The following is a 59,089-nucleotide window of genomic DNA, read 5'->3' on the forward strand; positions in this document are numbered from 1 at the left end:
TTGTGGATGGGAGCAAGATGGAGGGCACAGGGTGTTGTCCTGGGTTTGTTCTTCGTGCTTCTTCTTCATGGGTTTGGGTGGCATTTTGTGGAGGGATAGAATGTAAGAAAATCAAGATAGTGCAGAAGGCAGTCTCACCCCTGAGGAATTGCAGCTGTACTGATCACAGATTAGGAACAGGCCTGCCCTTAACAGGACACAGCTGTGCCCAATAAGAAGAAGAAAAGGGCTATAAAAGAGTGGGTGAGCTGGCTGAGGGGAGAGCTGGAGTTTGTGAAGAAGGAGTCAGTGCTGCAAGGATCTGCCCATGAGAAATCACCAAGAAGATATGGGAGCTTTGCAATAAGATGACAACAGCATTTTGTAATTGGGCAGAAAAGTCCACATTGTGGGCTCTTTGGGGTCATTATTGGGTTAAAAGGGAAAATAATCTAGGTGTCAGTTCTTAATTGGATAGTTTAGTCTTAAAAGACCTTGGAGCAAGAGATTGTTGGCCATTTTGGGCCTTCTAATGAAAAGCTATGAACTCACAGCAGTGAGACTGTTTTACTGATAAGAAATAATAAACACTTGAGTCTGAACATGAACTGCTGTCTCAAGTGCCTTCAATCCAGACCCAGAGAAACCCACAACTGGGACCCCCACACTTCTTCCCCACCCAGAAACCCTCCTCAGCTGTCCCTGTGAGTTTCCTCCTGCATGGAAAAGCCAGCTGAGCTCTTCCTCCAGTGCTGGCCACCGTGGTGTCCCTCTGCTATGTCCCTGCTGTGGGTCCAGCCCTGTGAGTCCCCTCTCGGTGTGGCTGTCACACATCCCTGCCCATGAGGGGCAGGAGGGACCATCAGCCATGGGGCACTGAGTCACTGGACACACAAACAGCACCACAAATGCCCTGCAAGGCTCCAGCCTGTGGCTCTTGTCTTTGCTGTGTGAGTGACAGCCTAGCAATGCCTTCCCTGCATTGTGTCACCAAGAGGCTCCTGTGTAAAACAAACAAATCCAAGCTCTTGAGCCAGCTGTGCTGCACAGCTGGATTCCTGAGCCCCAAACAGCCTCAGGCACTCTGTATGGAGGCTGCTTGCCTCCACTCTGGGGAAATCCAGCACAGCAATGGAAATAGGTAAGAGAAATGACATTTGGACAGAGATCTACATTTCAGCAGTATCAGACTTTTCTACTTTGAATGCCAGTGTAAGCTGTTTTTATTCTTCATGCCTGCAATCCAGGCCCAGTCCCCTCCCATGGGAAAGCTGGACAGGGAGAGAGGCTTCACTAGAACAAGCCTTTAACCAAATCTTCCCTGAATCAGGACCATAAACCTTGGGAGAGATTACTTGACCTGGAGTCAGCAACTTTCTCCACCAGCACTAAAAATACCCCTGAATGAGCTGTGGAAATGTGATAGCTCAAACATTTAGCAGCACTCCAGGCTAGACAGTGGTTTATAATGATATGGTTCTGTTCTGGGACCTGCCAGGAGGCCGTGCCCACACAGTTTGTATTTTAGTGGGGACAGGGCTCTGCCAGCCTGAAGGGGATGGGAGAAGGTGGTGTCTGCCTATCAGCAAAACCAGCCCCACTGCAGCACCACATTTCTGTCTGCACTTTCCTAAATCCATCAACAGCTCCTCTTAAAGGGTAAAAGAAATCTGCTGAACACAAAAGAGTAGCAGTCACCACAATAGCTGCATGGCTTATTTTTATAGTCTCCTTTATGTGTTTTCATAATTAGATATCCAATCTATAGTGAAATAAGCTGGACCCATTAGCAGAAGAAAACAGAAGCAAAATAATTTTGTAATCTGATTTCTTCTGTCCTTCACCCAGGCAAGCAGCTTGAGGTCGTAACCCCTGAATGCCAGGTGCTTTGGGAGAGGGACAGCATCCTTCCAGGCAGCAGCTTCCGTTTGTGATCTGTTCTGGCATTGATTTTCTCTCAATAAACACTGGGTGCTGCTTCCTTCACCAAGATGAAACATTTCTGTGGGAATGGCAGCGAGGATGCTCTGCATGGCTCCTCATCCTGCACCCCCAGCTGAGCACAGCACAGGGAACATCCCTGTGCAAAGGGTGAGCACAGCCCGTGGGGACATCCCTGTGCAAAGGGTGAGCACAGCACAGGGGACATCCCTGTGCAAGGGGGTGAGCACAGCACAGGGGACATCCCTGTGCCCGGGGGTGAGCACAGCACAGGGGACATCCCTGTGCCCGGGGGTAAGCAAAGCACGGGGAACATCCCTGTGCAAAGGGTGAGCACAGCACGGGGAACATCCCTGTGCAAGGGGGTGAGCACAGCCCGTGGGGACATCCCTGTGCAAAGGGTGAGCACAGCCCCTGGGGACATCCCTGTGCAAAGGGGTGAGCACAGCACAGGGGACATCCCTGTGCCCAGGCTGAGCACAACCGGGCACAACTGGGCACACTCAGGCACACTTGGGCACGCTCAGGCACACCCGGACACACTCGGGCACACTCAGGAACACCTGGGCACACTCGGGCACACCAGGACACACTCGGGCACGCCCGGGCACACCCAGGCACGCTCATGCACGCTCGGGCACACTCGGGCACGCTCGGGCACGCCCGGGCACGCTCGGGCACACCTGGGCACACCCGGGCACACCCGGGCACACCCGGGCACGCTCGGGCACGCTCAGGGACGCCCGGGCACGCTCATGCACACCCAGGCACGCTCAGGCACACCCAGGCACGCTCAGGCACGCTCGGGCACACTCAGGCACACCTGGGCACGCTTGGGCACACTCAGGCACACCCGGGCACACTCAGGCACGCTCGGGCACACCCGGGCACACTCAGGCACGCCTGGGCACGCTCGGGCACACCCGGGCACACTCAGGCACGCTCAGGCACACCTGGGCACGCTCGGGCACGCCCGGGCACGCTCGGGCACACCCGGGCACGCTCGGGCACACTCATGCACGCTCGGGCACACCCGGGCACGCTCAGGCACACCCAGGCACGCTCGGGCACACTCAGGCACACCCGGGCACACTCAGGCACACTCATGCACGCTCAGGCACACCCGGGCACGCTCGGGCACACTCGGGCACGCTCGGGCACACCCGGGCACACTCAGGCACACCCGGGCACGCTCGGGCACACCCGGGCACACTCAGGCACACCCGGGCACGCTCAGGCACACCCGGGCACGCTCGGGCACGCTCGGGCACACTCAGGCACACCCGGGCACACTCAGGCACACTCATGCACGCTCAGGCACACCCGGGCACACTCAGGCACGCCCGGGCACGCTCGGGCACACCCGGGCACGCCCGGGCACACTCATGCACGCTCAGGCACACCCGGGCACGCTCGGGCACACCCAGGCACGCCCGGGCACACTCAGGCACGCTCGGGCACGCCTGGGCACGCTCGGGCACACCAGGGCACACTCAGGCACGCTCAGGCACACCTGGGCACACTCGGGCACGTCCGGGCACGCTCGGGCACACTCGGACACACTCAGGCACGCTCAGGCACACCCGGGCACGCTCGGGCACACCCAGGCACGCTCGGGCACACCCGGGCACACTCAGGCACACTCGGGCACGCTCAGGCACACTCATGCACGCTCGGGCACACCCGGGCACACTCAGGCACACCCGGGCACGCTCAGGCACACCCGGGCACGCTCGGGCACACTCATGCACGCTCAGGCACACCCGGGCACACTCGGGCACACCCGGGCACACTCGGGCACACTCAGGCACGCTCGGGCACGCCCGGGCACACCCGGCCACACTCAGGCACGCTCAGGCACACCCGGGCACACTCGGGCACACCCAGGCACACCTGGGCACACTCGGGCACGCTCTGGCACACTTGGACACACTCGGGCACGCCCAGGCACACCCGGGCACGCTCAGGCACACTCAGGCATGCTCGGGCACAACTGGGCACACCCGGCCACAGTCAGGCACGCTCAGGCACACCCGGGCACACTCAGGCACACTCATGCACGCCCGGGCACACTCAGGCACGCTCGGGCACACCCGGGCACACTCGGGCACACTCAGGCACGTTCAGGCACACCCAGGCACGTTCGGGCACACTCGGGCACACTCGGGCACACCTGGGCACACTTTGGCAGTCCCATACACACTCATGTACACTCTTGTACACTGGGCACACCCGGGCACACCCGGTTCTCTGCCCTGTTAATGCCAAAGCACTGAGGAGATGTTTGTGGACTGATCCCAGAAGCTGAGGCACCCAGACAGGGGAGATTTGGGATCCTGGGCAACACAAGACCTGTTTGAGGATTTTGATTTGTACAACTCATGGTGAGATTAATATTTCGTCCTTCTTCAAGATGAAAGCAAAGGTGCTAGAGCATGACCTTGGATGCCAGGAGGTGCAGGGATAGACAGGTGTTGAAATGGCAGGGAAAAAAAGCAATTTTTCCATTTTGCCCACAAACATCTGCTATCAGCAGGTCATCATTTCATGTCAAATAAAAAGCAGAGGAGGCAAAGGGACTTCTGCACTACACAGCCCTTCCTCAGCACACACAAAACATCCCCATAAACTTCAACACTGGGGCTGAGCTCCCCTTAACCAGGGAAGGAGCAGAATAGGTGTCAAATATATACATATATGTGTGTGTGTATATATATGTATGTGTGTGTGTATGTATATATCCATATATACATACACATATATACATATATACACACAAATATATATATACATACATATAGATTACAAACATACATATACACACAATATATACACACACACCAGAGACATTTTATCCCACACAAGGATCGAGGGAGGTCAGGACAGGCTGCTCATGGAACTGCCTTTGCCTGCCCTCCATGTGAGGGAAGGCACAGCCCTGCTGCTTTCCCTGTCCCCTGCACAGCCCAGGCCATCTCAGCATCATCTGCCTGCTCTGGAGCACAAGTGCTGCCCATCCCTGGCTCTGCAGTGCCCAAAGCCAAGTCCTGGCTGGGATCAGGTTTCCACAGGCTTGTCCTGGGTGAGCCTTGATGTGCCAAGGTGAGCTCTTGCTCAACAAGTACTTTGGGAGAAAAAAGCATCCAAAAATACTCCCCAGCCCAGCAACAGGACAAGAGCAGAGACAGGACCACTAATGGGGACATGAGATGGTGACCATTAACCTGGTGGGCAGGAGGGACATCTTGGGGCTGATGTGGCACAGCAGGACACGGGGCTGTGCAGCTCATCCCTGCCATGCTGATGGGGACCTGGGAGCCCAAAAAATTCATTTCTGCAAGAAGCAGCAACCAGCTGTGCACAGAAAACTGCAGGATTTTAAACTGATAGTGATTGATGATGATCAATGTGGTGCACAGAGACACGAAATGACCCTTGGGGGGCATCTTGTGGGACAGGCAGGGGCAGCTGTCCCTCAGCCAGGGCAGCACTGGGGGCACAATTGCAATGCCAGGATTGCACACAGTGGTTCTGTTGCTCACATTAACTAATAAAAAACCACACTGTGTTTCTGCAGATTGAAGCAAGGCTTTTTGAAGAACCACAAACCCCTTCTTTTCCACAGGCAGAATATTTCCAAACTATTTCCTGTGAAACTCTGCAGTAAAGTCTCTTTCTAAATTACACTCATTAGTTAAATTTGGTTGGTTGGATGGTTTCATTACCATCCTTTCCCTCAGAGCCCATTACACAAGTTGGATGCTGCATTTCAGGAATCCATTACATGCTAACAACAATATATACTTTGAAAAAATTATTTTTAAAAGACTTTTTGGTATCAAACTACGTCTTATTTTTTTGAAGGTCCAAAATGTTATCAGAGAAGGCAAAAGCTGCCTTTGGACATCAGAGTGCCCTCAAGTTCATCCAAATTATTATTTTATAAGCATAATCAACAGAAACAATAGGTTGTTATCCCCATAAACAGCTCTTTTTTACACTAATTCAGGCCCTCTTTTATGCAGTCTGCAGCATAAAATAGGAAAATTTTTAGGAAAATAGGAGCGACACAACTCAGAGGAAAAGTGTGCTGGCTCGTGGGATTGCAGCTTGTCATCTCACATGGTTCATGTGGCATTTATCACCAGCAAGAAAAAAAATGAGGAAAAATAAGACATTGCTAATAGGCATCTGCAGTGCTGTGCCCCAGGGCCTATCTCCTGTAAGAAATTAAACTAGAATCTTGCAAAACCTGGATATTTCCAAAACCTGACATTCAGGAAAGCAGATCACCCTCTCTGCCATCTACCCATAGCCATGGATTTCACTCTGCTTGGGTCTCTGTTTAAGCACATTGGGGTCTGTCAGGTTGTACTGACTGGTGAATGGAAGGAAACAAGGATCTCGTCTGTTGGGGCAAAGGCCAGAACAGGCTGTGAGCTTTCAGACACCTGCCTTACCAAAAGAGCACTTTTAGCATAAGGTGGGGATTCACGTCCCTTAGAGCATTGCCAGCCACTTTAGTCATGCCTTGGTACTTGGTAAAAGAGAAAGGAAACTATTAGAGCTGTTTGCATCCCTTCCATAACAGGGAAAACAAGTCTTTTATTGCTAAGTGACAGACTGAGTCAAGCACTTCCTCTTCAGTGAAAACTTTATTAGATCTCAGCATGGTTACGATTTTGGAAATTGCTTTTAGAGACTTTTATGAGTTTGAGAGCTAGAATTTAATGCCATTGTCTTTTAAATTTAATCTTACTTGAATTACATTTAATTTGATTGCTCTGTGGTGCTTACTTGCACATAAGCAGTTCACCATTTTGCTTCTTCTTCACCCCTTTGCAAGCAAGGCACCAAAACCCCCAAATACAGAGCAGTGGGAATTCCTGCCCCACAGGGTGACCTGCAAAGCCTACGGAGCTGCAGTGTTTGGGGTTTTTTTTGTGATTTTTTCCCCTTCAGACAGACAGACAGACACCCTATGTAGGCTCTGCAGCCACAGCTAAGGAGAATTGCCTGTGCCTCACACACACCTTCCCCTTTGCTCAGTGGCTCCCAGCACTGTTTGAGATGAGGAAAATCCCATCCTGCCCCACTTACCTGCCACACAATTCCCCATCTCCTTCCCAGTGAGACCCTTCACATTCTCCACTACACAGCCCCTGCCCCTGCTTTGCTCCCCCTTTATCTCTTCCACACTCCTGCCATCAATGCAAAATCCAGTAATTGCCAATCACTGCCACCTGTCTGCCAACCTTTTTTCTGCAAATTTAAAAAACCCTCTGGATCCACTGAGGAATAAGCAAACTGTGAAGAAATTGGCTGGTTATCTGCATTGCTCCAAGCCTTGGGATGTTGTTCATACACACAATGAGGCCAAACCCCCATGAGATGCAGCATGGTAGGGGCAGAGAAGGTGAGCAAAGCATCCACTGCTCTTGCACAGCTCACACAAAACCTTCATGAGTCACTCTTTACCTCCCTGATCTTTATCTCAGGGTATGATGCAAAATGTTAGCAAGCAATTTGGTCTTTTCCATGTTTAATTGACTCAATGTAAAAACCTCTCATCTCAGACAGCAAAATCAAAGAAGCCAACAATTGTCCCAGAGGATGCCAGGAGCCAAGCCTTGCAGACCCTCACCATCTTCTCCTCTCCCACACTAGTGGCAGCCAGGCAGAAATTTATTAAAAGACCCCAGACAAACCCATCTGCAGCCTGGAAATCCAGATTTCCATAGAGCTCTTAACCTGAATTTCCCATTGTGGCACATTTTTCTGCAGCCCAGCGTGGTGGTGTCCCCTCTCTGGGGACAGGAGCAGAACTCAGCTCTGGTGGCTGCTCTCCTGTGGGTCAGAGGAGTGTCACAGATGCCATGGGCTGGTGACCTTGCTGTTGTGTGTGAAGGATGCCCTGGGAGCTGCTGGGTTTCCCTGTGGCCTCTCACCACCGTGCATTCACCTCCACTGCTTTGAACTGAGTGTGCAACAAGAGAGTATTTATTTAGCCCTCATGATGTTTATTAGAAGAATTAGGAAAAAAAACTACTCATTTTCTGAGGAAACATCAAATTGCTTCACTCATTCTTTTCTCCTCTTGGATCTCTCAAACAAAATTGGTAATTAACAAAATTAATTTAGGATGGTGCAATGTTACCTGGCTGGGTTTAGCTGAGCCCTGAGCATGGAAGCAGTGCACAGAAGCAGCTACTATATATATTTTTTTTGCCTATATAGTCTGTCTAAACATCTTGTTTCACAATTTTACTGTCAAATAGATTTTCCCCTCTCTATGTATGACATCTGACAAGCAGGAAAACAGTGCACCAAGAGTTTCTTCTTGAGGAAAAAATCACTCAGGGATCCAAATGGGAGAGCAGGGTGTGGGAAGACAGTGAGGGCTTAAACCCCCCATGTGACAGGAGCAGCCTGATGCCCCCTCTCATCTTGCTGATCTCTGGAGCTGAAACACCAGGCTCTGAAGCCAGCTCCAGCCCATCATCAGCTGGTCAAGGGTTGTGGAAAAATTTTCTTGAAGAAATAATATTGATTTAATAAGCAAGAATCAGCTGAGGCATATTGATTACTGCCAGCTTAAAAGCCTTTACTGGACAATCAGTACAGAGCCTGTCCAGGGATGTTTCTGTGTTTAATGCATGCACCTTTGACTTCACAAAGAATACACAATTCATAAAATAAATGGAGACTGCCTAGGGCCTGGGCTCTTTTACTTTGGGAAGGCATTAGAGATTTCCTGCACTCTTTCAGGTCAGACCTCCAGTGCCAGCATATAATTTTCCCTTCCTCTTTCCAGAGCCCAAAGGGGATGGTGCCTGCTGAGCTCTTCCCACACACAAATGTCAACTGTTTGCTGCTTCTTAAAGCACTGCTGCTAAATCTCTTATCATTTTATTGTCATTTGTGTTTTGCTGCTGAATGTTACAACTTTGGCAGGCTTTGAAACCATTTCATGGGAGGAAGTTTCTCCCTGTGTCTGTCCTGTGTTAACAGGATTCTGTGTGAAGATGTTTTACATCAAAACCTTTGAGTACAGTGGCCCCATAGGGAGGGAGTGAGAATCAGTGTCCATGCAAAGGGTGACTGAGGGGTCATATGTCACAGACATCTTTCATGAAAAATCCTTTCCTTGGGATTTTTCCTCCTGAGAAGCTGAGAGGCCTCAGGAACAAAATGTAACCAATGGTTATCTGCTGCTGTGGAATGCAACAGGTGCATCTGGGATTGGCCCATGTTGGTTGTTTCTAATTAATGGCCAATCATAGTCCAGCTGGCTCAGACAGAGAGTCCAAGCCACAAGCCTTTGTTATCATTCCTTTTTATTCTATTCTCAGCCAGCCTTCTGAGGAAATCCTTTCTTCTCTTCTTTTAGTATAGTTTTAATGTAATATATATCATAAAATAATAAATCAAGCCTTCTGAAACATGGAGTAAGATCCTCATCTCTTCCCTCAACCTGAGACCCCTGTGAACATGGTCACAGTTATATTCCATGGATATAAGAATATTCCATGTCCAGAACTGTGCCTCAAGAGATCCTGTCCCAGCTGTGGGGCTGCACATCAGGGTCAAGCCTGCAGCCCTGCACTTGTGGAGCCCTGCTTGGGCACAGGCAGCCACTCCAGCAGCGTGGACACCACTGAGCCCCAAGCAGTTCCACCTCAGAAGTACAAAATCCTGGTGGTTATCTGAGCAAGACCAGACTCAGAGTAAGGTCCACACCTGCCTTAAAGCTGGTGCTGTGCCCAGTCCATCACTGTTGTTTTGGGAGGGGGCTCTTGCAGTGGGGACAGAGGATGGTGGGAGGAGATGGATCTCAGTGCTCAGCAGCCTGAGCCCTGCTGCAGCTCACTCCTCTTGGATTCCACTGCTTTCTTTCAGCCAAAAGTGAAGATTTCTTTAATAAGCCAGAAATTTCACTTGTGCTTAAACATGGAAAATCACATTATTAAAGGGCTGCCTCATTACAAATTGCTTTGAATTTCTTTGGTGCTGTCATAGAGTTTGGGCTAGGTTCTGCTTTTTTAAGGCAGCTGGGGAGAAAAAACCTGGATAAAGCTGAAACCCAAATCTTCCCTGGGGCCCATCACCAGAGCCATAAAACAACAGTGATGAAGTAACTCATTCCTCCTCCCCAGCCTCCTGCCTCAGGATTGCCTTGGCACACTCAGGTTTCCCTTTGTCCAAGTGAGGCATTTCTTTCCATCAGTAAATCAGCTGAAGACTTTCCTGGGACAACAAGCTCTTGTTAACAGGACAGGGCTTCTCAGGCCAAGGCTGCCAACTTGCTACTGGGAGTGGCAAGGGCTGAAGTGCTCTGCAAGTGCTGCAGGCTCACGGATTTCCTAGCACAGCAGGGAAGCTGCTTCTGTGGGGGCTGAGTATGTCCTGGCAGCAGGTTTATTCCTTCTAACCTCAGAAAGGTGTTTGTTGCACCTGTGAGAGGTACTAAACCTGCTGTGTCTTACTCACCCTCCCCAGGAACCATTTTAATTTTGCTGTGAATGAAAAGTCAGCATGTCCACATAAATATTCAGCCCCATCTGCAGAGGCAGATAGTGACCAGACACTGAAGGCAAGTCAGAACAATTGAGTTGTGAGAATTTGTTGTGAAAAAAACCCCAACAGTCTTCCTTCTTCTCATTTTTTTGCTTATATTTCAGCAGAAGTCTCCAGTCTTATCCAGGTTGACAAATATTTTAAAATTTATATCATGAATTTGGTTGCCCTTATGAAAGAAAGACTCCCACCTACAATTCACTTGTTTAAAATTCCATGTTCTAACACAGTTATCAGCTTATATTTAAGGAGAAGAACCCACTCAAACCCCCACCTCTCCATGCAACTTTAATGAGAACTGAGATGACTTTTGTGACTGAGCAGGGCTCTGATGCTCCATCAACACCCCAGCTTTGCCCCTCCAAAAGCAACATTTTCACCTGTCCATTAATGACCACAGCACTTCTCCAGTGTGTCCCACAGACTGGTTTCCCAAGCATTTTCAGGGATTCATTATTTAATGAGAGTTTTTCCAGCAGCACAGGGATGCTCCTACATAAAACCTCACAGTTTTAGCAGGGGCTGCCACCCAGCAGCAGAGGAGAACAAATAAATATCACTTTCTCTTTCAGGTTACAGACCAGTTGGGGCAAATAGTATAAGGAAATTCAGTTTTATCTTCTCAGTCTATTAAAAATTAACTGGGTCTAGAGGAAGGGAAAATACAATGTGTAGCTGACTCTGGGAGGGAAATAAAGAGCTGGTAAAATACACAGTTCTAGAAATGTTTAAGGTGAGGAGGGGGGGTCATGGGGGAAGAAACAGGGACAGTTGGGCTTTTGAGTGAGAGCCAGCAAACTCAGCCATGCAGATTTGTTTTGTTTCTGCACAGGTTCTGCCGAGATTCATTCCCTTCTATCCCTTTTGTTTTATGTTTGTATCACAAGGCCCCAGACTAACTGCCTAAAGTTGCAACCCAAATCTGTGCTATGCCCTTCCATTTTTCCTCAAGCCTTAAAGGACTTTTGGAGGGTTGAGCTGCAGCTTTGTCCTCCCCAGGAGATAGAACATAGCTAGCAAAAATGTATTTTTGGCTGGTTTTTGTCCAGCCCTGCCCTTGGCTGGTCAGTGAGCACAGCCTGCTGAGAGCCCACCAGAACTGCAGCCCCAGCCGTGGGCACGGGCCCAGCCAATGCTGGGGGAACAATCAGAAGCTGGAATCATTGACCAGTGCAATTTGTTTGACGTTGTGCCCACTGGATTTTCACCACAAAAGCCTGCGCTGCAAGTGGCAGCAGTGAACTCTTCTACAGTCATTTTTGAAATATATTTCATTTTATAATGATTAGCACATAGAATATGAGTCATTATTCAGAGAAACAGCTCTTAGAGATTTTTAATAACCTGTTGTCCACAGCTCAGCTGGGAGATGAGTGCTCAGCCCTGACTTGTTACCACATGAAACATTGGCTAGCCAAGAAGGACCAAGCCCAAGGTAAGATACAGGATTTACCTCTTCAATCACCTGCCAACAATCCTGGCAAGCCTACAGCTGTGAGATTGTAAAACAACCAAGAAATAAAATGCTCAGCGCTCATTTATCCAGTTCACTGGGGAACAGCCCTTCAGAGGTAGCAAAGAGGAAGGACTTTATCAATTTGTGGACGTTGGTTGGATCCAACTGTGTACAGGAAACAATGGAGGAGCTAGCCCTCAGTGGTGGGCAAGCAGAAGGGGGAGGCAGCATGGCTGGAAGGAAACCACAGGGTTTGGTGTGGGGGTGGATTGGCTCTGGCTCACAGTTTCAACCTGGCTTTGCTGAGGTTCCTGCCCAAAGGCACCACTACCATTGCCCAGGCATATCTCAGTTTTCTGGGGTTTTTTCCTCCAAAAAATCTTATTCTACTCTTCTACTATGCAACTTTATTTATTAAGAGATAACGTTAATTAATGCAACTTTAATTTATTTAATTAATTATTAATTATGCAACTTTATTTATTAACATACTATACTAATTAATAATTAACCTATTAACCATCTTAACATTTTAAGGTAATTAATAAGTTAAGGGGGACTAGTCTAATGTTTGCAAGGTTTATGGACACAAGCATGGCAGGTGCCACCCAAAAGCCCTGGTAGCTGGCAGCTTACACTCCTGAAATGTGGCATCATTTACACAGCAGAATCAGGGTATCTTGGAAAGGCTGACCAGCAAAGGAGGGATTTCTTCAGGACAGCATCAGGCTTAACTCCTTCTCTGCCTGTTGGGCTTCTCAACACCAGAAGGGCGTGGAGCTGCTGGAGCCAGACCAGAGGAGGCCCTGGAGATGCTCTGAGGGCTGGAGCCCCTCTGCTCTGCAGCTGGGCTGGGAGAGCTGGGGGTGCTCACCTGGAGAAGAGAAAGCGCCAGAGAGACCTGAGAGCTCCTTCCTAAAGGGACCCCAAGAGAGCTGGAGAGGGAATTTGGACAAGAGCCTGGAGTGGCAGGACAAAGGAGAGCGGCTCTCACTGCCAGAGGGCAGGGATGGATGGGATATTGGGAAGAAATTCTTCCCTGTGAGGGTGGGGAGGGCCTGGCACAGGGTGCCCAGAGGAGCTGTGGCTGCCCCATCCCTGGAAGTGTTCAAGACCAGGCTGGAAGGGGCTTGGAGCAACCTGGGGCAGTGGAAGGTGTCCCTGCCCATGGCAGGGGGTTGGAGTGAGGTGGTTTCTGAGCTCCCTTCCAACCCAAACCAGTCTATTATTCTGTGATTCAGTGATATCAGCCCAAAAACTCCCATTTGCCTGCTGAGACATTGCTTGGTCCATCAGAAGACCTTGAAGGGTTTTCTTACACAGCCACTTAAGTTACTACTGACACTAAAGGGGAAAAAGGGGACCTCACACCCTGTGCAAAAGAAGGGAATCAGCATTTCCCAATTTAACCCACCTGGCTCCCCTCCATTTTCATGCCTGCTTACCACCACAGGGAAGGAAATGGTGCAACTGCAGCTCCCAGGACTGTGCAATGCCAGGGGTTGTTCCATATCCTTCTGTTTCGGGGTGCTAGGTGGCCAATTCATGTCTTTCACAACTGCACCCACCAACTGTTAAATTAACATCTTGAGCCAACACAAGCATCCCTCCAAGTTCAGTTCTGAGCTGCCTCGTGCCCCAGGTGAGAGGTCTGCACCTGCCAGCTCACCCAGGGAAGATGGGGAAGGCATTGACACATCCCAAATGCATCATCCTTCACTTGAAAGCTGTTCTATTAAGAGTACTTTATCGCAAGTGCATTAGATACACTGCAATGGCATTTTGATGTGTTTTTGAAAGACCAGAGCAAGATACAATGCTGTTAGGATCTCTTAGAGAGAAGAAATAAAAATAAATGTACACAATTATGAGCAATTTGGAGTCAGCCCTGCACACAGGAGAGATGGGAAAAAATTGCAAAGAGCAGGCAGCTTAGAGCCATTTTACACAGCACCAGACTGCAGAACAGGGCTCAAGGAAAACCTTCTGCAGTGTCTGTGCACCCATAACACCTCTCCTTCCTGTGCCTAGCAGCTTGGCTGCCTTTACAATAAGCCTTTCCTTCACAAGGCTTTGTAGAGCAGATTGAAGTGCTGCGATTCTTTCCTTGGTAAATTTGGAGCGTGTGAGTTCACAGGAGTCTATAAAAATCAGGAGTTTCTCAAGGCAGGTCTGCCCCAGGCTAAAGTTATCTAATGAGGTATTTAAAACTCCCCCACTGCAAACTGAAATAAATCAGAAATAAAATCTAGTTGTGAGAGATCATTATTGCAGATATCCCACTGGACACTTCTCAGCTGGGATTGGCCAGGCATCCCCTGAAAAAAATCTTTATTTTAAATGGTTTTGATTGCAGTAGGGAAAAAGCTTCCAGCAGCCAGTACAGAGCTAGCCAAGCCCAGAAACACTTTACAACCTCTCTGCTATGAAATCCTCACTGAAAATGCCACCCATACCACCTCCCCTGCTGACTCCTGCTGTTAAGGAGAGCTGAGAGGGTTTGCAGAGAGCTTGTGTCAAATGAAGGAGAATAAGCAATGAGTGTTGTTTCTGGCAAGGATCATACAAAGCCACACATCCCATCTTTCAGCTCAGGGATAAGCAGCATTCCCAAACCCTGAGTACCCACTGAGAAACTTTCCCAGCACATTGTGTCATTTAGCAGCCAAGACTCCATTATATGAAGCAAATTACAACAAAAAGCCCCATCCAAACTGGACTGAAGGGACATAACTTTTACATAAATATCTGTTTGGTGGTTATGAGTGTGGAAACCAGCAGCTCTTCCTGGCAGCATGGAGAAGAAAGCAGCAGGGATAAAACCAGCCAAACCACTTGTTGTAACCCCAGGGAGGGTGAAAAGATTGTTTGGGGATTAAATATTGGCTGAAAAGAAAATCTTGGAAATGCAAGTGAAAAATTTGTCTCCAACTGCTTGTTCCATGGAGGCTTTCAGAAAACACAATGTACAGATGCTTTTGCAAACTGGAAGTGGGGCAGAGACACATCTGGTTCTTCTCTGAATAAAATCTGTGGGACTTCTAGAGGTTTCTGTAACTTGAAATATCAAATAATTTATGTGAAAGCACCACGACTCATTTAAATTTCATATTATCCAAGACATGTCTGTAAAGAGAATCTAATACTTTTCTGAAGGATTACCAGACACAAAAAGTACAATTAGTTTATTATTTATAGTACAATAGCTGAAACCAAGAAGGTACTGAAGGCATCACTTTAAAACCTAGAATTATTGAACTCCAGGTCAGTTTTGCCTATGCAATGTGCAAGTGTTGTTTCAGAACTTGAAGATGTTTTGATAAGTATTACACTGTTAAAAACCCAGGGTTTCAGTGATCAGACTTCATGGATTTAAGTGAAATAAATGACAATTTCAGCTGAACCAGAAAAAAAAGAAATGTTTTGAGGCAAAAGCATCTGGTTTTCTTTGCACAAGTGAATATTCAACAAGTGAATGCCAAATGCTTCCTGTGCTCTCAGTCACAAAGCTCAGGTGTGCACAAACACCCAGGGAAAAATGAGCAGCCAAGGACAAACTGGTGACCTCCACTCTGGAGCTTTGGCCACCTTTTCCCTCCAGCTCAATCCTCTGAACCACATTTGTGGTTCCTACCATTTTTGGCCTAAATGCGACCTTTCTTCAGGAAGGGGAAGAAAAGGTGTTAAGAAACAGCTCAACCAGAATTTCCTGAAATGTGGGGTCATTTCTCTCTCTTACTGTTAAGAGCCCAATTATTTTATCCATCTTTCCCAACCAGCTTTAACAACTGTCAGAGCCTGCAGACCACCACAGTGCCCAATATGGCAACACCACCAGCCTGCAGCTGTAATACTTTGCTTGAGACTGATTGGCCAAGACAACGGACTTGGGCTTTCAAAAGCACATAAATACCTCAGGCAGCAGCTGTTCAATGTCTTTGACTGGATCAAAGAACACAGGTGACACGGCCCCAAAATGCCAGCTCTCAGTCTGGTCACTCTGGTCAGCTTGGTGTCCACTGGTGAGTTGAGATTGTTGCAATGCAGCTGGGCTTCTCTGGGTTTAGGTGGGCAGTAATGGATTATTGAAATTCACTTGAACATAAATAATGCTGAGGGGTTTTTTCCCTCTAGTTTTATGAGGAATGATGGTAATGTGGACAGTTATGACTATTATAAAATATGGAATTAGGTGTGCATTAAGAGACATATATTGCAGTAGTTGAAGCTTTCAGAAAGAATCATAAAATCATTATGGTTTGAAAAGACCTCTAAGATCATCAAGTCCAACCATCAACCCAGAACCATTAGAAAGTAAAAATTATTTATTTCACAAATTATTTTTAAACATCTTTATTTATAGCTTTGCTTTCTTTTTGGTGTATATACCTTAAAGAAAGACGTCAGGAAAAAATGGTCAAACCTCTACAGCAGGTTGTGGAATGTCCTTTACCTACAGCTTCTGAAACGACAAACTCCTCGGAGCTCATGTCTTTCCCTTTAAACACCACATTTTGTACCTGAACTCTTTCTGTTGCACTGGACTAAGAACATGGTTGATTTTTTCCTGTTTCTCCTCTCTTCCATGTGAAGTTTTCACCAAGCAGCTGGATGCACACCCACCCCAGCAGCATCATGGGCACTGGGCACAGATCTGCAGCGGGAACCCCACCAACCGCATCCGCGGCTGCGACAGATACGGCTGCGGCAATTTCGGCGCTGACAGGTAACACAGCTGACAGGTGACACTGCTGACAGGTGACACTGCTGACAGGTGACACTGCTGACAGGTAACACACCTGACAGGTAACACACCTGGCTGACAGGTGACACTGCTGAGAGGTGACACTGCTGAGAGGTGACACACCTAGCTGACAGGTGACACTGCTGACAGGTGACACAGCTGACAGGTGACACTGCTGACAGGTAACACTGCTGACAGGTGACACTGCTGACAGGTGACACACCTGGCTGACAGGTGACACTGCTGACAGGTAACACAGCTGACAGGTAACACTGCTGACAGATGACACACCTGGCTGAGAGGTGACACACCTGGCTGACAGGTAACACAGCTGACAGGTGACACAGCTGACAGGTAACACTGCTGACAGGTGACACACCTGGCTGACAGGTGACACTGCTGACAGGTGACACTGCTGACAGGTGACACAGCTGACAGGTGACACTGCTGACAGGTAACACTACTGACAGGTAACACACCTGGCTGACAGGTGACACACCTGACAGGTAACATGGCTGACTGACAGGTAAAACTGCTGAGAGGTGACACAGCTGACTGACAGGTGACACTGCTGACAGGTAACACACCTGGCTGACAGGTGACACACCTGACAGGTAACATGGCTGACTGACAGGTAAAACTGCTGAGAGGTGACACAGCTGACTGACAGGTGACACTGCTGACAGGTAACACACCTGGCTGACAGGTGACACACCTGACAGGTAACATGGCTGACTGACAGGTAAAACTGCTGAGAGGTGACACAGCTGACTGACAGGTGACACTGCTGACAGGTAACACTGCTGAGAGGTGACACACCTGACAGGTAACACTGCTGCCTGGCCACCGGGGGTCACCTTGCATTCCTACACTAAATGTGCAGGCACCAGAGAGAATACAGCTACACAGAGCTGACACTCCAAACGAGAGGATACTGCTGTCTGCAGCACCTCTTGCTGATTTTTGGGATTTTCCTTCAATCTTACAGAAGCACAGTGATAACCACTGCTGACAACAGATGCAGGGGTGAAAGAGCAGGACTGTTACATGAATTATAGACAGAGTGAAGGAAATGGAATTATTTCAAGGATTTGTATCATTTAGCCTTGTTGCTTATACTCTAGAAATTTAACCAAAAATCAGCAACAGCTTACAGGAAGCTGAGTAGATTCAATTACACAAACTAAAAATCTGTCAGCATCACTGTCTTTAAGTAGGGACCTTATACAACAACAGGTTATATTTCTCTGAAAAAATGCTTTTATATGTAGAACAACTCCCGCATTTTCTTGTCATCTCCTCTCCCCAGACTCTAAAAGGGTTCATCTTCATTATGCAACTTTCAAATTTCTAAGTGAGAAAATGCCAGCCAAGATTCTATTTTACATGGCACACATGCTTTTTGGGGATAAAATGGTACTTTTCCATAACAGTTTGAAATACCCTATGAACCTGGGCAAGTAAAAAATAAGCTCAAATTTGAAATTTCATCTCACTCTGAGGAAGGTCAGAGTAATGTGAACAATTTGCAACAACAACAACAACAACAAAAAGATGCTTCAAACCTGCTACTTCTGTTCAATTTCATTGCAGGTAAAAAATGTTTGTTAGACAAGCTCCAGCTATCATCCTGCATTAAGTGACCACCTGAAACATAACATTAACCTGGAGAGATGTCCCTAATTATGTATTTCTGCCTGCAGGCACAATGGCAAAGGGAAGCATGCGGGTGTGGATGTCATCTGCTCTGATGGAGCCACGGTGTACGCTCCCTTCAGCGGGCAGCTCTCGGGACCCATCCGCTTCTTCCACAATGGAAATGCCATTGATGATGGAGTCCAAATCAGGGGATCAGGCAAGTAATTAACAGCAGGTGTGCTGGGAGATGTGCACAAGTCATCACTTTATTTACTTGAGCAAGGTTTCTGTGGTTCTTCAATTCAAGCACAGTGTTCATTAATCTTGCATCCTCTCTAGTATGCTGAAATACTGGAACACAGCACCAGCAGGATGTAGCCCTTTCCTATGCTTTTCTTGGAGAGGAGGGAAGAAAGGAGTTGAAAAACAGGTAGCAGGAAAATAACAACTCCAAATAAAAAAATAGGAAACAGTAAAAATAAAGCACCGGAAATATATCCTCAGTTTTGCTGAGAGGATGTTTTCCTGTCTCTATTTTCCAACACCCTTTTTCCTTTTTGCCCTGGCAAATATAGTAATTTTGATTTCACCATTGTTGGTACCTCGACTACATTTCTGCTTCATCCTAACAGTCTCCAGTAAGAGGCTGGCAGGGAATGCTGCTTGCTCACCCCAGGAGAAGATGCAGCTGATGTTTCCTGACCCAGCTTCCTCTCCCCCTCTCCCAGGTTACTGTGTGAAGCTCGTCTGCATTCACCCCATCCGGTACCACGGCCAGATCCGCAGAGGGGAACGGCTGGGGAAAATGCTGCCAATGCAACAAGTATATCCTGGCATTATTTCTCATATCCACGTTGAGAACTGCGACCACTCTGATCCTACTCATCTGCTTACACCTGGTAAAAAAATCCCATACCAAAAAGCACAACTCAGAACAGAGTAGATTTGTACTCCAGGACTTGTGATACTCTTTTTGAAATTTTGTATTTAATGCATTTTCTTCTATGAAATAACCCTAATCTAGAAATGTTACCATCCAGTTTAGATCTACATTCCATTTACATTTCCTAAAGCATTACAAATTTTATGTAGAAAAATCCAACTGGAAGCATGGGATGTAATGTCAGCATGTTCTTACCTAACTGCAAATCAAACACAGTAGTTGCAAACATGCCAGTGATGAAACAATCTAGAAGTTAACATTGATGTGCTGTATTCTGTGTTTCAAAGATGTTCCACCACTGCCACAACAGGATGGGCGCTGGGCTGCAGTCTGTTTTGGGAACCCTACCAACGAGATAAGAGGCTGTGATAAGTATGGCTGTGGATACTATGGAGCTCCAAGGTAATACAATAATTGGAACACATGGGGTTTCCTTGTACTTCCACTGAAGTAAGAGTTAAAATTTTGCTTAGGTCACATAAAAATTACAGCTTTGAAGGCTTGGATTGGACTTGAGAAACTTTTAGGCTGCCCACATTGTTCATGGCACCTCTCTGCTTGGAGCTTTTTATCAGACTAAGCCATGCCTGACCTGACCTAGTGTTGGGAACACTCCTGACTCAGGTGGAGGGTTGGACTTGATGTCCTTCACACAGCCACACTTTCTGTGACTCTATGGTTTTATTAGACTCTATGGTCTTTATTTAAAGACCTGGAAGAAAGGCATTTTTCTCCAACTCTAACAGGCCATCCACCCTTACGTGACACTGCCTCACCTACACCTTTACAGATCCCTCAGCCAGTTTGCTGACACAGTTTCTGTCCTAACAGCCCATTTCCAGATGTCCCCATGTGCTGCCTAAGCCCCCTCTGCAGCTCTGGGCCCGAGCAGAGGTTTCTGTAAAGATGTGTTTGCTTTCAGACGCAATGGCAAAGGGAAGCACCGGGCCGTGGATGTCATCTGTGCTGACGGGGCCACCGTGTACGCTCCCTTCTCTGGCCAGCTCTCTGGGCCCATCAAATTCTTCCACAATGGAAATGCCATTGATGATGGAGTCCAAATCAGGGGACCAGGTAAATAGCTAGCTGTCATTTAACATTTCTTTGTTTTGAGCTCATATAGGATGCATTACCTTGCAGTTAGCCACATAGTTTACCATGTTTTCTTCTATCCACTTACATTCAGAACTTTTTGCTCCTGCTACAATGCAAGTAATTGAGTTCTGCAGAATGTCTTCAAGCTTTTCCCTTTCCTACAGCACAAATTCCCACCTTCTCCTTGCCTTCCCTCTTCTACCAAGTCAATGACCTCAACCACTACCTAATTTTTATGACCACAGTATTGCTGCTATTTCAGTATTTCCACTATTGCTATCTCCGTGCAAAGGACAAGACAGACATTGTTAATATTTCTGAAATACAGTACAGAAGAACAAATGCTCCTCAGTCATCTGACATTTTCCCTCTTGTTTTTTCACCAGAGTTCTGTGTAAAACTACTCTGTATCCATCCCATAAGATACAGTGGTCAAATTTCCAAGGGACAAGTCCTTGGGAGAATGTTGCCAATGCAAAGAGTATTTCCTGGGATCACATCTCACATTCACGTTGAGAACTGCGACCACTCAGACCCTACAAGCAACCTTGAAAGGGGGAAAGGGCAAAGAGAATGAAATGGAAACACAGTAAATTCCAAATAAATCCATCTCAGCATCCAAAAGTTGTTTTTCTTCTCATGCACTGCAGTTTATGCTATCACCTACTCAATACTTTGAGCCTTACCTAGGCAGTGTCTGTTGGATGGCAACAGAGACTCACAACACAAAAAAAGATTAGAGTTTTTCTTGGAATTTGCATTTACCAGAGAATCAGGAAATTAACAATGACTAGCTATAAGCTTTCTCAAAGTCTGAAAAATGAGCTAAAATGCAGAGTGCTCACTCCCTCCTGTGGCAGAGAAGGCACATTCCTGTCAGCTTCTCCCCCAAGCACCAGCTGGCCTCACTTGCTCAGATCAGGGAGAACAAATGCTCTAAAAAATCCCAACATTCATCAATACAGGCCTATTTAACTGGAAACTTTGAGCTGGAACAAGCTGACATTAAACAGCCACATTTGATCACCTTCAAGGTCTTTTCCAACCTCAGTGATTCTGTGATTCATGGCTTCACAGAAACACTGCCTTTGTGAGAGGGACTGAGAGGGGGACAATATTCAAAGCAGCCTTTTAGGAGTTTCCCCCTGAACTGCAACTCTGTCAGCACTGTTTATAAATACACTAACACCGTTCTGTTGGCTAGAGCTTTGTCCACACTCCATTTTATGGTCTGCAGAGCAGAAATCAGCTTTCAGGCACAAAGGTGAAATGACAATGACCAATTTGCCATGCTCCAGTCTCTCCCAAGGCTTGTCACATACATTGCTTCTAGGAGGAGAGAACCCCAAGAGGACTCAGTGCAACAGATGGATGAGTCTAGTGCATGGGTTAAACCACTTTATTACATTTCCATTTGAAGCAAACCACACATCTTGAACTAAATACTGTTTGGAAATATTTCAGTTTTGTGTTTAAATTATAATCCCCTGGATTATGGAAGTGCTCAGCTCACAGCCTCTACTAACCAGAGTCAGACAGATGCTTCTTTACTGTGCAACAGGCAATAAAGCATTACTGACTCAGGTGTGTGTAACCTTGAATCCTTGGGCTTCCAGCTGGGAACAAATGTGCCCAAGAAAAGCGTGGTTTAACCCTTGAGCTGCTGTTTTGTGGAAGTGGGGAAGAAACTCACTTATTCTCTGCTGTGAATGCACTGGTTCTAGCTGGGGTAGTTCCTTTGTGTCACAGGAGTAGAATGGAGCTGTGGATTTCTGCTGGAAACAGCACTGGTAACACGGGGATGTTTTTGCTGAGCAGTGCCTACAGAGCTCAGACCAGCTCTGTGTCCTGTACTGCCCCAGCGGGCAGGAGGCTGAGGGTGCACAGCCTGAGGTGACAGGGACAGCTGAGGCCAGCTGACCCAGGGGACATTCCATACTGTGTGACATCAGGCTCAGCATATAAAGCTGGGGGAAGGTGGAGGAAGGGGGCAGTTTATGGGGGATGGAGCCCTGCTTTCCTGGACATGGCTGAGGAAGTGGTGAATGGATGGATTCCCTTGCTAGGGGCTGCCTGCCTGTGTGGCTCTTGCTTTACTATTGAACTCTTTATGTGCAGCCATGAGTTTTCTCACTTTTACCTTCTGATCCTCTCCCCCATCCCTGTGGCTGTGAGGGGCTCAGCTGACAGCCAGGGTTAAGCCATGACACTGACAACCACCACCAGCAAATTCTTGTAGACTTCTCATTATCAATAGGAAGATGCAACAAGTGTGGCACCAAAATCATTACAGCAAAAATTTATATACAATGCATTTACAGTGTGCAAAATGTTAACACAAAAATACATACTCTAATTTACATCAACTCACCATGCCTTTCCCCTTTTAAGAAAATAAATATAATACACTCTGTCTCAAAAACAATTAATAGCAACAAGTATTAAACAGTCCTGAAATAAAAGTTTCAGGATTACTTTCAACAAGCCTTTCTCTAGAAATCAGGGCTTACACAAAGCTCTGGAAGAAAGAGGTGAGATTACTACAGTCCATTTAGTCCTCTAAGTGACAATTTTAAGTGCTATAAATTCTTGATTCCAAATAGAAATTGATCAAAGACAATTGTATTGCCTTTGATCTTTCCTTCTTACCAGCTACATTCATGAAATCTTTCTTATTTCTTAGCAATGAAAGCATGGAACAGCATTCAGACATCAGTCTCTGATTACAAAGACTTGAGCCCAAATCCAAAGCTATTCCTTATTGTCCTGACAGTTTCCAAAGTGCTTTATTAATCACTCAAGCAATCAATCTAGAACCAAACTTATAATCAGTAATTTTAACAAAAACTCTTTCTCATCCTTTTAACTCATAAGACAAAAACAACATACTGTACAATGCATTCCCTAGTTTCTGTAATCTGACAAAATTACTTAAAGTGCAATTTAAAGCTGGAAATTTTTTGTAGGCATAAGCTTATTAACATTTTATTATACTGCCATGAATTTAAGGTAGATTACATCTGATTAACCTGGGATAGTGTATTTTAATATACAAGCTTTTACAATTAAAACATGAATTATTTAAAAAAATAGCTATATAAAACATCATGACAAATAATACTGTACTCAAAGTTTTATCCAGCTTTCCACAGATAGATTTCCTAAAGGAAAATAGCTTCTCTTCTGACTAGATCAGAAAGAGTAAACAAAGACATAAAAAAAAACCCCAAAGCCCAAACCCACTTTAAAGTAAATGGAATGTTTAAACTGAAGCTCAGAGAAGCCAAAATTCATTGAAGTTTAAAGCACCTGTAAACCACAGACATACTTTCAGAACCGTTAAGTACACTTAAATCTATTTTCTATTTCAATATATAATTAATATTTTAGAGTGTTTTGCTGTTAGTCTAATAGAGGTTTTCTCAAGGAAGAAAAACTCAAATCTGGAAGAAAATTTTCACATTTGATTTTTATATTTTTTTATTTGCATAGAAAGCAGCACCCCATTCCCACAATTTTATCCACACAGAGAATTTACCACGTGGGCATCATATCAGGAAACCACATTCTTCCAAGGTGTTTGGAGACTTCCAGATGGAGCCGATCCAAGCTGTAATCACTATCTGGAATCAGCACCTCCTCCATGATGGAAAGCTGAGTAAGCCTGCCCCCACACATCTTGACAAATTCAATAAAACCTCTGCAGGTGACCTCACACTCCCCCAGCCCCATGGCAGTCAGGTTCTTGCAGCGCTCAGCGATCTGGATCAGTTCATCATCCAGAGGCTGAAGCCCATTGGCGCACACGACCAGCTCGATCAGCCTGGGGCAGTTCATGCCAATGCGGCCCAGCATGGCCTTGCTGACTGCGCGGCCGAAGTACAGGTGTGTGACAGGTGTTTCCTCTCTGAAGAAAGCATCAAATTCATCCTCATACAAGAAGAAATACATGACAATGTTGACTTTGGGGGAGTGTTTAACAAGAGCGTCCCAGCTTTGTTTTTTAATGGTGTGAAATTGAACTTGTCCGGGATTTTCACTCACGACGTCAATGCGAAGGTGCTCCAGATCAACGTGCTTTTCACTGGAAAGAGCCAGCAGCAGTTCATCACTTAATATGTAGTAGTTCAAAGCCAGCTCCTTAAGTCCATGGCACTGATCAGCCACACAAAGAATGCCTGAGGAGCAAAAAAATTTACTCTCTAAAATGAAAAGTGAATATAAGCACAATTGCTCTCTGTAAAGTTGCCTTGAGTTTTCATACTTATATCCAAACCCCATGAAATGCCCAAGTTCCAGGTATCCACAACAATTTACAGAGTTCTGGCCATTAACACTTTACAGTAAAAGACACAAGTCACATTCATCTTGGATCTGTGTATCTCCTCTTCACCCCTCCCTATGCAGAATTTCCTCAGCTTCGAAGGAGCAACTGAAATCAAGTCAGATTCAGCTGAAGTTGCTGCCATTCCCTTCCCTAATGCTCATTCCTTCAACTTTCAACTATTTAAATCACCACTACTCAGTTTAACAGCTACAACCTTCTGTGAACTAACACCTAAATAATGTTAACTGCTCCTGATCTGCTGGAATATGAAAAACACAGATTAAGTCCTCTTTTGTGGACTCCAGAAAAGAATAAATAAATAGACCAGACCCAGACTCCCTTTTCCTAGCACTAAGGAGAAAGGAAAGTGAGAAGGGATCCTGAAGCCCTCTGAAATTTCAGCAAGGCTGTATTCTGAAGTGAGTCCTTCACCAACCAATGAGAAAGTCACCAGTCCCAGATCTGGACACATGAGGGCACTCTGGAAGCTGGAAACACTCACAGTCTAACACCACAGGTTTCTGAAATTTGTACCCACTCTCAGCACTCTGCAAAACAATTACTGACAACTGTTATAATCTCCTTTATCCCACCAAGCAGTGGCTGATCCACGGATCAGGGATTCTGTGGTGTTCCCAAAGAACAGCAGTTAGTTAAGCTTACAAATCTGCACACACCTTAAGGAGCCATTTGGTTACCCTCACATGGTACAGCAATGAACATCACATCCTTTGAGTCTGTGTGAAAGGCTAGCACTAATTTTGAAGGCTTTTCCTCCTCAAGGCCTATCACCAGAGGTAGCAAAGCAGCTGGAGAAAATGAAACAACATCCCCAGGATTCCAGAGGATGCAATCAAGTGAGTAGCACCCCCACCTTCATCAACCCAACTCATTCACTAACAACAACCTTTTTCCTCACCTTCCAACTGTCCAAACTCAAGACTAAGTCAATTATGATATTTTACAACTCCATTTTTCACATGCATTCAGTACTCACCAGCAGGTGAAACATGAGGACAGCTGCTCATTTTTAGTAGTTTTAGAGTATCACTGTTGTTAGCAACAAGAACCTTCAAGGAAGGATCATCAAGGGGTGTGTCATCTATCTTGATTGATGATAATGACTTGGAGTTCACAAAAACTACTGTCAGTGCTGATGCAAAATGAGCCTATTTAGAGAAATTGAAAGAGGGAAAAGATTCTTATGAAAAGATGAACAAAACTTCAGGGCTTTGACCTCACATTCTACACAGGCAGAAAGTACAAAAATAAACACTTCCCATGGATCCCCTTTTTCATGTAACAAAGAATTATTTCAACATAAACAGAGGGGATCTTTCTTTAAAAACATGCTGCTGCATGTGACAAAATTAACCTTACACTCATTATTTATCTATTCTGATTTATCATTTCAGTGTAATACATTGATAACTACAGGGAAAACTGGATACAATGATGAGCCTGAAGTATCTGGAGTTTTTCTGCAGAAAAAAAAGAAATGGCCTTTATTTTCCAGAAAGTAATTCTTCTGTTATTACAAAGTAACTAGAGACTGTTTCATAAAATTGCCATCAACTTAAGAACAGAGCATTAAGAAAGCTAGAGTGGTTTAAAAGTGAATTAAAAAATGCTAGTTACAGTTTGTAAAGCTTTACCTTAGAGACATTCATGAAGCTTGGTTTTGCTGTAGAGATCAAACCCAGTGTTTTGATAGAACAGTTCACCAACTGAGAAAGGATGTCACAGGCTGCTTCTGCTGACTCAGTACTACTATCAACCTATAAAAGCAATTTAAAAATAGTGAAGTCATTCTGCAGTATTATTTAGAAAACAGCACCATGGATACCCAAGACTGCAGATTCCACATCTATTCAGCTCCTGACTGCAATCATCACAGGCACAAAGAGCAACACTGACTGAAAATTTCAAGACCAGAAAGAGTTCAGGGAAGTTACTATTAGAAAATTTTCCTGAGTGTGACTGCTGGGTAATTCTAGTATGAACATAAACCTTAAATCTAAGTCTTGTCTTCAAATAAACTCATGTTACTGCAATACTCTAACAGTACTGGTGCTACAACACACAGTGATGTGTATACATTTTTTTTAAATGCCAATTTTTAGAACCCAAAAAAGACTTGACAAAGTCCTTGCTCAAGCAAACGAATCCACTTTATCTACATGGACAACACTTTTGCATCTTAAATAATGAACTGATTCAAAATTTGTAAGCCTGAAGAATAACTGTGAACAAATCTCTTACTTTGCCTCACCTTCCACCTCTGTTTCACACCACATTCACTATTTCTTACCTCTGCAGAGGTAAGAGTGTACAAAATTGGATGAAACTGTCGGCACAGGTGGAAATAAAATGTTGCAGTAGTTGCATTTTTAAACATTTGACTTGCCAGGTACAACCCTTAAGGCAGCTGACACAGAACAGCTGCATCCTTCGTGCTCAGTGACGTGGCACTGACCCACAGCTCAGCCACAGCTTACCTTGAAGCTGACGTACTGCAGATGGTCAGCGTGCCTCTTGATAATCTGCTGAATGAGATCTGGATGTGTAGACTTTAAATAAGAAGTGGCTGGCTGGCTAAGTTCAAACTCAAACCTCCTCCAGAGATCTGGGATGTGAAAGACTTCATTCCACCTTCGACAAACAGAAGATGCCCTGGCTCTATCCACTAAAGTCAGGAACTGAAAAACACGCAGGATCACGTGGTGTGGAAGGCTGCCCCAGTCCATGGCGGTGCACGGGTCAGAGTCCCCAAACCCTGAGTCACATAAACTAGTTTTCTGTTTTTTGCTTGTCTGTGATGTTCCAGGAGCTTCAGCCACCACCTTCTGCCCAGCTCTCTTCATGGTGAAAGTTTCAGAATGTAACAATCCAAGGTATTCAAACTACACAGGTTTTCTGAAAGGTCTCACGTACAACAGGTCTCTAGAAAAACACAGAAGATGATGGGAGAAAAAGAGAAAGGCCAGTGGAAACACAGTAAGCAATAACAAGTTAATAACATTTAAATACAGCACATTATTTTGAAAAGAAGCATATCCATATGTCAATATCCAGGGAACAGATGTTGGCAAGGACCTTCTCTTTCAACACCTTTTATTTTGTACAACTTGGATGTTGTTAATTTAGAGAACTTGGACTTGTTAATTTACCATGTGTAGTTTCATGTAGTAGTATTTCATAGTACATAAAGCATTTTGTAGGGATCAAGAAGTATTTAAAAGTAATTTAATTCAGAAGTAGAAAATTGATTGTTTAATTTAGAAGTAGAAAATGGATTGTTTAAATTTAAACTCAGTTGACAAACTATGGAATCTACTCATGATCTCTAAAAAAGGTTTATCAACTAAAGGTTGATAACTAAAAAAGGTTTATCAACTTAAAAACTTAATTCATAAACTCCTTTTTTAAACACAGATAAACTTGGAACAGACATGTTCAGAAGAGTCAGATTGAAAAGTTTTGCCCACCTTCCTTAGTTTACTTTTTTTCCCAAATAATGCAGAGTGTCTGCATAACTAACAGTAAAAAACTTCAGAGGCCACCTATCAAAGCCGGGTAAAGTAACTGAGGTTCACATGCTGTTTTTCAGCAGGAGAAGGACAGTGACCTTGGAAATCAGCAAACTGCACAGATCTGGTTCAGCAAGGGATGTCTGCCTCACGAGCCAGAGCTCAGAAGAGCAGCATAATAAGAGAGCTCTGCTTTCACAGGCTGAAGCAGTTCAACCTAACCAAGTCCATTCTAGACTGAATTCTGTTGTTCAGTCAATTTTCAACAACTGGCTTTGCCACTTCATTTTTGTAGAGGTTGAAGCCCCTTCTCAAATGTCCCACTAACCAGATGTTGATCCAAACCTTCTCTCTTCCCAACCTGTGTGAAGTGAGTATTCTCAAACCATGCATTTTTCAAGAAAGAACAGAGCCTATTATCTATTTTTACTGATAAACAAAGCCTATTATCTATTTTTACTGTGGGGGTTCCATGGCAACCCCCACAACCTGCTTTTTCTAGACTGAAAATTTTCCATAGTATCTTTATTATGGAGGGGAAGGGGAAAGGAAGAAAAAAAAACAAAAACAACCACAAATCCATGTATTGCAAAAACAGCTGTCAAAAATACATACTATCCTATCAAAAATTTACCTGGCATTCTCCCTAACCTATAAAATCTGATCTGTTTGGCTCATGAATGTCTGATAAACTCCATTTTTATGAAAAAAAAAAAAGCACGTGCATTCTTTGAGAAACTGGAAAGGAAAATACAGCCAATTAATTACAGGCTGTCCATATGACCAGTTTCAACTACTGCTTGACTTCCTGACAAATTATCTCAATCACCAAGGAATTCATTTTAGCAGTTGTACATATTCACCCAGTCTATTTAAATTTCCATCAGCAATATATGCTGACAGATAAACCAGCAACACTCTTCAAATTATATTAAATAATAGTTTTTCTTCCCTGAGTAGACACATGGCTTACACTAACAGTGTTACTACTGTAATGAAGATGCAGGCTCAGCATGAATAAACATTTTGCTATTAGACCATTAAGTTATCAACTACACAACCACGTTTTATGACTTTAGACTACTTTAAGTCACACAACAAATGGGCATTCCAAACCATTAAGTGTGGATGTAGTAATTAACCATTACAAAACTCTCTCTCATAGTTGATCATAGCCTTGCTAAATTTAGCAAAGGCTAAATACCTTTTGAGTCAAATACACCTGCTGCTTGTTTTTCTTCCTCCCTACTTCAGAGGAATTACAGACTTGGCTATTTACTAAAACAAAAGTCCAGAACAAAAAAATGAAATTGAACACATCCTATTGTTTGAGAAGCTTCTCCTTGCTATTGCTGTTCTCATGCAGATCTGCAACATCTTGGTTAAAGATCGATCTCTGATAAAAATGGAAATTTCTCCTATCTTACTTGAAACTTACTTGAACTTCATGGGTGCTGATTTGGCTCCCACAAGGAAGCTCTGACATTGAGAACAACCAGAAAGGGCATTTCCCTAAACAACAGGTCAAGCAACAGACCAGAAGCAGCACTCCAGAGGTAGGAAGAGAGGCAGCATGGTATTGCTGGTATACACAGTATCTATGCTCTGCCTGCTGGAATTTGGCCAGGACTTGTTCTTGTTGCTACAGCCTTCAGAAACTGCTGTCTCCTGAATTTCTATGTTTAGTATTCTAGACTACAGTCCTTTATATCTAGCAAAATGAATTCCTATTATTCAGCGTGGGATGCAAAGCCAGAAAAAGGTACCATTGGTTATGCATTGTAACATTTTAACAAACATGAAGCCCCAATATTTACTGCAATAATAAGAATCCTTATTTCATTCTGAATCCTTGTGAACAGTGTGTATTTTAAAGCACAACCAAAGTTGGCTAAATGACAGTCCCATGTGATATAAACCAGGCAGCATTCAAATGAGAGATTTACACGCACACACACACAGCCCTACCTCCAAAGAATGTGGAGGTTCCTGTCAAGTTACCAGCACCTTTCTGGTATCTGAACATCCATCCCACTGTTGAGTCATCCTGTATGTGTGCATGGATTCCTTAACCAGAAGGCAGGGATGGGTCCCAGAAGATGAACCGACCTGTGAAGCCACCAACCAAAGAAAAACTGTTCTGCAGTGTCTGGGAAATCCACAGAAAAGATTGACATCAATTCTGGAACAGAGACTGAGATGAACAGAACCCACTGCTCCAAGGGCAGATGTGGAAGCAGAGCAACAGAATGTAACAAGCACATTAGTTTTACCAAACATTATCTGAAAAATACCATTTAACTAAGGGGAAGGTGTAATTGTTGGCAAAAAAATAGCTTTTGCATTATCTACAGTTTTAGTCACATAAGCACTCTGTTGCAACAACACAGATACACCTCTGAACACTCGTGTATTACCCAAAGAACACTACAAACCTTGAAAACAAACATTTAATTTTTTTCAGCCTATACATAGGCTATGTTTTTTCAGTCTATACCAAAACCATGTGAATCAAAAGTTACACTTAAAGACAGGACCTCTGATACTTCGACATTTAAAGACTCTTGACGTTAAACTTTACTCAATTTTACTCCAAAAGTATGCTTACTGCACCATGATAATCTTGACAGTAAAAAACAATTTTGGCTAATTAAACTGTATCTGGAAAAAAATATATCAATAATGTACAAATATCCTCCCACATACTAATGAAGAAACCATCCTGTGTCTTAGTATGACAGAGTATCTTGGTGCACTATGAGAAAATAGACCCAAACTCCCCAAATCCAGTTACCAATTTTACATTATCTGAAGATGCTTTAATGGAAAGCTACAAGAACAGCAACACCCACCTCACTAAATCATGACAGATTGTGGAAACAGAAAATGTTTACCAGGTATTGTGTTCAACCAGTAATAACACCTACAGAAATCTTCCAATGCTGAACTTCTCTATTTTTCTTTAAAAATTGGACAAGACTCTAGATTTTCCCAGATCATATCATCATCTTTAGAAAAACTACCAGTTAATATCAGCTTTATAGCTGCCAAGCTTAACAAAGGTGTAGTATACACTATTTATGAATACATGGGAAGCAGCCCCCATCTTCCACACAGAATCAAACTCGAGTACTGCAATCTGTGCAAGTAATGCTGCTGCTCAGCTCACACACCAGAACATTTAGAGCTGAGTAGTCATTCTTGTCTATAAAGAGAAAGCTGATACTCATTAGTAACTCTGTTTGTGGGTGGCACCTGAAGAAATCTGTCATTTATGGTGGCCTTGTATTGCACAGTCTGCAAGTATCACATGTTCTCTCTCCTGTGAAATGAGCAGAGTCTGTACAGCACCTAGCATTCATTTTCATAAGTACTGTCAGTGTCTAACAAGTAAAAGGTTTATAATGCCACATATAAACAGAATGCTTAAATAACATTATAACTGAGAGCATAAAACACTGAGGTGCAATTTAAAGATTCAACAGAGAAGTGTATTAAGTTTATAAACCACATATTTTGAAGCAACTTTCTTACCTAAAGAATTCTTCCAAGTTACAATGGGCAATAAATGAGTGAACTGAGGCAGCTGCAGCCATGGGGCGCTCACATGCATCTGTCTGCTTTCCCCTCCTGTCCAGATAAAATGCCACAAAAACCTGTGTTAGTTTTGAAAAAAAAATAATTTCATATTACATCCAATGCAAAAATGATGGGGAAATACATTGACATCCATTTATAAATTTTCTTGCTTTTGTAAAGGAGCTTGAGGGGGATCATCTTAACACAAGGTAGCTTATCCCACAATGCAAATATTATCACGGAAAGAAACATGAGGTCAGATTAAGCATAAAAGTGATGGGAAACAAGTGTTGCAACTGCATTTACATTTACTGGTCAATAGTACAATGTAAACAGCAAGTTATTCAGTATTTGCATTATCATTATCACTACTAGTGAAACTTGGTAAACAACACCGTAGCTACCAAAGTAATCTAAGAGTCATGAAAAACAGAGGGAAAAAAACCCACCCAAATGTTTTTTCCTGCCTTCTTCCCTTGTGTGGCAAGGCTGTCTAATGGCCTGTGATGAACACACAGAGGCCACATGGCTCAGCTGCCCACCACAAACGTGCACAGCCCGGGCCTGGCTGCAGTCACACGGCAGGAGCTGCTCCCGACAGCACCAGAGCAGCCAGGCCGCAGGCACCTCCCTGTTTATGAGCTCCTGGCAGGCAGGTGACAGCCCGGGCCACCTGGCCAGGGGCAGCACAAGGCCAGGTGCAAGGCCTTCAGATCACAAGTCTCTTACCTTCCTCCACATTGTTTTCTTTTAATATGACATTACAGGAACGTTTATGTTCCAGTCTTCCATAACAAGTAATCATTCAAAGCTTTGCCCCCAGGAACACAACAAAAACACAACAAAACCCTGAAATCTTTGGTGTGATAAGCTTTACATTGCTTTTACATACCCCATCATGGGGGTAGGGGATGAGTACCCTTCCACCTGCTCTGAACTCAGGATTTCAGTATTCTTCCATGTGGCCAAAGCCCAAAGTAATTACTAACAGTAAACTGACATCTGAAAATCAAGGAAAGGAAAGAAATATCCTTTTGTAATAATAATTGTATGAAATATAGGTAGTCAATAAAGACTACCTACAATGCTCAGCAGGCTTGTGAATTTCACAGAAATGGGACCTGTAAAAGGCAAAGGACCAAGAGTATCCTTGAGTATCCAAGCTTCTCTTGAACAGACCTGTCCCAAGACCCCTCAGAAGAGAAGGAAGTTCATACTTTTACACTGCAGATAATAAGTAGCAGAATTTTAGATAATACATTAAAAAAATGTTACTGGAAGTGACTGTTAGCAGTAAAAGCTCAATCAGATGTACATCCAATGTACATCTGAGTGTCTAAGGCCAAAAGAGCCATCCAAAGCAGTGCAAATATTAGCTTATGTAAGCAGAAATGTATATAGTAAAATATTACTGTTATCAGAGATGCAATCAAATACAAGCTTGTTATGCAAACAACAGTGAATTGTTATCTAAGGTAGTTATCCAAATGATTATCAAAGATAAACAGCAGCAACACAGTCACTGAAATGAAACACTTTGATAACTGCTGAGATGCACCAAATCTATTAATATCCTCATTTGTATAAGCAAAGAATCAAAAATTGGTGCATGCCCCCCACACAGCTCTACCTGTGATCCAGTATTTTGACAGCTGCACATTATCCTACTCAAACTACCTCAAATGCACTGAAGCCAACAGGATTCAGAAAAAATCAAGTTAATTAACTGTTTCTGCAACTTCTCCTGCCAAGAGCTGTAAACTTCTGCTAAAATTAAGACATTAAAAGCTCTCCCGTGGCATGGGGGCTTGGTGGAGGATTTGAAAAGTGGTCAGCAGTGGCTCTGTTAAACCAGCCTTCAGTAGCTGTCCACTACCACCCAAGCTACAACCTAAGTTCAAAAAAAGGTTTCATTAGTGTAAACAAACTTATCACAGATTCAAGCCACAAAGATGTAACTGCTTCCTCCGATTTCTGGATTTCCCTTCCAGTTCTTAACACCAGGATTCAACAGGAATTAATAAAACACGATAAAATCAGATTTCTAGTAGAAACAGTAGCAACCAAACAAAGGCAGCAAAAATTCAGTTCCTGAAAAATAAAAACCCTTCTAAATAAACAAGCTTGGAAATATTCTGGGACAAAGCTGGCATCTTTATCATTAAGCTTTAACTTTCTAACATCTGAAAATTAATGTTTACAGACCTGCTTTACACGGCTGAAATACCGGTCCCATCAATCACAGTGTCTTTAAAGAAATCGCAGTTCAGTGACAGCACCCGAGGCCACCCCCTCACCACGTTAAGGAACTCGGAATTCAGAGTCTGGGCAAGCAGCCCTGGAAAACTGCTGCCACCACAAATTCAACCACTGCGTATGGTGCAAAACATAGGTAAAACCACATTTTAAGCCGAATTCTCAGAAGATCTAGTCCTTCAGGATGATGAGCTCAGAGATTAAGCTTTTTCTTCATCTAGGGTTTATCAGACTTTTAATGGGTGGCATTTTTGCTTCTGAAGAGGATTATTTAGTTTTTTTAATCTGTCCTTATTTTTTCTCAAAACTGAGCCTCTGACTCAAGGGATTTACCACATTTTTAGTACGTTTATGACAAACCCTCAGAGTTCTAAAAATAACCACATTCAGCTGAACATCTTAATGCTTGCATTAATTTTAACTCAAAAAATACAAATGCATTGCCACTTTTAGTACTATTTCGGTGGTGAAATGTAGATATTGGACTTCCAGTGATGCATTATTTTTAGAAGGAAGCCACCCCCTGTGCCCCATGCCCAGGACCCCTCGTTTTACTCAACATCTAAAGCTGCACAGCTCTTTACAAAAGCTTTCTTATGGGTCCACCAACACGCCCACGGCAGGAATGAAAAACAATCGTTACTTCTATAGGTTCTCTTGAAGCCTTCCTACGCCACTTTAACAAGCCGCTGAAGCTGTTTACACGGGAAAGCAGCTCCCAGGCACCGCGCTCGGCGAGAGCTCTCGGCATGGCACAAACCCAGGGCACCGCACACCGAGCCCCTCACGAGGTTGGGCGCTCAGGTTGAATTTAAGCCTCCAGGCGCGGAGTGCGCCTGTCTGTCCGTCCGTCAGTCCGTCCTCCCGTCTGTCTCCGCAACCCGGGCCGCCCCCGCGGCCTGTCCCGCACCCCCCCCCCCGGCCGCCGCGCAGGGGCCGGTCCCCGCGGCCGCCCCGCCGCTCACCGCCGCCGGTGCGCGGCTCCCTCGCAGCGTGAGGCCGGGCCGAGGCGCCGAGCAGGGGCAGAGCAGGGCCAGCACCGCGCTCAGCCCGCAGCGCCCGGGACACGCCGAGGGCGGAGCCGCGGCCCCGCCGCCCCAGCGCAGGCGCCGGGCGAGGCCGCGGGCGGCGGGCACGTGACGGCGGCGCCATTTCGCGCCCGCCGCCCTCGGCCCGCGGTAAAATGGGGGGGGCCGAGGTGTGGGCTTGGGGCCGGCAGTGGCCGCCGACAGCCACGCAGGGATGCGCTCCGCTCCTGGCCCGCAGAGCAGAGCAAAGCAGGAGGCCGTCGGTTCCCCCTCACTAGGCCTCCATCTCAGAATTACACAGTCACTTAGCTTGGAAAAGACCTCTGCGATCATCGAGTCTGGTGTCCAACCGAACACCAACTTGTCAAACACACTGTGGCACTGATAGGAAGGATGTGTGCTCGTGTCTTTCCGAGCAAGTCCGTGGGTGAGGGTATGGGTGTTAACGTCTTCGAAAGAGGTCTTAATGTTTCTACCCACATCAAGCCATGGGTTTGTTACAGAACCCAGATGATTTGACTCCTGAAACAAGGAAAATGTACAAGCCTGAGTTTCTGAACTTTGGGGTAAAAATACAGGTTCGAGGGGGGATATGGGGTAGGTGGTTGGGGAAGGCTGTACCCCCCCCCTCAGCCGAGGGGGAAAGGAAGAGGGCAATGGGCAGACAGGAGTTTAGCATAAAAGGAAACTGTGCCCACCAAAAGCTCAAGAGAAGGAAGACTCCGTGGGCCTGTGCCCCAGTGGCCTCTCCCCCTTTACTGGAATGAAGTTTCCGGGCTCCTCTCTCTCCTTCCTGGACACTGGCTTTTCCTAGTGTGATTTTTGGTACAGCACTGAGTGTCATGGCTAGCTTTTCCTTTAATACCACCAGGAATGGTGACACCACTGGGCAGCCCATTCCAATGTCTGATGACATTTTCTGGGAAGAAAATCTTCCTAATGCCCAACCTAAACCTGCTCTGGTCCAGCTTCAGACCATGTCCCCTTGTCCTATTCTTGGTTGCCTGGTCCCTGACTCCCACCTGGCTGCACCCTCCTGTCAGGGACTTGTGGAGAGCAAGAAGGTCCCCCTGGAGTCTCCTCATCCCCAAGCTGAGCCCCACAGCTCCCTCAGCTGCTCCTGCCCAGAGTTGTGCCCCAGACCCTTCCCCAGCTCAGTTGCTGTTCTCTGGACCCACTCCAGTCCTGCAGTGTTTGTGCAGTGATGGCACCAGAACTGGACACAGCCCTGGAAGTGTGGCCCACCAGTGCCAAGTGCAGGGTCAGTCCCTTCTCTGGTCCCAATGCCGCACTGTTGCTGATACAGACCAGGTCCCATTGCCCTTCTTGGCCATCTGAGCACACACTGGCTCATATTCATTTCCTGCCACATGTATTTTCCATCATTTCCTGACATGAAATGCCTGTAAGCCCTCATCGTCCTTGAGCCTAGCCTTGGAAATTGCCCTACCAGCCTCTTCCAGGGCTTGCTCCCTCCAGGCAGAGCCATCCCCTGCCTTTCCTGGGGGAGCTAGACATAGAATCAGAGACTCAAAGAAGGATGGTGTACAAGCAGCTATTACTGATTTCTGAGCAATCTTTTGGCCAAAAAGGGCCCTATCCTGAACAGCAGGGCTTTCTCTGCTTGCTGTGTGCATCCTCTCTGGGACCTCTCCAAAGCACCCTACTGAGAGAGGGCTGAGCACTGCATCGTGTCCAAGCTGCAGATGCCCTAAGTATGCCTTTTAATGTGTTAACTAAAGCATAATTTTAAAAACCTTGCAGATTTAATCTGTGCAGACACACTGCAGAACAGTGCATCGCTAATCAGTGCCGCTTTATTATTGTAGTTATATCTTGCTGTATCTGAGCAATGGAGCTTTTATTACCAACTGCAAAACACTTGCAGCCACAAATTTCCTGGCTCTTGCATATAGTGATAATAGACCTTTAAATAATATTTTTATGAAGAGGTAATGCTAAACATGTGCAGCATTTCCATGGTAGATTATATCTGCCCTACATAAAACCAAAGCTGGCAAAAATTAACTGATTATTCATGTGACCTCAAAATACAGTTTATTCTCACAGATCCAGAAGCCTAGAAAATTAGCATGTTGAAAGGCTAATGAAACAAACTGAAAGGAATATTTGTCATACAGTCACTGTGATGTCTTCAAATTCCTCAATTCCTCAAGTCATCTTCAGTTTCTTCAGACAGAGAGACAAAATGCACCACATTCTTAAAATCAATATAGTTTAGAAAATCTACCAAAATTACTCTTACTTATATGGTTCTTGACTGCGTTTTTTCAGAGTTTACAGGAAGTAGGAGATTAGGTTCCAGGTAAATTTTTCAAGTATTTTGTACCTAGTAGATGATTTAAAACTGATTTTTTTCAGTATGTACTGCTATGAAAGCCATCTTCAGCTTAGTAGTTACTCTCTGTAGACAGTAGTAGAGGATAGATTGTAAACAGAGATTAGTGCAGATTTGCAGCTACTATCTAAATCCACCAGTCATGGGTTTCTCTGGTGCATTGCCAGTAACCTTTTGGCTGCTGTGCAGGAACAGGTTCAAATGTACCTTAGTCAGATTCATATAGGTTAATCTCTGAGGCTTTCTGTATAGAAGAGTTTCCTGTTTTGATATGGTCTAGCAGAAAAACATTTTATACCTAAATGTGTTTATAAAACACATTTTATACCTATACTTGTCCATTTTATACCTAATGGACAAGTATAAAATAGTGTAGAAGAATTCTATGCATTTTATAGCTGTAGTCATTATTGCTCAAATGCTTACAGGTATATTTGAATTTTAAAAAAATCAGCTATGGATTTGACAGTACTGGAAGGAAATAGGCACAAACATGGGCCCACCCAGGAGATTCTGTCTTCTCATTCTACTCATACCCCAGGGGCCTGACACCACAGCTTGGTGTCTCCAAATCCTTCATGTCATACACAAGATAAAGGGAAGCTGCATCCCTGGATCATAGAACCACAGGATGGTTTGGGTGGAAAGGACCTTAAAGGCCAGGCTGCTCCAACCCCTTGCAGGGGACACCTTTCCCTAGAGCAGGCTGCTCAGAGCCCCTCCAGGCTGGCCCTGGCACAGGTACCCTGCATCCAGGCTCTCCTTTCCCGAGCCCTTACTGCCCACGTCAAAGCCACTCACAGCCAAGCTTAGCCTTCCTCCTGTGGTTGTCTCTCCTCAAACCAGATTCACAGAAAGATACACTTCTCGTGTTTATGGTGTTTACAGGAATGTTGTGCATCGTAATTCACACAGGTTTCATAATACATACTCTTTCTGCCCTTTGATCGAGAATGATACTCAGATTTTTTATCACTGGGCTTTGAAGTAGTAATCAAAAAAACGGTTTGAATAAAGCCATGAGTTAATTAGTATAAGAAAGCATTCAGGAAATCAAAATTTCCCTGAGACCAAAGATTGAATATGTGTCAATTCAGAATCTGTATGCCATGAACTTGAAAGCTTTACAAGGACTGTGTGAAAAGTCTAGAAATTATTGGCCATTTCTTACCTAGTTTTTAACAGACAGACTGCAAAAGTGAGAGGAGAGAGTTCAGAAAAAAAAAAATTAAGGAATTAGGCTGTTTATTGTAAAATCAGGCAGGAAGCCATACAGTACATATTGCTGTACAAACCCAGCTCATACAGAAAGGTCTCAAAAAGAACTCACCACCAGCTTTTTTGACACACATACTTTGGCATAGCTGAACTTCATTGCAGGACTTATTTTAATGCAAGCTCTGCTTCATTTTCATTGTGATCATGATTCTGACAAATCTGCATAACCAAAGGACACAGCTCTTGGGGGAGTGCTGTCTTCAGCTCTTGGAAGATCACAGAAGAGGCCATGGTGCTGGGCTTTGGCTGGAACTCACACAGGTCCCATCATTTCCATGCTGAAGGGTATTCAGGGTCAGTCTTAGCTTGGCTCTGAAAGCAGTTGCATTTGTATCAGTGTGCTAAGCCAAATAAGTCCTATATTGTAGCCATTCCTTTTAAAATTGTAATTATAATTCTTAATTTAAAACCCAAATACTTAAACTTTTTGATCAAATTCGGCAGCATTAGCAATTTAAACCTAACACAGCAGACTGGAGCAGTGAATGAGGTCCTGCCCAGAAAGTGGGTTAGTATGTCGTGTTTGCTGGAGGCTCCTGAGCTGCTCTGCTAGACACCAGCTGCTGCACAGGCAGGCAGCAAGAAACAGCCTTGGGAATAGAAATCACCAAGTTATTTTGTAAAAGTTCCTAGTGTACACACCGAACTTGAAATACAATCAGGAAAACAATGGCCTATCTATATGCCTCTTTGCAAAAGCGTTCCTTTATAATTATGAGATAAAACATGGGTTTATATGACCAAATCTTTATGAGATGCACTTTTAGAAATGCAACAGCAGTCTATTATTGTCTCTCCAGAAATAAGAATGAGTCACTGAAGGGAGTAACTCTAGGTGTGTTGCAGTCCAATACAATCCCATTGTTTAATTCTGTGATTCTATAAGATATTATATTACAGTTCCTATGTATGTATTTATGCTAGACATACATTTTAGACAAAATTTTTAATAGGTATAGTTAACAGTGCCCATCAAACTGCAAAACAAGATAAGAAAATTATTGATAGAGGTGCTGTTTGCACTTTCTGTGGAAAGAGCCAGCACAAAGGTGTATTAATAGTTTATAATTTGTCTGAAAATAAACTGTGTAGAGAAACTGCTGTATCCTGTGGTGTACTGTAGGCATGCTGTTCAAACCCCATTGGGCCAATGTGTTTTATTCTTTAATTCCAATACATATATCTGTATAGTTATAATCTCTATCTAGCAAAAAAAAAAAAAAAAAAAAAAAAAGAACAGTTTTTCAATCATTAACTTTTTGATGAAGGTTCCAGTAAGATGAGGGCTGGCTGGGAGCCAGGGTCTGGCACCCAGCTCAGCAAGGCAGGTCCACAGGTGACAGCCAGGCTCAGCCACACCATGGAGCAGGTCCCTGCAGGTGGGGCAGGACTCCTGGGCAGGCTCAGGGGTGGTGATGGTTCCAGCACAAGCTCCTGCTTTGCTCAGGGAGGGGTTCACAGGCCAGGGCTGAGCTTTAATGGGCACTTGGGGCCCTGGGGCAAGGCTGGGGGTGAGGCCTGGGCTCTTCAGGGCTGTTGGTGCCTATTAGGTTATTAATGTATTAGTGCTGTGACACTTTCAATGAGTAACTGCCCACTAATCTGTAAAGCACAGGTTATTTGATCCTCTGACTCAATATTATCTAAGCAGAGTTAAAAATAACCTGCCAGCTAATTCAGCTTCTGTTTATTGGTGTTGATATAAAGATCACAGTGTCTGGCCTGAGTAATGAAATCCTCTGAAATGGCCATATCCACTGAGGTTCTGATAAATGTGTTTGAGTTGAGCACACAAAAAAATTGTCTTTAAGATGCCATCTGTAATACTTTTGGTTCTGATTACCCTCTTTAATAAACAGATGCCCTTCACACTGAGCAAACACAGGCCTCAGAGAACTAAGGCTGTCCATAGCAGGCAGCTGAATATTTGATTTGATCAGAAAAATAGCTGGTAAAAGAAATACCTGTTAAGTCAGCACCTGATGTAGTGGCAAACATTTTGAGCTTTAATACCAGAAAAAGCTGTGTAGTTTTATAGCTGAGTTATAGCTTGGCAAAGCTACTTATGAAGCCTCCAGAGCCCTCTTTGGAAAATTTCAGAGCAGGTAAGAAAATTTTGGATAAGGATGGTGCAGACATACAAGACCATGCTTCAGATCAGAGGAAGGGATTCAACAACTGTGCAAGTTCCCCTTCAATCCTATATTGCAATCTTTCATGCTCTCTTTATGTCCTTATCTTCTTTTTCTGCCATTGCCAAGTGCTGGGCTTTTTTTTCACAGATTTGAGAAAATCTGTTCACCCATTTGGCAGGAGGAGGAAGTAGGTTTGTTGCAGTTCCTGTGCCAGGAAGGGAAATTCTGACAACAATAAAGGTTATAGAAGGGGTATCAACCATTTTCCTCCACTTTATTTCGATTTTATCTGTGGGGTCTAGGATTCATGCATAGATAAAATAGTATCTTAGCTTTAGCATCCTCATCTTGCTTTTTAATTCATTTTACTGACAATCTTCTTCACAGACAAATTCCAGTTCATTCTTTCCTGTACTATGCACAGATGGTGGTTTTTTTTAAATTTCTTTTTAATGTTAAAGAAATGGCTGGTGAACAAAAAAAAAGCAAAACTGACGGATTTGCTGCAGTTTGCATTGTTTCTTTTCTCTCTTAATGTGTTTTTTCAAACACATTCTGTGTCCTTTCAGGTATTGCTATAACATCACTTGGTCACAAGAGGGAACTCGCATATCAGTCTCTGGGATTTAGTTTTATATTAGAACTTGGAGCACTCTGCAGACTGATAAAGAGATAGTAGGATATGCATATGTGCCAGGGGTGTAAATGTGTGTATATACATCTACATTTATTTATATATTCATGCCTTTTAGTTACCAAAGAAGGGAAACCACTCATAGAAATAAGAAACAATGCCTTACCAACATACCCTAGCAGGCATGGCAGTAGAAAAGAGCCTTAGAATGGCCCAGAAATAGCTTTTTTATGCTCATGGGTATATATTTACACTCATAGACATATGCTCATGGGTTATGGCTTATCTCTGTTCCCACTGTGCAGTTCTGTAAGTCTCAAAACCAGTACTAATGGTATGAGGATGGAGCAGAACATGCTTTGTCCATTAAAGCCTGACCAGCAGGGATTGTTCCCACCAAAAAGTTTGAGCAGCCCTTTATTTGAACTATCTGCTCTTCATCTCTTCAGAGAGTGATTTGCTAGCCAAAACTTGACAGTACGTGGGATGTTTTCCAGAATTTATGGTATTTAATGTATATGAATATAATTTGATTGTTAAATGCATTTGCTGAAGGAGAAGACTCAAATACTAATTAATTCCAATTTCTGCTAGGTGCCAGTGACAACATCATGGATTGTTATCCAACCTGCTCAAGGTTCATATTTCTAAAATAAATTAAGTTATAAATCCAGAGCTTTCTAACCTGACAGCTAATGTTGTCCTCAGAACATCATTGGTATCTACATCTTCCTACACTGATGTTCCCAATCAAGAAATTGCCCAGTAATCCTGCTATTGTATTTGCAGGTTCCTCAAAAAAAGCACATATTAAATCTCCCTAATAAACTGAGCACAGTATGGGAACTTTTCTTTGAACCTTGCTGCTGCTTCTGTCCAGCTCCTGGAGGACACAGCCCACGCACAGCTTGCAGTTGAGGATCTGGGTTTGCTGCTGTTTGAGCTGTGGATGCTCAGGGTGGTTGGTTTCCTGGGAATAGGAGGCAGCTTCCTCTGTGAACATGGGCCCCCTTGTCTCACCCCTGGGGTGTGTCTGGTCCCTCACACATATTAACAAATACAACAGCACTGCTGTCAGATTGCAGTGGCCTTTTGGCTCATCACGTGGCAGTGAAGCACTGCAGTCCCACTGGAGCAGGGGACAGACCATCAGGTGACACTTGCAGCCCTCAGGCAAACTGCTTGATTTGTCTTTCAGGTGCATCATGTCCTTTTTGCACATTTTCCATTTTGTCCTGTGACTCCATGGGTTCCTGAGCTCCCTTCAAGTGTTATTTCTGTTCAAGTGCCACCCTTCAACTGCAGCCTTGTGGAGAACATCCCCACCGTGGCTGGAGACACTGCTGCACGTGCAGGGGCTGTTGGGCTGCACATCACTGATGTGCTGCAATGGATTTGGGGCCCTTTGAGAAAAGAGGTGTCCTGCACCAAAGGGATGAAGTAGAAGATCTATTACATGTTTTGGGATCTGGGAGGAGATGTTTGGATTCAAGAAGCCCAGAGTTGATTCTATTAAACTGGTTCTTGTTTATTCAGTGAAAGCCACTAAGGATAGAAATCAGCTTTCCTAACCTGAACTTGCTTACTGATCTGTGAATCACAGTTGATATCTGTCAGTTTTGATAGATAATACAGCTCCTAGCCCTGAAACTTCTAAGAGAAGGTAATGCGTAAGTAATCATTATCTATAATCTCTACATCTGATTTATTAAACAGTCTAATTACCTGTGTAGCTGCACCACACCTGCATGCCATTATCTTATTAGTTTGATTTTGTGGGATAACAAAGTTTGCACAATCTAATTTTCAAAATCTTGAAAGACTGGGATTAGTCCAGAAAAACTACAAATAATGTTAGACCTCAAGCCAGGTGTAGCAGCCAAGAGCGTGTCTCATGCTGTTAGAACTTATCACATCCTTTGAGAGGAGGAGGCTCTGGGGGGACCTTACCACTCTCTGTAATAACTGCTGAAAGGAGGGTGCAGCCAGGTGGGGGTCAGCCTCTTTTCCCAGGCAACCAGCTGATGAGAGGACATTGTCTTAAGTTGCTTCAGGGGAGGCTTAGGTTGGACATTAGAAAGAATTTCTCCCCAGAAGATGTGATTAGGCATTGGAGTGGGCTGTCCAGGGAGGCAGTGGAGTCACCATCCCTGGAGGTGTTAAAGGAAAGATGGAACATGGCACTCAGTGCTGTGGTCTGGTGACATGGTGGTGTTCAGTCACAGGCTGGACTCAGTTATTTCAGAGATCTTTGCTAAATTTAAATGATTCTGGGATTCTGCAATTCTGTGTGTGTGGTACCACAACCTGGATGTGGGCACAAACACTGCTAGAAAAGGGAAGAAAGACCCTCTCAAGGCTGTATCTTTTAACTGCTATATTTTTGTGTGCTGCTGATTCTGGAGTTGATTTGTGTCTTGATACACTTTTAGATGCCCAAATTACAAGCCAAATTACAAGGCTGGGTGGTCCTCCTTGGAAAAGGGTGTGTGTTATTTTTGAGTCTGGGCTCTAGCTAATCTAATCCTTGTGGATTAATCTGCAATAACTGATCTTCCAGCTTCATCAGGAATTTCAGTAGGGATGACTGCAAATTTGTAGTGTGAAGTAAAACCAAAGCACAGCAATAACTGAGCTTCTTTTCAAAATGGAGCCAGAGGAGTGCCAGCTGTAGAACCACATGACAGATTTGCTTGATTCCAAGAAATTTTAAGGAAAAATCAAATGGGAACAAGAAGCTTGTACTCTTCATTATTAATTCTCCTAAGGTTTTCTCAGAACACTTCATTGAAAAATAGGGGTTTTTCCTTAGTTTTCAGTTGCTGAAAATGAACAACATTTCTGAAATTTTTCATTAAGAATATAGTTTTCCAGTAAGAACAGATAGGTGTTGCTTGAAAATAGTTTTGTTTTGAGACACCGACACTTAGGATGAAAGGATTCATCATAGATCCATCCATTATGTTTACTGTATCAGATAAGACTTGTAAGAAGTGATAATTCTGCCAGATTTCCTTTCGTTACTGATAAATCTGAATGGATAAAACTTGCTGCCACAAGTACTTACCTGGATGTTGATTGAAAAGATACCTTTAATGAATGTACTTAGAGTTGGCCTTTGTGAACAGAAAAACTGACAGCTTGTCCAAGTATCATTTAATGATATGCCTAATCTAATTTCAAAATACACTTACTTAACTGAGGGCACCCAGTGAGTCTCATTCTTCTTTGCCCTCTCCCTCCTGTGTGAAGTGTTGGATGGAAAATGAACAATTATTTTTGGGTGGGACAGTTTTGCATCCCACACAGACATGTTTTCTGCATACAAAACTGTTTAGGTACAGCCACCTTGTTCCAAAGTCCCAGGCCTTTTGTAGTCACCCCATCACCTCCTGGGGTCAGTAGTAGCAAAGGTGTCACTTGCTGGTCAGTATCTTCTAATCACTGCTTCTCTGGAGAATTTTTGGAGCTTCTGTTTTGATATTATAGTCAGCCTATAATATCTTGCCAATAACTTCAGATACTTTGTTTATAGCAGGAATTCTGTCTGTATTTTGACTGAGTACATTCTAAATAATTTCATAACATATTTGTATTGAAGAGCATGACCATTCCTAGGACATGATTTGATAAATATCTCTAGTATCAAACCAGTACCAGGCTAGGCTTCTGTATGCCTCCATGGCTAGTGCCTAATGCATCTCTCATCCATACACCCAGACAGAGGTTTTGCTCATGAACTTGGTAATAGTCCTTCTTCCTTGTGTTAAATAAGTATAAAATCAGAGTAAAGATTCTCTGTTCATTTCTGTAGCTGGTATTGCCTTGCTGTCAGCAGTCGTGGGGTTGGCAGCAGAGCATTCCTGCACCTCTTGCTTCTGCTTCATCCACACTGCTCCACTGCCCTCGTGGGCTTCCCTTCATGCAAGGGGAATTCTCAGAGCCTGGGAATCTCTGGATCCCTATAATCAGTTTGTTCCAATGCCCCAGCTTTTTCTACCTACTGGACCTCTGCAGGAGGTAATTATCAAGGAACAAACTTTTCAGCAGTCATTGGAATGATCTGGCCTTCTAGTCTGACCCAGGGTTTGGCACAGTTAAGCAGGGGCAGAGTGGCAACACCAGCAATATTCCAACAGCAGCATGGAATGGCAGCTCCCACATAACCCAAGAAGTCTATTTGATTCATCAAAATCAAACAGATTTGATGAGTCTGAGGTGTTCAAGGCCAGGTTGGACAGGGACTTGAGAAGCTTGGACTCATGGAAGGTGTCCCTGCCCATGGCAGGAGGTTGGAACAGTATGAGCTCTAGGTCCCTACCAACTCAAACAGTTCTGTGATTCCCTGATTCTTGCCACTCCTTTTTTTTCCTCATCTTTATGCTCTGTGTTAATGAGGGCATTATATTTAAATATGCAGAATATGTGCTGTGCTCAGATCTCTTCTTAATTCCACAAAGATCAGTAAGAGGATTATTGGAATGGTGAAAGCTGAATGAAATTATCCTTCACTTGCACATCCTGCCCTCGGTATCACAGAGTGTGTGAGGAGCAGGGAGACTGTACTTTAAAACTGGTAAATTTCTCTTCCCTGTTCCTCAAAACTGTTGAACAACTTTTGCTGCCTCAGTCAGCCATCACTGAAGGGTTCATTGGGCCCTAAATGCCTGTTCTCTTAAACCCTTGTGAGATGTGCTGAAGCAAAAGGTCTGTAGGGTACTTGCTTCTGAGTAGGTGACAGCAATTAAATGCGTGTTTGTACTTTTCCTTTTCTTTGAATGCCACAGCCTGTCTTTCTAAGTGCTCTATATTGCTGAAAATCCCTTGTGGTCAGCAGGGATCTTCAGTTTCATGTTTTCCTTTCTGTTCTGTTTTACTTAATTGCATGATGTCAGGCATATGGAAGTATGGCAGAATGAGAGTGAGAAACTTTGTGCCACTGTGGAACAATCTTATATCAGTGGCTGATTTATATCCTGCCTGAAGTCAATGTTAGACAAAAGATGTTTCTTCTCTCCCACAGGCTGCTTGCAAAGTCAGAACTATGCAGATCACTATCTTCATCTCTTAAGTCATGATTTCCCTCTTCTTTTGCTCTTTTACAATTCCAGTTTGTGGGGAGTTAGGGGGAACTCCCCTCACTCCTGGGCTTTTTGTTGACTTATTGGGAAATACTTATTTAGTCTGAAATTTATCAAATTAAAAATAAGCAATATGAACACAATGAAAAAAATCAAGGGCATCTGTTTTCTTGTGAAGTATCTTGATGATGCTGTTTTGAACATGAGTAAAAAGAAATATTACTGGTATTATACACGGAAAATTATCTTTAAGGTAGTTTTGTACTTATTGATTTTTTAAATATTATAACCTGATATAAGCATAGGATTGTATCATGTGTTACTTCATTACTAGATTTAAGATAGCAGAAGCAATTTAGACAAAATTGCTCATTCATAATAAGCATAATTGATTTTTTTGTGTGTGATTCACAAAAAAAAAAATATTGCAATCATGACATTGTGTTACTGAAGCTTTTTGCCTTCTCTTTTCAGCTCTTTCACTCCTTTGTTACCTGAACTATATCTGTATCCCAATAGGAAAAAGACAGCCTTTATCTTGTATCTCATAACAGTGGTGTAAAAATTCAGGATTCTTACAGAGGTTCATGGAAGATGACAAAAGATTTATTCTTTGAACATTGTACAACTTGTGCTATGGAGTGTGTCCATGAAGATGCTGCAATTTATAGATCACTGTGGTTGCTTCCATGGCAGATGCCCCTACAGGTCCTGAAGAATTTTTAGTGCTCACTATTGGAGATTTTTCAATTGATTGAATCAAAAGTGGGAGGCCAATAGAGGAGATGGGAAGGGAGCTGCAAGCCCCTATGAGCAGGTAGAGGTTTATCTGGGACTGGGAGCTGCAATTCCTGTGGTTTTAGTCTTCCCAGTACCACCACCTGATATTGTCACTATGATATAACTTCATGTGATATTATTGAGTCTGGACAATGTTAAACCCTGGTGTGTGTTGAACTTTACAAGCAAACACCACCAGTCTTCAGAAAACTGTAAAATGCAGAGAAATGAGTTCTTCATCTTAAAAAACTAAAATCCTTACTTTTCTGTAAAACTATAAGAGTGAGGCTTGTCCACGTGCCTCAAGAGGGTGTTGTGAGGATAGCCTAGATAAGATCAGCTTTCTTTTACAAGAATGCAAAGCTGCTTTTGTGTACCAATTGTGATTAATGGCTGGGAGCATTTCAACAGCAGCCTCTGCCTGTCCTTCCCATAGCATGGCATATACCAGACTTGTTCTTACAGGGGTGCAGGAGATTAAGGTAAGAACAACAGCATGCCATATGTGTTGGTGCAGTTCTAGTGCCTCCAGAAATATCTTCAAAAAAGCTGTTTTCATTTGTTTATCATCAGAGACAGATTCATGTTAGACCATTGGCACTGCTCAGGGCTTGGGCTTGTCCTGAAGCAGGTCATGGAGTCAGGTAAAATCAGGGATAACAGACTGCAGCACAAGAGCTTTGCTCTGCTGCTGTACTTCTGCCCTGGTAAGTGTCCTAGCAGAGACTCCACACATAGAGCTGTCCTAGCTGGGTTTCTGAAGACAGCACTACAAGTTTTGCAATATCCATGCTGCTCTGAGGATGCCTGGACTAAGAAGATTCTACTGTGGAACTGCAGATTCTGTGAATGGGTTTCTGGCTGACAGTTGTCAGCAACAAAACCCTTCAAAGAAAGAATTGTGTGCTGGCTGCTGTAGCAGCATTGGGAGAATTCCTCTTTGCTGAAGAGCAAAATACTTCTCAAATGCCTTTGGGTCACTCTTAGCATACAATTTTGCATTACTTCATGTTAAGAAGGAAAATACTGCAGTTGTGGTGGAACATGGTACGGAACTGGTCTGTGTATGTCCAACACTGAACTCTCCTGAGCAGGCATTCCTGAAGAAAGAGGAGCTTTGCACACAGATAATGGTGTTCCTTCCCAGTTTGCAGAAAATAGCCACTCCTATCCTGCATCCTCAGTTACCAAGTGCTTCTGTCTCTGAAATCATAAAGCAAATTATCCACCTTGTCTCTGAGTTTCCTGTACCTGATGGGAGGTGTAGAAACAAGGCAAGTGTGGAGCTGTGCACACTTGCAAACAAGCTCACACCCAGCCGTGGGCTCCTGGGCAGGTCTGAATTGCTGGAATAGGGGCTCCTCCCCAAAGTCACTGTTGATTGACAATTAATAATTGTCAATCTTTTCCACAATACGATTGACTTGTGCAGATAAGTTATCTTGCACACAGAATGTCTGACCTTCTTCACCTCCCCTGTCCCCCCTGCCCCGGGCCACATCCTCTCCATCAGAGCATGATATGACACACCCCGCTAGAGAGCTGCAACAGGGAGATAATTGAGATAACAGAAGAAGGTGCTTGTTAAGGTAATTAAGTAACTCAATGGATTAGTTGCCTTTTGTTTTCATCTGTCAGTTTCCAATCCTGTTGAGAGGCAAACACGAGAGTGAGAGGAGGACCATGGGCACGCACTGGGTCCCGGATCCCGCAGGAGCCAGCCCAGGCTCAGCTAAAGGGAATGTTCTGACCTGCCAAGAGACACCCAGCCCTGCCCACAGCCTGCCCTGGGGCTTGCAGGGTCTTGCAGGGTGTAAGGGTCCCGGGGAGAAGATCTGAATATGCCTGTGGGGAGGCAGACGGGGACAATATTTGAGGATGAAGGACTGCCCCGTTCTGGACTCACGGGAGCGTGGGGAGGTCACAGTGCAAGCAAACACTTTGCAGCAGGGGTTCAGCGGCAGCCGGCACTGGAGCTCCTCTTTCAGGTTGCACAATCCTGCACTCAATGGTTTAAGCACACTGTGATCACTGCTCTCACGCAAGGGCAAACTGAGGCATCAGATAAAAGACATTTTGCAGATGTAATTTCTGCAGTTTAAAAGTTGGGTTTTTTTTTTTTTTCAAATTCTGGGCAAGAGTTTCCTATTATTGTCTCTTGACTGGAAGTTGACTGACTATATTCCACTCTTGCCAGCTTATGCTGGACAAAGGTGAATTTATTATGTATCTTTTGCTTGTGTCATGATTTCACCATTCCTGTATTTCATAAATTTAATGAAGTAAATTTGGGAATAAAAAGTATTAGACAAAGAGTTGTATTTTTCCTTGCAGTCCTGTGACTTGTGAAGTCTTTTGCTCATCTATAAAAATGAATCAACTTCTTTCAGATTTTCCTCTTGCTACATAATATGTCTAGACACAGTGCAGGTGACCTGCACACACAAAGCAAAACATCAGCAAAACAGGAAGACTGGAATAGCTTGGATTTGCATTTGGGAAATATAAACAAGACTGAATATCAGTTTGGTGGAGATGATACTTAGAATTTTGGGATCTAGCATCATAGATTCAATATGGATGTGAATGCACCTTTTTCTTCTGCTTAGGGCCAGGAGCAGACATAAGCATTGTGCTGATCTGTCAGATGGATATTTTGGGATTGAATCATTGTGCTGATTTAATTGTACATGATTTTTCTTTGCACTAGAATGCAAAAAACCAATTGGTTACTTAGGAGAGAGCTGCCTGAGGTGAATGGGATAGAAAATGTAGGAAGATATGAAAATGTGAGAAAGATGAAATAGTTGTTTTATTTCTTGGTTTCATCTTTGTAGGTGTTAACAGAGAATAGTCTTTTCTATTTTAGCATTTGTTATTTCTTTATCATATTTGAAACAGGCATCAGAAACACACGAGAAAATGCTTCTGATCTGTTACATAAGTTTGACTCCTTTCATATAGGTGTAGCAGATGCATTTTCTACAACCCAGTTCTGTCTTTTCCTGAAGCCCATACAAATGGGAGGCTTAAGAACAGCAGTGTAGATGAGCATTTCCATCATGCTTTTGACCCCAGAAACATGTCCACCCCATCAATGAAATAAAGAAAGGAAATTATATGCTTTTTGTCTCTTTCTGGAGGTTTTGAAAAATCCACCCCACTCCACTGGAGGTGGTGAAGATATGAGTCCTTGGAGGTATTTAAGATATCCCATCTCAAAGGCCCTGTTGCAATGCTTTTGCTTCTCTCTGAGCCACAGCAGAGATGAAATTTGGGATTTTCCCTTCTGTGAAGAGATCAAAGTAAGATGTTGGTAGGACTGGAATAGGTGGCTGAGATAATCATCTTCTCTTACACATTGGTTGCTTTCTTTTTCCAACAAAGCTCCATTTTTGACTCTTCTGTTGAGCTGAGTAGAGAAGCATTGCTGAGCTCATGGCTCTATATAAAAAAAGCCACCATTAGATACTGAGAAAGAAGCAGTTGTCCACAACACATTCCAAATGCACAACCCCATTAAGAACTTGTAATTAACGCTGGGTTTAGTCTTGTTTTTGTAAGTTATGTTCATGAGTTGTCTACTACTGAATATTTAGAAGAAAAAAAAGTGGCTATGGGCAGGAAAACCTGCAGCCTTGCAAGGAAGAAGTGATTTGTTCATGGTGTGCAGATATTATCAAAAACTAAGTGATACAGAAAGAAAACATAGATTTTTTTGTTTCCATCTCAAGTCCTGAAATATTTCTTGTGCTATACAGGAGGCAGAGTGTGAATTTTGCTGGAGCATCTCCTATTGGTGAAATTGTTGGACTGGAGCTTTGCAGAAGCATTTTGACACCTACAGGTATGATAACAGGATGTTCCAACCTTTCACCAAGTACAGAACATAAAATGAAGACTCAAATACATTTTGTGGTCAGGCAAATTATAATTTTATTGGTTTATTAATGATTATTTCTACCTTATATATTCCAGGTGGACAATAAATACAATAAATAACTCTTCTGTTCTCTGTTCTTTTCAAAGACTTCGGATTTTTAAAAATCATAAAAAAAACCCACTAAGCATTGAATTTCTCAATTTCTTGATAGGTTGTCAGGATTTTTTTCAGAAATTCCTTCACATTTCCCTTGGTTTCATACTGGCATTGGTCACCATGTGCCAGTCTCTGTGAAAGAAGGAACAAAGATTGGGTTAGCAAAGATTTTAAAGCTAAATAAAGAATTTAGATGAACCAGTGAAAATATACATTATTTGGAGCTACACAAGGATTTCAAAATAATTTCCCAGAGAATTGTTCCTTGAGCAGTGAGTGTAAGAATGGCTTTTCATGGTGACTAAGAAGGTGGATTGTGGTATAATGTTATATATTCAGTTAATATATTCAATTCTGGCTGAAGTCATTTAAACAAGGCTGTTTCAACCCAGAAAGCAGCGTGGATACCACGAGGAGCTGGGTGAGACTGGGGCAAGGGGTCAGTGTCTCAAGGCAACCCAAACTATTCCTCCTTGCAAGTTTGAAGGCAGCTTTAAGGAGCTGGAGGCACTGCAGGGTCAGCATCCTGTGTGTCTCACTGAATCACACAGGAGCTTTGCTCAGTCTGTGAATAAAAGATGTTTCACTGCCTCAGAAGAGGCACCTGAGGGAGGACCCAAGAGCCTTCCTGAGCATCATCACAAGCTGCAAGATGCTGCAGGTCACAGCTGCATTTCACAGGTGAGAATCAGTGGAGACACTGCTGCTTAGGTGGGATTAAAGCTGCAGAGGAGAAGGATGCTCTGCCCACCTGGCTGCAGCCAGGCAACCCCTGCACGTCCAGTCTCCAGTGCTAGATCATTATTATTTAATGGCAAAACACATTTTGAGAAAGGAGAGTAGAAAAGCAATTTAAATAAAGGTCATTTCCCAGAGATCTGTGTTCAAAGGGTTTGGAGAAGAGAAAGGGCACAGTGGGGCAGAGCCCATCCCCCTTCTTCCTCTGCCAACTTAAAAAACTTTTCATTGCCTCACACATGTTGCAGCTTTATCTGGCTCCTGCACAATATGAATATTTAAAACACATCTGAAATTAATGAAACACTTATCTGAAAATGTTTAAATTATTTTAAAAATCCTTTCTTTTGTAAAAGATAAAAGAAATCTGTAGAAAAGTAAGAAAGTCTTACTTTACAGAGGCTTCTATCCAGTAGAGCCTGGAAGGTCCAGTAAAGCCTTGTAATTACTGGATTGGAAGATGTGTTTTCCATCAGGTGCTTGGTTCCATCCACAAAGCATGCCAGTTCATGGCCACGCTGTGCAACAAAGAAAGCATTAGAAAAACCCAGAATGCATTCTGTGTTTATCCACAGAAAGAAGAAATTTGTATTCCTGGATGTGGCAGTATGTCACAGTCAAATGCAACATATTTTGCAATACATTGAAAACTGATAGAAGACCTTTGGGGGCACTGTAAAACACTGGATTCTCATGTGTGCCATAAGAAACGACTGTCCTATCTCTCAGAAAACCTCAAACTGTAAACATTATCTCTTTGAGGCATAGTTTCAGCAGATGCTGGGGCTTCACCACATCTGAGGAGATTTAAAACAATGAAACAGTGCTGGATACACCTAGAGGTAAGTCAGAGGCCTGACATCTCTAGCCCAGGTTCACTTAGTATTTAGGCACCCAGCCATAAAACAAAGCCTTGCAGAGATTTTCAAAGCAAAAGCCTGGATCTCTTGATATGCAAGTCAAGCCTACAGAGGACTTTTGCCTGAATCTGGGCTTGATTCTGATTGCTCTGTAGTGGGAAGGCTTCTGCTCGCCTCCCCACAACTGTTCATCAAGCTCAGTTTTGCTGCTATTGGTGTATTAATATTGTCTTTATAACTGAAAGCAGAAGTTACATAAGGAGCAAAGTGAGTAAACTTAAACTCAGTTAATACCAAACTTCTCTAACATCTACAAGAGCTTGAAAAGAAATCTACTTACTTCAGGAATGGGGAGACACGAACATGACTGAAAACAAAAAAGAATGAGTGTTAACATCCAGCATCCAATGTACAAGAACAGGTTTTTTCAGTCTCATTATATCCCCAAAAGCCATGTACTCACACTGGTAGCTGTCTGCCTACATGGGCAACTCACAGAACTATCATCCTGGAAGAAGAGCAAGTGAGAAGTCAGTATTTGCTATCATCTCCTGCACAGGCATGCCTTTTTCAGAATTAAGGTGCTGAACAGCCACTTACAAGTAGGCGTTGTGTATAGCGGATAATCTCCCGGACACCACAGTACTCTGCTTGCACAGAGAGCAGCAGACAAGAGAGGAGTATGTATGACAGCATGCTGGCATTCATGTCAACTCAGTCTGATGGGTGACAGAAGAACAGGAGGGCGCTCCTTTTAATTGAGTCTTCACAAAATTCCCGTTCTAATATGGAAAAACCCAATTATAAAACCGATACCAGGTGCCCACTATTTTTCCCCATAGCTTGGACAGCATTTTAAAGAAATCAAACATGGAATTGAGTCACCTACTTCAGTGACTTTAGTACTGTGGAAATTCACAAATGCTCCTCAGAAGTGATTAATTTGAACATTACGATATCACACCCCAGCAGGAAACAATGGTTAAAAATCGATGAAAGCTTTTTTTTTTTTTTTTTCACATGTGGGGTTTGCCTCCTGCACTTATGTAAATGATAGTTACATGAAAGCAAAGAGATTATATGTTTCAGCATTACCAAAGTTCCTGAGAAAGCAAACTGATGTTCTGCAGGGTGGCTTCCCCCAGATTCCCAGCAGGACCTTGCTCAAAGAAAGCTGGTGACACTGCAGGGGTCCGTGGAGCAGACAGACAGATGGATGAAGTCGTGGAGCACTGCCTGGACAAGCTGTCACACTGAGTTATAGTGGCTGCATCCAGAGAGCCATCCCATAGTCCTTGTCCATGGTCTCACCTCTGCTGGGTGCAGCACTGTGTGGCTGAGTGTGGAGCCCTCAGAGGGCAAACGGGCTTGCATCCCACCATTGCCTTTTGAGCTGGAAGGACTGGATGCAAAAGTAGTTCTAGGGAGCCCAAATGGTATTAACTTGGAAATTCTCTTGGAAATTTGGTGGCCTCTCCAAATACAGCTGAGTGTTGGTGAGAGCCCTCCCTGGCCACAGAAGTTTCCTTTTTGCAAGTTTCACACCTTGGCACAGCGAATGGTAGCCCTTCAGATTTCTTTTAAATCCCCAGAGTTGACTTCTGAGCATCCCTTCTGTTTGCCATAAGTCCCATTATGCCTTAAAGGTCTCCTCCAAAAGCATGAGACTCCTTCAGGTCAGTCTGGCTGACGGATAAGTGTGATTCCTCTGGAAACTGTCCTGGAAAGAGAAAACACTGAGCTACAATTAGCTGTTTTTTTCTCTGGCATTTGCCAACCAGCAGTGGGTTCACCTGGCTGAGTGTGGCTCCACTACCAGCAAGGGGAGCCGAGGAGGACCTGCCTGCTGCTCCTGCCCTGCCTCCCTGCCTGCACACCAGCACCTCCTCTTGGCTGGGCTGGATGCTTCCTGCCCGAGGTGATCCAGTGTGGAAGGCGTACAGAGCCCTTTTAATTAACACCTTTCCATTCACAAGGTGTAATTATGGACATTGGGCAGTGAGCAGAACTTCTTCCCAGGCCTACAGCCCAAAAGGCAAGGTCTGTGTTTTTGTTCCCCAGTGCAAATGAGAATGGCAGAGCTTCCAGAGCTGCTTCTGAGCTGCTCCCATGCCCATGGTTCCTCCTTGCCCACAGTCACTCTCTGCCAACAGTGCCAGCACTATCTCTACATCTTAGCTTTTCTATTTGATTGCTTAGTGAGGTCTGTCTCACACTGTTGTTGCTCCAGGCTAAATGAGTTGTCAGAGAAGCTGCATTCAATTTACAGTAAAAGAGAAATCACCAGAAGTCAAACTGGCACTGAAAGACATTTCCATGTATTGGTTAGAGCCCAGGTGGATGAGGTGCAGGAGTGAGTGGCACCAGTTGCAGCTTCTCTTTAGAGAGTTTAGATTCTTTTCTGGCATTTAGAGGCTGATCCAAGGCTGTAGAAATTAATATCTGATGCCATCCCAGCAAAAATACTAACTTTTTAATAGAATCTTCAAACATTTAGCTTTGATATTTTAAAAATATTTATTATGATGACAAGATGAAGCAACATATTTTCACAAATAGGTTGTCATTTGCCAGTTAATTTTCTGTCCTCATGTCTCGGTAGCTAATCCTCCACTCTTCTCCCTTAATCTCTCTTTCAGCATCACAGACCAAAATGCGGAGGAGAGGAAATAAAAGTTTTTCATCTGTTGCTCAAAAAAAATGAAATAAAGATCACCAGACTTAAAGGTACTGAGAGCAGTAGCCCATAGAAACATCCCCCATATGACCATGGGGACACCTGAGTAGGGAAACTCTCTGTGGTATCTTACAGGCAGTTTGTTCTGGTTCCTTTGGACACTCTAATGTCCTGCACACTTTTGGTTTATGTGTAAGTACTTTGGGATATTTATTTTCTTATAATGCCTTTACTTTGGTGCTAGGTTGAATGGCCAAAAATGCTGCGCACAACATCCAATTTCCAGATTGGTATTTTAATCTGGTTTGCATAAACCTCCAGAGTTTATGAGTTCTCATGAGAGAATTTGCATCCCAGTGTAAAGTTTCTAAGAATCTCTACACATTTTGGGTTTTCTAATGCAGAAAAAACCAATTCCCTGCAGAGGAAAAACACCCAGGTAACAAAGCAGTTTGTTTAACGTTTGCTGTGTGCACTGATCAAGATAGAAGAGATGCAAAGACCGCAAATGAAGAGATCATTCATAGTTTCATTTTCCAGAGATAAGGTGGCTTGGAGTATTTTTTTCTTATCTCTTACAAAAAGATGACCTATGCTAATGTAGAAATCAAGGAAAATAGGGGCATTCTAATCCCTTTGTGAAAGGGTAAACCATAGCATAGTAATAGCAAGATTGCTTACAACAGAAAGGCATCAAATCCTGATGAACATTTCAGATTCAGTCCAATCCAAGAGGGTAGTGCACCCCCTGAGAGCCACATGCTGTGCTCTGCCCTAGCAGGTGGACCACAGGATGTCCTCAGGACTCACATTAGCTTCTGTAGGTAATTGAGCTCTCATTACTTTCAGAAGAGTTTTAATTAATTTGAAACCATTTAAGCTTATTAACAAACACTAGTCTCCTTGTGACTAGGCACTCAGGAGCTGTAAGAGGGGAGAGCACATGAGAGAGACCTTCAGGACTGCAGGTCCTCCTTGTTTCATGCAGTAGTACAGTCACCAAATCTTGGGTTCAGCCAAGATTTTCATGTTGCAATGATATTTAGCAAGAGCTGAGAAAAAAGCCCTGACAGCAACAGGTCAGCTATGATGTGTGTCATGCATATTGAAAATGCTTCCCACAACCAACTATCTTTAAAAGCAGGCAGAAGGCAGCAGGAATTGATCATAGAAGTCACCAGTTCTCTTGTATTTTAAGACTTTTCCTAGTGTCCTCTTCCAGTGTCTTCTTTTGTGGCCTTTCATACCAGGGAAGGGAAACACTGAGGGCTCTCACATCAGAAGTCCACTCACCCTTCCTTGCTTGTCCCACTGTGCGATGACCCTGTGGGCTGGATTTCCCACTCAGCACAGCATGCAGAGGGAGGCTGACCATGCAGGACACACAGACAGCACAGGGCATTCACTCCATGGCTCTGATAGAGCTCTTCACCAGCCAGCCCCACATCACAGCTCTCTTTTCATGCTGGAAGTGTTGAAAATCCACCTGCAGGCTGCCTGATGGAAACACAGCAACAGTCATTTGACAGGGAAGCAGGGATGGATATTGGTTCCCACCTGGTTGCATAAGTAAGAAAAGCTGGCCCTTATCCATGAGAATTGGCAAGATTTCTATGCCATGTGTCTCTATACTGTGTGTGAAGTAGGCTACAATAATGATAAAATGTTTTGAAACATGGGAGAAGAGAGCAGTCCATGAAGATGAGCTAAGTCCTGGTGCTTTCACAGAGGTGAGGCCATGCAGGTGCCAGTTTGATGCAGCAGGTGTTGGTGGCAGGTCACCTTAACATGCTTTTTTCCCACTTGCAAGGGTCTGGTTTCTCCAACTTTTTCTGCTTGTGACTCAAGGTTATCCATTGCTTTCTCCATCACTCAAAGAGGACCTTTGTATTCTCTTCAGAGACTGGGTGTTGTACAGCCCAGTAGCCTTGGAATTTCACCCTTACTAAATGAGGATTTCTTGATGTGTCCAGCACTTTATATCTTACAGTGAAACTGCACATGGGACCTCTAAAACCCCTTAAAAATACACTTCTGCTGCACGAGTGGCTCCTAACTGGTTAGTTGTTCCAGCTGTGTGTGATTCTGGAGCTGTCACAGGATCTACAGTTTAGGAAAAATGCCTTGAAAATGATTATGACTACTTAAATTTCCCCTCACTTCATGCCTTCATTCCTTTTGGAGCCTATCTCTGGAAGGATACTCTGCATACTGCTTATCTAGGCTGGCAGTGATTAGTCTGTGCAGCACTGAAGGAGCATATACAGGAAGAAAATGGCTTTAGAGAGAGGAAGCTTTTCTTGTCCAGTTTACATTCAATTAAGCACTTGAACTTCTTCCCACTTCTCTGCTTGAATCTCATAATTTTTCTGGCTCTACCCTTTAATTTTTTTCTTAGCAAGTGCAAGAGAGGCATTGGCTTTCTTGGCTGACATGAATGCCACACCTAGGAGAAGAATCTCTACTATAACAACTTCTATGACGAAACAAAGAGCTTCAGATAAACCAAAGAGATATATCTTAATGCCTGCAAAGACGTCACCTACTCCTCTGTCTCAGAAAAAGAGAAACTGAGATGTGGACTGTGATCTTGCCTTCCCCTGAGGTGGGGAAACACCAGGCAGGGACTCCGAGGCATGAGAAAATCACAGCCTGGCCTGGAGCCATCACAAAATCATTTAGGTTGGAAAAGTCCTTTACAGGCAGGGTTTCAGTAGATGCTAAAGCTGCTGGGAAGCCTCTTCCCACTCTGTGCACTGTAGACAACACGAAGCTTCTCCCAGCCCCAAAGGCCTTCATCCAGGTCAGGGCTGTTTTCTAGAAAAATGGATTTTCACTGGGACATTTGTTTCAGTTTGATTGGGGTTTTTTTGAAGGAAATAAGCTGCTGTTGCCACTTTTTCCTTTCATATCACTAAATAGTTTATAAAGTGTGAAAAACAGCCTGCATCTCATTAAGTAATACAGGCTGTTGTAAGAGCTGGAATGCCACCAGAGACATCAAAGTTGGGCAATTACAGACTTATTTGAGGGATGACAGGTTTGAATATGCTTTCATAATCCAGGCAACAAACACATAGAACTATGTATCCCTGGTTTTTCTGGTCTCCCTTCTCATTTTTTGACCATTTCAGGATTTACTGCATTTATTTTAGAAATGAGGGACTCTGTAAACACCTTGAACAACCTACCAAGCAGATGGCTCCTACCACTCCAGCATGTGTGGGGAACATGCCACTGATGGCAGACACAGCACTGACAAAGGAGCTGGGTCCATATTCTGAATTCTGAATTCTGTTGACACAAGGGTTTTCTTTCTTGTCTCTTCAGAGACAAAATTGCCAACATATGTAATCAGTTCCCCACTGAATCAGCTGTATGTCTGTCTGTCTGCCTCCCAGGAAAGGCTGTTTTA

General features: G+C 43.9%; 3 protein-coding genes across 5 annotated transcripts; 1 reads left to right on the top strand and 2 right to left on the bottom strand.

The window, feature by feature from the left end:
• Nucleotides 1-15,929: 15,929 nt before the first annotated feature.
• Nucleotides 15,930-20,981, top strand: LECT2 (leukocyte cell derived chemotaxin 2). The gene is made up of 7 exons (XM_054643109.2): nt 15,930-15,975; nt 16,547-16,679; nt 18,401-18,552; nt 19,064-19,234; nt 19,566-19,680; nt 20,201-20,352; nt 20,760-20,981. The coding sequence occupies exons 1-7, from the start codon at nt 15,930-15,932 to the stop codon at nt 20,948-20,950; spliced, it is 960 nt and encodes a 319-aa protein (XP_054499084.2). The 3' UTR covers nt 20,951-20,981.
• Nucleotides 20,982-22,657: 1,676 nt separating this feature from the next.
• On the bottom strand, nt 22,658-35,188 carry LOC129126849 (F-box/LRR-repeat protein 21-like). Of its 3 annotated transcripts, XM_077186338.1 has the most exons (8): nt 35,031-35,184; nt 34,015-34,179; nt 31,765-31,860; nt 30,199-30,339; nt 27,199-27,643; nt 26,356-26,478; nt 25,698-25,869; nt 22,658-24,551 (listed from the first exon to the last, which is right to left on the bottom strand). In XM_077186338.1, the coding sequence occupies exons 5-8, from the start codon at nt 27,562-27,564 to the stop codon at nt 23,908-23,910; spliced, it is 1,305 nt and encodes a 434-aa protein (XP_077042453.1). In that variant the 5' UTR covers nt 27,565-27,643; nt 30,199-30,339; nt 31,765-31,860; nt 34,015-34,179; nt 35,031-35,184; the 3' UTR covers nt 22,658-23,907. The 3 variants fall into 3 exon arrangements, with proteins under 3 accessions (XP_077042453.1, XP_054499052.2, XP_077042451.1); XM_054643077.2 differs by lacking the exon at nt 34,015-34,179 and having other exon boundaries at nt 35,031-35,188; XM_077186336.1 differs by lacking the exon at nt 34,015-34,179 and having other exon boundaries at nt 31,765-31,886.
• Nucleotides 35,189-51,423: 16,235 nt separating this feature from the next.
• LOC143695325 (interleukin-9-like) lies at nt 51,424-53,705 on the bottom strand. Its single transcript, XM_077186634.1, has 5 exons — nt 53,598-53,705; nt 53,461-53,505; nt 53,338-53,364; nt 52,530-52,655; nt 51,424-51,531 (listed from the first exon to the last, which is right to left on the bottom strand). Exons 1-5 carry the CDS (start codon nt 53,703-53,705, stop codon nt 51,424-51,426), a joined length of 414 nt encoding a protein of 137 aa, XP_077042749.1.
• Between the last annotated feature and the right edge of the window lie 5,384 nt (nt 53,706-59,089).

The sequence above is a fragment of the Agelaius phoeniceus genome, chromosome 15 (assembly GCF_051311805.1).
Source record: "Agelaius phoeniceus isolate bAgePho1 chromosome 15, bAgePho1.hap1, whole genome shotgun sequence".
NCBI classification, from domain to species: Eukaryota; Metazoa; Chordata; class Aves; order Passeriformes; family Icteridae; genus Agelaius; species Agelaius phoeniceus.

Excerpts from the sequence above, each read along its gene's own strand:
- LECT2 (XM_054643109.2), top strand. The coding sequence starts at position 15,930 with ATGCCAGCTCTCAGTCTGGTCACTCTGGTCAGCTTGGTGTCCACTG. Across the intron at positions 15,976-16,546 it reads GGTCAGCTTGGTGTCCACTG|TTTTCACCAAGCAGCTGGAT; the intron begins GTGAGTTGAGAT and ends TTCCATGTGAAG. Across the intron at positions 19,235-19,565 it reads TACTCATCTGCTTACACCTG|ATGTTCCACCACTGCCACAA; the intron begins GTAAAAAAATCC and ends TGTGTTTCAAAG.
- LOC129126849 (XM_054643077.2), bottom strand. The coding sequence starts at position 27,564 with ATGAAGAGAGCTGGGCAGAAGGTGGTGGCTGAAGCTCCTGGAACATCA. Across the intron at positions 25,870-26,355 it reads GCTTCATGAATGTCTCTAAG|GCTCATTTTGCATCAGCACT; the intron begins GTAAAGCTTTAC and ends TTCTCTAAATAG. Across the intron at positions 24,552-25,697 it reads TCCTCATGTTTCACCTGCTG|GCATTCTTTGTGTGGCTGAT; the intron begins GTGAGTACTGAA and ends TTTGCTCCTCAG.
- LOC143695325 (XM_077186634.1), bottom strand. The coding sequence starts at position 53,705 with ATGAATGCCAGCATGCTGTCATACATACTCCTCTCTTGTCTGCTGCTC. Across the intron at positions 52,656-53,337 it reads CGTGTCTCCCCATTCCTGAA|CGTGGCCATGAACTGGCATG; the intron begins GTAAGTAGATTT and ends TTTGTTGCACAG. Across the intron at positions 51,532-52,529 it reads TGGATAGAAGCCTCTGTAAA|AGACTGGCACATGGTGACCA; the intron begins GTAAGACTTTCT and ends CTTCTTTCACAG.